This window comes from Haliotis rufescens, unplaced genomic scaffold, assembly GCF_023055435.1.
Source record: "Haliotis rufescens isolate VD_foot unplaced genomic scaffold, xgHalRufe1.0.p SCAF_3, whole genome shotgun sequence".
NCBI classification, from domain to species: domain Eukaryota; kingdom Metazoa; phylum Mollusca; class Gastropoda; order Lepetellida; family Haliotidae; genus Haliotis; species Haliotis rufescens.
Genome location: NW_025964001.1, coordinates 9537716 through 9598663, shown reverse-complemented (window position 1 = coordinate 9598663; position 60948 = coordinate 9537716). Strand labels below are relative to the sequence as shown.

General features: G+C 39.6%; 3 protein-coding genes across 4 annotated transcripts; 1 reads left to right on the top strand and 2 right to left on the bottom strand.

The window, feature by feature from the left end:
* Window positions 1-334: 334 nt before the first annotated feature.
* LOC124140995 lies at window positions 335-6246 on the bottom strand. Of its 2 annotated transcripts, none has more exons than XM_048403631.1 (5): window positions 6076-6246; window positions 2770-3002; window positions 1712-1844; window positions 793-968; window positions 335-620 (listed from the first exon to the last, which is right to left on the bottom strand). In XM_048403631.1, exons 2-5 carry the CDS (start codon window positions 2987-2989, stop codon window positions 442-444), a joined length of 708 nt encoding a protein of 235 aa, XP_048259588.1. In that variant the 5' UTR covers window positions 2990-3002; window positions 6076-6246; the 3' UTR covers window positions 335-441. The 2 variants fall into 2 exon arrangements, with proteins under 2 accessions (XP_048259588.1, XP_048259587.1); XM_048403630.1 differs by lacking the exon at window positions 6076-6246 and adding an exon at window positions 5790-5869.
* A 769-nt stretch (window positions 6247-7015) lies between these two features.
* Window positions 7016-10747, bottom strand: LOC124140978. The gene is made up of 5 exons (XM_046508828.2): window positions 10661-10747; window positions 9853-10085; window positions 8906-9038; window positions 7707-7876; window positions 7016-7291 (listed from the first exon to the last, which is right to left on the bottom strand). Exons 1-5 carry the CDS (start codon window positions 10717-10719, stop codon window positions 7089-7091), a joined length of 798 nt encoding a protein of 265 aa, XP_046364784.2. The 5' UTR covers window positions 10720-10747; the 3' UTR covers window positions 7016-7088.
* Window positions 10748-18705: 7958 nt separating this feature from the next.
* LOC124140996 lies at window positions 18706-33726 on the top strand. The gene is made up of 5 exons (XM_046508845.2): window positions 18706-18959; window positions 24132-24276; window positions 24562-24863; window positions 26213-26444; window positions 30967-33726. Exons 3-5 carry the CDS (start codon window positions 24652-24654, stop codon window positions 31129-31131), a joined length of 609 nt encoding a protein of 202 aa, XP_046364801.2. The 5' UTR covers window positions 18706-18959; window positions 24132-24276; window positions 24562-24651; the 3' UTR covers window positions 31132-33726.
* The last annotated feature ends 27222 nt before the right edge of the window (window positions 33727-60948 follow it).

Here is a 60948-nt window from a genome sequence, read left to right as displayed (position 1 = left end):
AGGAAGCTGTTAATGTGGCAGTTTGGTATCGATTCCACAGATCCACCAACCGAATATGGTTGTCTTGTTGACGTGACCTTACACGTGGACGACCGCCCCGTGGCAAGTCATGAGTGTTGCCCTGTTGTAGATAGCATCTCCAAAGAGATAAACGTTATTTACGGTTAAACAAAGGTGTTTTTATGAGCACCTGATAGCTAAACAATCATTATGTACCGTTAAAATAAAAAAACACGTGTGTGAGTATCATACCCCAAACAAACACGCAAATTGTGCACCGTGCATGACCTTACAGTCGAAAAGATGCCTTCAGAATAAATTTATTCTTGTTGGACATTATATGAAGCACAGTTATTTTTTTCCGTTGGTACATAACATTTCTAGTGAGGATGCATGTGTATGTCCACATGTATCTTTGGCGACCAAACAAATTAAAACCGTTTAATGAGCGTATATTTTGAATGTCTTTCCAAGTGTACAAATCCAGTGGTGGGATATTCCACTAATTATTCCCACGACCGTCCCTGTTTCCTGTATCAGGATTTTGACTAATAAAGCCGACCCTTCTGGAAGTGTCATTTGACTGAAGGTATAACCACCACGACCGTCTTCTTCAATCTCTGGAATAGTAAGTAGTTTATATAATGTTAAGAAACATACCATCCTCCCTCTCTCTCTCTCTCTCTCTCTCTCTCTCTCTCTGTCTGTTATGGGCAAACAATAAATTGAAACTACATATACAATAAAATAACTTTACAAGGACTATTTATGAAGAGATCGTGCTATTTGTACCTTTGATGACACCCCCGATGATCAAAACAGCAACAGGTTCACTGAGTCTCGATAACATGCAGTCGCTGAAGTTGGCTGAGTAGGACAGCTCAACCCCGGTGTGTAAAGCTGTCTTAATTGATGCTACCGTTGCCAGTGAGGTTTTATTCCGCTGCCCTGCTAATAATTCAATACCTCTGAAAAGATAATACATGACTTTCATACTTGAGCAATAATAGCGGAATGTTAGTCAAAAATGGAGTAAACTGAGTTATTATCATCAATGATTTGAAAGAGTATTGGAGAATGTAAACACAAAGGTCTGGATATGGATTCATGACGCATGCTTCCTTTGTCTTAAGAGACAACCCTTCAACCATATGTATCCATACGAGGGTTGCCTAATGGGGAGAATTTAAGTATTGCAAAAGTATTACGCTAGGTCTAAACACTATTGCGAAACTACTGCTGATTTGCCAAGTAAAGTCTTACTAGTCATGCATGTATCACGCCTTCTTCGTAGGTTCAGGGATTTTGTTAGGGAGCTATACTTGGTAACTCTAGTTACAGTCTGGGGTGAATAAAAATGTTACCTTTTCTTATTGAAAGACGAATTGTAAAATATTTACGAGAGGTTGTGATGGTTGTATTACCATCTACCAGCGGCCAATTCAATGCAGGGATAGTTCGATTGATCATTAAAACTTTACGATCAGGGATAATTGCTGCGTGAGCACGAATTGTGTAAAAAGCCGAGGCTGAATTGACTGGAAATCTCACAAACAATGATAATGTATAGATATGTGTTAATGTTGTCAGGCATGGGAAGACGATGACAAAAGTGAAAAGTATGATTATATTTATTAAAGCTGAGTTTGCCTATTAAAAGCGAAGGAACATCCTTTTATTGAATTAGTGTAATGAAAGGGATTATATTCACGGCTTTTCTTCGTTGCCTGGACACTCCATAAAACCGCTGGAGAGTTGAGATCCATCAGGGCCAAGGTCAATAACATTGACAGTTACATTTCCAGATGGAGTAATATAGGTTCCCAGCAATCGAATGACGGGTGCTTCAATATAAAAGGACTATCGATAATTCCTGTGCAGAAGTTGGATATCAATGTCAGTCCAGATGAACATAATTTGTCATTGGCAATGCTCTGTTCTGCTATTAACAACATCATGTTTGCTACTCTAGGAGGTTCGAATGGTTTCATTGAAGGTGAGGTTAGGTGAAATGGGGTTAACGCCGCGTTCCATATTATAGCACTAATGAAGCGACGTGTAAGCACGTGTGTGTGGCTGCTTGTACTTGTCCGGACTTAAGGCGGTTATATTGTGCTAGCTCTCTGAGATATCAAGCCACATTTTCACATGGATACCCCCTTCAGACACAATATACCGACTCCGAGCCGACCAGTCCTTGTTTTAGGCCCCTTCATAACAACAAGCACACCCTAACGTCTTTGGGTGTGACGCGGCCTGGGGATCGACCCACCGACCTTCCGCTCTCCCGGCAGACGCTCTACGCACTAGGCCACGGACGCTGTTGTTTCGAGAGAAAGGAGGTGAGGTACGAGGAACATATATTGTTAGTGACAGAGTTAAAGCATATGCATTTTATATACTTCAGCCAGCTCCCACTGTGTATAAACAAAGAGGTCATTCCAGCCATCATAGTCCCCTCGCCCTTATCAGTAGATTCCAAATCTCATGTCCGCCTGTCACTTACATTTTGATAAACTATTAGCAACAACTTGAAGCAAATTCCACCGTTCTCGGTCTTTAAAATGAAGATATAATGCAAGCTGAGTTAATAACTTTAAGAAACTAAACATGTCAGTTATTATTCTTGAAGGAAATATACCTTTGTGTATGTAATATGTGCCTATTTCTCGTCCTTGACAATAAAGCATGCAAATGGAGTTACAGTTCCTGCTTATCCTCTTATGGTTAAAGCGAAATTAAGTAGCAATTGGCGAAAAAATATCTTACTTGAGAGATTAAATTGCTTCCCGTCAATGTAATTCTCAGTTGATAGATAGAAATGCCAGCTTGTTTGGTTGAAATAGATTATATAGGCGTCCGTTTCTCTCCCATAGAATGACGTCACGTTTACGCTGGGATCCAAGTATTGATGACATTTACTAACGTCAACAAAGTAACTGAGAATGGTTCCACCCATAAAGCTCGTTAATGATTCCTTTACTGACATTGTGCAGTAGCCTCTGAAACAAACACAACGACATATGAAGAATGAAAACAGTTGTACAGGTGTGATGAGGACCCTTTCGCCCACGGAATATGAATAATTTAAGAAATGCGGAAAACCTTTAGTTTACAAGTATTTATGTTATCAAATGTTTTCATAGGAATGAGAAAAAGAAATTCAACCACTGCATGAAATATATAACAACGCTTACATGTAATGTATAGTTAAGGTTAAACGTGCTAAAAAGGCTGATTTTAAAGGTTTTCGCGAAGCGTGTTCTAATATTTGAACATGCATATTTCTTTGATATAAACTGTTTTTCTTGGGAGATATTGATAACGGTATCAACATGCGGCAAAAGATTCATATTGGGTTTCGGTACTAGCACATGCATAGATTTTCTCTTGAAGTTCGACAAATATCACTCAATCAAATATACAAAAAGAAAACGTCAATACAAAAGCTTTATGAAATGTCTATAATCAGGCAATATGTATATTGACTAATATTATATACATTGACTGTAACATATATAAGCCATATTTATGTATTTCTTCATGTCAGAAGTTCAAATATATGAGAGTTTGTTGAACATGTCTGATATCTTTCGCACAAATATTTCAAAGTTTTGACTTTTCTAAATAGAGCCCTTATCATACCTCGCCCATCACGCACTGTGATGAGTGGTGAGTGGGTGAGTATGGTTTTACGCAGTTTCTACTATAACAATATATTGTGTCATTGCAATGCCGTAAGAGTGAGTGAGTGAGTATGGTTTTACGCCGCTTTTAGCAATATTCCAGCAATATCACGGCGGGGGACACCAGAAATGGGATTCACACATTGTACCCATGTCGGGATTCGAACCCGGGTCTTCGGCGTGACGAGCGAACGCTTTAACCACTAGGCTACCCGACCGCCCCTCAATGCCGTAAGAAAGTGGGCGAACCTGGGAATCGAGAAGCCGATTTGCAGATCCCGGCACAGCAAAGGGGAGGAACTTTGTAGAAGCGTACAATATACGGCTACTCCGCCTATGCCCCATGTATTATGGTACTTCTATTTCTATCAAATACCCGTGGGATTGTTTTGATTAGCGTTTAACGAACTTTAATCTTAATTCCAAAATCCACATTCAAATCACCCAACAGTGAATGCTTATGTGAGATTATGTCGATTCTACTGTCGCTAGCCTTGCATTATCATGTATATGAACACGTTGCATCGATATATTCTCTATGAGTTCATCTGAATAAATGTTCGAAATCTTTCTGTACATAAGTAAGTTTTGAGTGGTAGGTCGGTATGCAGTTAATATCATATTTGGTAACTGATGTTATTAATATTGCAATACATCTAAAACAGCGAGCGATTGTTCTCTTATGTGACTTTGCTTTTCTTATTAAGAATTAAGCTTAAAAATACAATGTTCAACAAAATGATACGAGTAAGACGAACAAGTGATGTTGATGTTCTATTTGCTATTATAAAAAATATATGTTCCAAAAGAAAAGGGTGCACGGGTGGCCCAGCCGTCTAAGGCCCTTGGGTACGCCAGAACCCTATGCTCATGAATTCGAATCCCGGTTCGCCCCGATTATGTTTCTAGGTTTGTCAGCACCATACCCGGGCCCGTGGGTTTCACCGAAGTGGTAAACGTCTGAGACCTGCATCACTTCGGGCTTTCCTCCCATATTAAGCTGACACGCCGTGACATAACTGGAATACTGTTAAATGCGCGCTAAACCCAACTCACTCAATCACTCACTCCAAAAGAAAAGCCCTTTTCGTGTTTTAACTTCCGATCTCATTGATATCCAATTCAAGTGATCTATTTGCACAAAAAGAGACATAGTGAAAGAATAACATGTCCATGCATCGTTTCCAGATTCCAACACTGGACAGAGAATATTCATATCAACAAAATGACAAAATGACCAGAATGTTTCTTTCTGAGGACGCGCTAAGAGCAAGATGCACACTTTTTATGGATTTTAAATGGGTTGTGAGGTGTTGAAGGTGTACCCATAAAAGTGAAACGAGGCAATTGAAAAACCTATCCGACAGTTCTTTGAGTGACACGGATTAGGCACAAGCTATCGTCATCGAGTATTGATCATGACTGAAGCTTTAAAACACGGCAACATGAATGGCAAGAGATCTACACGTTCACCACACTACAGTGTATCGTTATAATGCACGTAATGCACATACAAACAGTGCGCAGGGGGGCTCAAGAAGCATACGTCCACGTGTAACATTTTAACGGAAAGACATGGTTATGATCCGTTTTCACTTGCGCCAACGCCACCAACTAGCGTTAGCTACTGCCATGCAGGTAATTAGAACCCTACCAAAAACCTGTGTCGGCAAACACAGTGCGTCGGTTGTCAACGGATAATCTCAGGTAGAGACATCCATACTTTAGGATGTGCGTTTCTTTTGGAGTTGAGTATATATACTTGTTCACATTTAACTTTTGATAATATCAGGACATCATTAACCCTACACTTAATAAAATATTAAGAAAGTACTTTATTAAATGGAGGGAGCGTTTCCAGAAGTATGCCATAAACAAAGATAGGAAGATAGATATAGCTGAAGTTGAGCCATAATTCAAGAATCTGACGCTGCATTTTTAAACTTATCTACCAATATGTAACACGGATACTAATATAAGCGACCCGACACTGGAGACCTAGTTACACAGATGTCATTTACCTGATACTTGACTGTCTAAGAAATAAAACAATACATATTTTGCGAATCCATTACTTCATAAAACGTTAATAATTCATCTTACCGCGGTAGAAACACGCTCACAACAAGACATGCACTCCAGAATGATTTAGAAACACCCATCGCTATCTAAGAAGTTGTCTGTAACGCTGAAGTCGATTGCGAAATAGTTGCGTTACTTATCTACTTATCTGTACATTGAACAACATCCTCTCTGCACAAACCTTGGGATGATCCTATGTTTAAAATACGGGTGTAAGAAACGTTAAACAATCTGAATACCATTGTAACAGTGAAGCCAGAATAAATGAGTATATGCAAGGATAATAATTTACGCAGGTAATACAAACCTTTCAAGTAGAACACCAGGATAATAAAGTCGGACCCGACAGTAATGTGAAAAGACCCGAGGGCATCATTGTTAGGAGGCATGGAATTCGTATTTTCCAGTTTTGATAAACTATTCTTGAGACATTGGCATTGATACAAAATGCGCGCATTCAAACTTTGGGTCAAAGTCTATAAAGTAAATGTCTATCATGGCGCCATAAGGAGATAAGAGGAATATGTACATTATCTATAAGATTGCTGGCTCAACTACAGTTAGTTGAATTGTCACGTGGTCATCTCATGATGGAGTCGTGGTTCTCTGTAAACATGCCAGTTACATATTCCCCCTAACCCATACAGTGTACGTAATGTGGAACTTCATACCTACAATTCGAGTTAGTGGGTGAGTATGGTTTTACGCCGCTTTTAGCAATATTCCAGCAATATCACGGCGGGGAACACCAGGAATTATTGCACTTATATTGCACCGATTTATAGTTCTAGCTCACTAAGATACCATATCGCAGTTTAACATGAATACCCCATCCAGACACAGTATACTGACTCCGAGCCGACAGTCCTTGTTTTTGCACCTTACTGCCGAGCGCCAGACAGGGACACAACAAGTACCATCTTTAAAGGTCTTTTGGTATGACTCGGCCTGGGATAGAACCCCGGACCTTCCGCTCTACCAACGACCACGGAGGCGGTTTTGATATTTAGAATGACATGTGAACCTAAATGTGTGAGGATATGACCGCCCATGACCATATCGTGTCATCATTGTGATTACATATCACGAAGTTAAACATAACTCACTGGCGATACACTGATACGCCATGTGGCTGGTAAGTGCCTTCAGAATAATCTGTAAAGAATTTTTAATTTCCTTTTACACCTGCAATCAACATGAATTATAGAGCTTGTATTGTTTGTTTGTTTGTTTGTTTGATATAAATGTTCGCTTATGAAACACAATGATCATCTTCATAAGAAATGACAAACGTTCGCCACTTTCTTTCAAAACAACGGTTCATTGAGCGTATAATTTGAAGGTCTTTCCAAGAATACAGTGCCTGGGGTAGGGCTTGCCGCCAGCCCCACCGTCCGTATCATCCACTGGACCAACTATCACCTCCCCTGTGCTTAGTATTCTGACAGCAATCAATAAACTCGATCCTGGGGCAAGTGTCATTTGAGTGAATGTATAACCACCAAGACCATCTTCTTGGATATCTAAAACAGAAAAAAATGTAACTCAAGTCACTATAGGCACCAATGTTACCGTAGCTGGAAGTGATTTTGCTCGCATTCGAGTTTTGTAGAAATTGGTTCAGTAGCTAACGAAACGTCTATTTAACCAATGTGACATCACAAAGTTGACGCCATTGTGTGCCTAATGTCAGACTTTCTCTAATTGTGGTTTATCTGAACGAGAATCGTGAAAATATATACCTGTTCTTTTATGTTGAGTAATAATGATAACTTCTCATAAAAACTTACATATGCGAATTATTTGTTCCCTCTTGGGCGTTCAACTTTCCCAAAAAGGTGGATAATCATCAATTACACTTATGGATGGAATATATGACTGTAAAGATGTTCAGGAATCGGGTACAGGTAAATCAACAACAAAAACATAATTGTATACCTTTGATGACTCCCCCAAGAATCATATATGCCTCCATGTGTTCTGGTGGTGTGCAGTCGCTGAAGTTGACAGCAAATGACAGTTCAAGTGCTGAGTTTAAGACTGTCTTAACTGATGACACCGTGTCCAACGATGTTTTATTCCTGTGATCCGCAAGTATTTCGATTCCACTGAAGACAATGATACGTGCTTAGCATTGAATCTCAGACTTAAAGTATATGTGTTCATTAAAAGGGAACACATTTTAATCAAAGTAGACACAATTTATGGATAACAACTTCTTTAATTACTGTAAAGGCGACGTTTCGGTATAGATCCTTATTCCGTTTGGCATACGTCATCAGTCATAAAATCAGTGATGAATCACATTGTTTGCACATTGTAAGAAACTATACTGGCCTAACAGAGAAAGTTCTCTTTTGGATCGAATATTAACGAAATATCAAAATAATTGACGCCTTTGCACATGTAGAGATTTTGTACACATCCAAATGAGTCTGTATCTGTCATATGTATTGGAAGAGACGCGATCATTTCTGAAGTATTTCTGACAAGCCCACATTAATCTGTCATGACGAATGGTTTTCTTTGTTTTAATTTCCGTAGTTACACAAAGACACACGCCTACATTAAAGATGGCTGAGTGATAGCCAGTGTTTTAATAGTTATCTACAAAGAGGTTTGTTATTCTCTACGCTTTAACTCCTATGGGACCTCGAGAGGAAATAGGTCACCCGTTTCTGGTCGTAGAAGGCGACTGGATTGGGTTGGTTAAGGTCTGTGATATTTGATGAATGACACTGGAGTGCAACATCAACTCGCCAACTCATGGGAAAAACTATGCGAGGCGCGGCGTTACTGATGTGTTGCTTTATCACGTATTTCCGAACGCGAGGTACCGTCTATTGTGATGAATGATAGTAACTGTGTCTACAAATAATGCTGCCTTTCCCGTGTTGTGTGTGCAAAGTGATCAAGTATTGCAGGTACTTCGCATATTTGTTATCCTTCTTTTGAAATCCTGATCGAATTCCTGCTCAACGTAAGCATACTTTTCCAAAGTGTTTCGTAACAAACCATTCAAGCAGAAATATAAATAATAATTAGTATATGACTTATCAATAAAATGATATTTTAAAGTTATCAATACGTTCGGTGCATTTAACAAAAGGGACAATTATCTGAAGAAAAATACATACGGTTTTTCGTCATTTCCAGGACATTCTAGATAACCAGTTGTTAGTATAGAGCCATCAGAGTTGATGTCATTCACATTGACCGTGATCTTGCCAGATGGAGTTATGAAAGTTCCCATTAATCGAATGACAGGTGCTTTAAGAAAAAAAGGCTTGTTCAAAACGTTCGGTTGCGTCGAGAAACAGGTTTTTTTCAATCCATAACTAATTTCCATTAAAATTATTGTTCTAATAATGAGTTCGAGAAAGTGGAAAATAATCGTTATCATACCTTTTCTATATATATAATGTATTGAGGGGACATGTTCCTATTGGATAAGGTTTGTATACCATCTTTCTTCATCAGTAATACTTAACGGGCTTGCATACACCTCGTGTCTGGATGTCAAATCAGCCGCTCCGTACATGGGTATTTCGCGAACCTGACTGATTGCCGAACATTGATCGCAAGGCAAGGGCTGTTATGATGATGTTCACGTGAACGCTTGGTACCAAACTGATTTCCCTCCCCGGTTTTTATCCCTTAATAGCCATATCTCTTTCTGACAGCCAGTGACGATTATGCTTCATATAATAACATTGTCATACTTGTAAATTCAAAACGTCAACGTCAAAGAATAACCAGTCTCTGTCGAAACAGATTCCATGTGGGTTAGCAGGTAAAGTAGTAATGAAAATATATGAATGGATAAGGTAAACTAGTATAAATACATACTTTCCAGATATTCGGCCTGGTATATAACTACTTATTTTTCATAAACATGAACACAGCCTCTCGAAATTATAATGTCATAAGCAATCCAAAATACTAACAGAAACAATTTTTTTTATTCAAGAAATTATATATACTCCTAGGAGATATCACTTGATCTCAACCAAGGGAGATCACCTGTGTAACCCAGTTTTGAATGGTTAACTGTTTTAAGAATGTTTTAAAAAGTAAACCTTACCTGACAGATTAAATTGCTTCCCATCAACGTAATTCTCAGTCGGCAGATAAAAATACCATCTTTTATGGTTGAAATACACAATATATGCTCCTGTTTCTCTCCCATAGAAAGACGTCACGTTTACGCTGGGATCCAAGTATTGATGACATTTATTAACGTCAACAAAGTAACTGAGAATGGTTCCACCCATAAAGCTCGTTAATGATTCCTTTACTGACATTGTGCAGTAGCCTCTGAAACAAACAGTCACAGTTTGTATGCTTTTCAATATAGCTACTTTAGCAATGTGTTGACATTACTTGGTCTTTGAAAGTTATGATCATTTAGTGCACATTAAATAATGTGATATGACAGAAATTCTGTTCAAAACGACGATAACCCCAACCGAATCAGTCACTCATTTAATCATTTGCATCTGACTTCTATAATAAGAATTCTCTGACTATAAGTGTACGTTAATAATAGTGAGTGAGTGAGTATGGTTTTACGCCGCTTTTAGCAATATTCCAGCAATATCAAGGCGGGGGACACCGGAAATGGGCTTCACACATTGTACCAATGTTGGGAATCGAACCCGGGTCTTCGGCGTGTCGAGCGAACGCTTTAACCATTAGGCTACCCGACCGCCCCGGTTAATAATAAGATATGTATCAGTATATGAACTTGCTTAAGGCCATGTCATACTATTCATGAGAGAGCTAGTACTGTAAAGTATGTACCAATACCTTCAACGTCAATCTTCAGTGTACGCCTTGATATAACTGCAGTAATGTTAAACCCAACTCACTCACTCAGTATGCATTATTACCTGTAAAGGAGGACATACATGCCAACAAGTACGATCAATGAAGACAACCTAGCTTCCATTGCTGCTTAAGCTGTTTGTGCAATAGTGTTTAATAGAGGCTCTTTACTTTACTAATCTGCTTATCTTGAAACAGGTCTTTGGTCTGACTATGTGACCTCATATGGGACGTAAACTGCAAGGATATAAAGAGATTTAAGATAATTTAGAAAACTGTCACACACTATCTCATTGAATGGAATAGACAATGTTGTCAGTCATGTGTATGGCGACTTTGACCTTAACTCAAGAATAGGGTTTATATTCTAGTTTATATACGAATATAAGGATGTATACGAATATGAACACACCTCCATGTAATGCATTGACGTTTCCAAAAATCGAATTCTAGCAATGACACCACTGATATCAATTGGTGGGGTGAGGTGAAATTGGGTTTTATGCTGCGTTCAAGAGTATTGCACTTGTATAGCGACGTGCATGCACGTGTATGTGTGTGTGTGGCTGCTTGTGCTAGTCCGGACTGAGACCGATTTATAGTGCTAGCTCACTGAGATACCATGCCGCAGTTTAACATGAATACCCAACTCAGACACAGTATACTGACTCCGAGCCGACCAGTCCTTCTTTTAGCCCCTTAATGCCGAGCGCCAGACAGGGTAACAACAAGTACAATCTTTTAACGTCTTTATGTATGACGCGGCCGGGGATCGAACCCCGGAACTTCCGCTCTCCAGCCGGACGCTCTACCACAAGACCACGGAAGCGGTCCTGATATCAATTGATGAAGTGGTGAACGAGTTTGACTTGCGTCATGCCGTGGTTATTATCTTTAAAATTCACATGCAGACATTAATGATCCTAATAACTATAGGGGAATACTATTTATTACTAAACACATTGAAAAATGCATTTACTATCAGTATGGGCAATCGTATGAAATCATCGAAAAGTTGAATGCCATATACGCCAAGCAGGATTCAGAGCAAATTATTCTACTGTTGATCAAACATTTGCATCCCATACCCTCATATATGTAAATACCCTAGGGAAAAGAGACACATTTTGTACCGCCTATTCGTTGATATAAAAAGGGCGTTTGATTCTGTTAACAGAATTAGCATTTTTTGTGTGCTCTTAGAGAAAGGAAATCATGGTAAGATGCACCATCTTTCCCAACATATGTTCTCTAAACTGAACACTTCTGTAAGCTATAACCGTTTCCATATAACGGATATTTTATCCTGTCAACAGTTTGGTTTCTATTGTATATAGGACAACTTGTTATGGAAATGCTCGCTAGTAATAGCAGAGGAAAATAATAAAGAAGTTTTGCCCGTTGTATTTTCTGCTTTCGTGGTAGAGCGTCCGCCCAGGTGAGTAGGGTATTTATATTATACAGAGGCATGTTATCTCACTGAGCTAGCCCTATTAAATCGACAGTAGTCCGTACTAGTACAAGCAGCCACACACACACACGTGCATGTACGTCGTTATATAAGTGCAATAATCTTGGACGCGACGTTAAACCCAATTTCACCTCACTTAACCTTTCTTCGAGATATTTCGAACATAGTCATGAATTATTGAAACAATCGACGAATCAGGTGATAAGGCTTGGGTTTTTGCTATGCACCTTTGTTATTTAAGTGTCGTTTTAATCAAGTCTGGTTTGTACAAGTCGACCAAGTGATATATTCTTGAAGGTATTCAAACTTTTATAAGGGCACACACCAACAACAATATCGTGAAATAAATCAACCCAACTGTATGTATTAGTTTTCCGAATTTTACTAGAACGTTCTCTCACGGCAATGAAATCTATGAAATTTCGTAGCTATCTGAGACAATTTAGATGCAATAAATTCAGTACCAAAGCAGTAAGATTTTCAAAAACAGCAGAAGCAGAAATACAATATAAGTTGTAGCAGGATCACGAAGGGTACAGGGGTGTTTATGCGTCCCGCGTTAGGATGTATTCCTCGGGCCGGAAAACAGCTCGTTCGAATGATCTGAGGTTAACTTGTGCTATGTCACCTGACTTCAATTGACTCGTAAAAAGCTTGCGGCTTTTTGCTTTGAAGCGGGGTATAAAGGATTTATTCTGCCTCTGAGAAATTCACATTCAGCCTGTATCGCTCGTGGCTTGGTATAAGAGAATTACCCCCCCCCCCCCCCCCCCCGCTGAGAAATTTATTACCCTCCAAGGTGGGTTACACAGTATTTTATCAAGATCACGTGGACCAATCAGATCTCATCATTCTGACATGGAGGTATGATAATCATGTTTATGGGATTGCCTAAAAGTAGTTTATACTGCAACATAAAAAACGATAGCTTGTGCTACTCGAATGTCCATAATATCTAGAAGAACGGAATAAGTATTTGCCAAAGTATTATGTGATACGACCAAGTTGAAGCACATTTCTGTACGCTCCTACAAACCGATGTTAACATTGTTATTTAAATCATCAGTTATTTTGACCCACATTTTAACGTTCAGGAGCAACAATGCTTTAAGTAAGGCTTTGTAAAAGTCACTATTACAACATTGATAATTGTAATTATTGTCCATGTAAATGAAGTTGTCCAAATATTCATTGTACAGGTTTTGCTGTTGTTGTAAATACGTGTTGCGTACACGATTCACTATAGGCCATATTGGCACATAGCCGGAATAAATATACAATATTACAACGAATTCGTGCAGTGACAGCAATGATAAGAACTGATGAAGCCTCAAACGAGTTTGACTTGCGTCATGTCGTTGTTATCGTTAACGAGCACATGTACACCACACCACAGGATCAAAACGACTACATCGGCGCCTGTAAAACAACGTCTAACTGTCCATAGCCAGACAGCGAAACGCTCCACATAATACATTAAATTTTTAAAATGAAGGAAAGGCTCTCTTTCAATAAAATCAAAATGTGTTTTAGTTTAGTGCATGTGTACACTTGGCATTGATGTGATACCTACTAGTCAATCATACAAAACCAATCTTCTTTTCTGAAAGGAAATATGTGACAATGATTAATTATTTCTTATACGCATGGTATTTCTATAATAATATATGAGAATGAATAAAGTCCAAGCTTGATGAGAATCTACATACACATAAACAACAAAATCCTTTCCATAATCATGAGAAATCAAGAGTCCAATTTTCGATTTCGACCAGTGATCATCAGCATATGTTTATCAACTTGGTACTTTTCTTAGGCAGCAAAAATGAAAACAATGGAGTTTTGTAATCCAGCAAAAAAAGAAGAGAAAAAGTTATCAAACTTTAGTGTCAAGCTAAAAGTTGGCAGATTCCATCCCCGTTAGAATACTGTGCCGTTATTTGATATTCACTGTATGCTTAAGTCTAAATCATCAGTTCCTTTGTTTCAACTTACAGATTCAGGAACGTGTGGTCTTTTTTCTAATTTAGTGGCGTCTGTTTCTGGTTGGGCCAAAGGTTTTAGAAATATTCAAGAATCGATTTAGCGCAGTTCTGCTTCTACTCGTCCATTTTGAAACAAGGGATATCACCTATACATGCTAACTGTGAAGTACTGGGCTTTGTGTTATTGTAATGAGGGTTCGTGCCACAAGGTGGCTAATTGTGTGCTGTGACACCTATATCCCTAGAATAGAATGACAGTCATTCCCTTTGATATGAACCTAGCAATAACAGGATTAGAATTATCACAGAACATCCATGTCCGTGGAACTACTTATTTTTACTGGGGTGAATTATCTCTATGAAATCATGAAATAAGTATCACCTACATGGTCTTAAATTATTATACGGAGTGAGTGATTAACGCCGATTTAAACAGTGTTCTTGACATATCAAGACGTGGCAGTTTAAGATGGGAGGGAAGCTCGAAGTGATGCAGGTGTCAGGCATTTAACACTTTGGAGACACCCACGAGCACGGGCATGGTGCTTACAAATCTGGAAACCTAATCGGGGCGTTCCGGGAATCGAACCTACAACTATAGCTTGCCCAAGGGACGCAACGCTTCACAGCGACTTTCGGCGCCTGAGGCGACATAGTCACCCATATGCCCCCTTCAAACGATTCTCAAACGCAGTTAACAAACCTTGATAATTCCAATTTCTTTTTGTTCTCTTGGTGGCTAACACTAACTAACTGAAGTATAAATCTTATGTCAAGTATTTGCATATGCAGGAAAATATCAGGAAAACGCTTCCCGAAAACCTCTACAAAAGAGGATAGATACATTTTAGCCTCACTCTACTCTTTAATTATTATCCACAATGTAAGCCTAAAACATGCAAGAATTAATGAAAATCAAATGATAATTATGTAATCCTGAAAACCAAACATAGCCCTATCAAACATGTATCATACACTTTAAAGGGTGATATACACGTAACGAATAGGAACATCGCAAATTCAAAATGATTTAAAGCTCCTGTCACCTACCAGTAAACTTCATTAGAAAATACAATTGCATCTAATTAGATAGGCGAGTTTACTTATTCAGGTACTTCTAAAACACCAGTTTCTTTGTTACCGGTGCCACCGATGGGGCAGTATATTCTCACCTTTTCACGAACACCTGGTATCGTCACTATTTATTAGTTATACATAAACACATGCTTACGATATAGTCGGAATCTGCTTTTTGTAGAGAATTCTAACGATTATGGAAATGTTTCTAATTATAACATTGTCCACCATCACATTCCAATGCATCGACAATGTATTATATGGTTTAAATGTTTTGTATTTTTGTTTCCATTATCATTTCATGGTTCATGTGAAATTGCCTTTGTAATTTCTATACACTATTATATTATATGTATGTAAGAAAGGGTATTGTATTGTCTCCAATACTACTGATCACAATCAAAACGAAAGTAGCATTTGTATTTGAAAGGTTTGCATTTTAAAACTACCCCTATCAAGATCATCTGTGGACTTTATTTTTCGAAATCCTGTATAACAACCTTAACGATACAAGTTTACTGGACAAAAGACACCTGCATAAGAAACTTGATATACTTCACGTGTATGAAGTAAACTAAAATATATTATGTAAACCGATACGATAAAAATACTTGAAGTGTTCACAGTCAGAGTGTTACTTTCAAGTCCAATGAGTTGAATAAAACATGCCAACATGTGAGTATTTTAGGGGAGCAAATGAGAATTCGTGAATAATTGAACCTGCTAAATTTGCATTAACTCCATATATTATTCGTTCAATCACGACGCTTATGGTAGTGCACAAGGAAGTCAATGAGGTGTTTGAGGATTAAATGAGATGTATATAATTTCGTCAAAATTAGATCTGGTACTCAGGTAATATACCACGGGTGAACGTTCTAATCAAACAATCAGCCGAGGGACCGATTCAGACCAGCATATCTGATGAGGTGTCTCGAAAAGGAATATCGGGAAGTCCTGAATGCAAAATAATAAAACCGTTTTATCACAGTGTTGTGGATATGGCGTTGTGTCGTTTCTGAGCGTCATGACATTTGCATATAGAACAGTGTGTAGTTGTGTTCTTTTGTATTTACTTTACGCCGTTTGGTTCAGGAGAAACCTGCATACGTGTGAACACGGTCAAAAGTGTGGTTGGGGGATAAAAGTTATGAAATTAACAAGATTGGCTCTGCCATCAGTCAATCCGTGCAAACATTAACATCTTTTCGCAACTCAAGTAATAATAGCACTTCAAGTTCCTTCTAAAATATTTACGGTCATTAGTTTGAGAGAATTTCTGGATATACAAGTCTGCATGTATGTATAAGGCATGACACGATGCTTTTGTTTGATATACATGTAAATAAATAAACATGTTACGCGTGGAGAAACGTTCAACAAAACACTGTTATTTCCGAATTGTATTTTGATTTTCCGCTCTAGTTCCTACTTGGCCACTTGTTCACTTAACGAGAAATCCTACTTGACTCTGAGTAAGTAGCTACTTTGTCCATGAGATTTCGGCACAATAATGGCAAATCTATGTTCATATCTGCCAATATATGTTGACTAAATATTTCCTTTACAAGCTCCACATGCGATATTTTCTAAATAACATAAGGACATACATTTGTCTCTTAATAAGTATCAGGATCCTCTAATCAACATGGTATAGGAAAATGACACATGTTCACCTTTGTTAACCTTTGAATCTGATATTCCTCCATGTGCACCCAAACTGTATTCATAATTATACATATGCGTGAGTGAGTGTTTGTTTGTTTGTTGTTTAACGCCGCAGCAATATTCCAGCTCTAGACGAGGGTCTGTAAATAATCAAGTCTGGACCAGACAAGCCAGTGATTGACATCATGAGCATCGATCCACATAATTTGGATACGATGACATGATTCGCGGTGAAGAGTTAGACGTGCCATAAACCTATAATCGTGGGTTCGAATCCTTAGTCAAACTGTTTCTAAGTTTGTAAGTATGCTTATGGATTTTATGAAAGCGGTAAACGTCTAAGACCTGCATCACTACAGGATTTCCTCTCATAACAAGCAGACAGGCCGAAATATTGTTCAAAGTGGCTTTAATTTACTTACTCTCTGTACATATATCCGCGGTGCCCTTTACTCAGCATCATCAATCTTGCAACCATTCGCAGCTGACAACGAAGCAAAAAGGTTTTTCATCAGCCATTCCCAATGTTGTTGTACAGTTACTCATCTAAACAACGTATTATATGTGCACGAATATAAACACCCACAGGGGGCTGCAACAATGCACTTTGAATTGCACTAACTAATTGAATCGAACCTTTCCCGTTCGCTCAGGAGCTGACGGTTGTTCTATGCATTAAGGTAATGGGATAATACCTCACTTTCGTAAACATGTGTTTAATAATTTAAATCCCATGGGGAGCATGTTACATTGTTCAGGATTTATATCAAATATTATAGGCTTGGGGTCACATGAAGGCCATGCTGAAGCTGTGTCTGTCAACTAGTATACTAGCGCATGACTAGTGGATGATGATAATGATGATGATGATGATGATGATGATGATGATGACGATTATTATAATTATTATTATTATGATGACGATGATGATGATGATGATGTACAGATTGAAATTTAAAAAATGCGACAAAGAGGGTTAGGGTGATCTCGGCACACTCAGGCTGGTTAGGCTCATCATCAGCTCAGGGCCCTTGCCCCCTCTACACGCAGCCCAGACAGCGAATGGGACTTCTCCAAGGAAACGCTGCCTAGTCAATCCCACCCAGAACTTTTCGTAGAATGTGACGACTCCCCAACACTGCAGCCTTCTGCATTACCCAGATTGTCAGTAGGGCTGTATTCCTGGTAGCTAAACCGGTACTCTCCCAATGTCACTCAACAGATCTGGAGGTTTCAAACCTAAGGCACCGAGAACAATTGACATTAAGATTAACAATTCTATCATGCAGAGCCCCCACGTTAATCAAACCACTCTCCCATTATGATTGGTAAATATACGCGATAGAGGGAAGAGCAAGGGTGGTGGGATCTGTTGTCTGACAAGCTTTTTCGTTTGAGGGTGTCAATACCCTAAATTTCTTGTTTCGTCCAATCAACAACACCTAAAGAATTATTAATGTTTTTATTTACAGATTAAAATTTAAAAAAACTGCAGCAAAGAGGATCCTGGCACAGTCAGGCTGGTTAGGCAAATCATCAATCACATTCTACGAAACGTTCTAGGTGGATTTGACCAGGCAGCGATTCCTGGGAAAAGTCCTATTCGCTGTTTTGTTACACAATAACTGTTTTGGAGAAAATATGCATATTTTCATTCAGTAAACATTTCAATGAAACAGCTCTACCACAAGGACCAGAATGAAAGAATGAGTTCTACACAAATCCATTCCCGAGTTAAACGCAAAGCAAGTCCAAAGGCTAGTTATATGACGTTTGTTCACTAGACTTTTAAGTCCTCTGGCTATAGCCGATGTCTGATCAATACCCGTGAAGGCGCGGAATGCGTGACGTATGAATCGTTGACATGATGCTAGTTAATGAATGTGCCTATTTTCGCATTGGTCATGATACTGGGAAGTCGCCAGTCCCTGTTTCGTGAACACTAATTTGGATTAAACGTGTAGAGGAGTTCTATATTTCGCTGTGATCGCTGATGATCATGTCTTGGCTGACATCGATCTATGGGTAATGTTCAGTGGATACACGGTTAAGAGACACTGTTTGGAAGAGAGTAGAAACAATGTGTTGACATTCTTCCTTGCATTCGGACCTGTAACTCACATGAAATGCACAATCAATTTTCCATTTCAAGACATCGCAAAGGTAAGATACTTTTGTCGGAACAATAAGGGTTGATAGAGAATGAAGTAATGTATGAGGTTGTGACTATAAAATATGTAGTTAGTACGGAAGCGCAGCTCTCCGGGTGATAATTGCCGTTTGGAACGTACATGCGAAAAGGATATTGATGCTGAATTGCAGCGGAGTTTACAGCAGTATCTATAATAAACTATAAAAACACGATTTTTCCCAGTTTTGCTTTTATAACTAGAACTATAAATCTTCTGCATAGGAAAATTATATTATCATCATAATAAACAATAATGAAACTGTAATTTCATCATCACTAATGATATGGTGAAACATTATTAATATATTATTTCCAAGCAACAATGCAACAATCTCGTTTGTACTATGAATGAAGCTTCAACCAATGTGTTGGAATGTAGTTATTCCTAAATTTGTTAGGGCATTCGCTGTGCAGGGTTGCGTCCCTTAAATGTGTCAGGGTCTTATAACAGTGAGTTTGAATATCAGATTCAGGGAATCTTTCATGGTTATTGAACGATATCAGATCATCGATATACCTGAAGCTCAAGTAAGACAGGGGGTCACGGGTGGCCCAGTCGTCTAAAGCGCCGCGATTCTCTGTGCAGAGCTGCGTCCCTTGGGCACGCCAGAAACCTATGATTGTGGGTTCGAATCCCGGTTCGCCCCGATTATGTTTCTAGGTTTGTCAGCACCATACCCTAGCTCGTGGGTTTCACCGAAGAGGTAAACGTCTGAGACCTGCATCACTTGGGGCTTTCCTCCCACATTAAGCTGACACGCCGTGATGTAACTGGAATACTGTTAAAAGCGGCGTTAAACCCAACTCACTCACTCACACTCAAGTTAGACAGAAATTCCGAGTTGTGTGCATAAATAACCAGATCAGCAAAAAGCAAAGCACAATTAATGCCCATGGGGGATGACTACTTACCCTCAAATTTTATATAGATGTCATCAATGAGTAAGTCCAGCATTCACATATTGTTTTCCCAGTAAACTTCAGATGGCATTTGCTTTCACTTTGGACAAATTGACCTGAACTTCAGAAGATAGATATGTAACTCTACCTATGGTCACCACGTTTTGTAACAAAGGCCCCATGGATCAACGAATTTACATTTTCCCTTAAGTTCGTCATGTGAAAAAGTGGTGTACAAAGTTGAAAAGTCAATTTTTTGTGTGTAGAATTGAACCTGGTTCGTTTCGGAGATTGTAAAAAGTCAAGCAAATCCTTTGAGTTTTTGAGAATCAACATGATATTAATTCAACTTTTCTCAAATATGTTCTGTGAATATAAAGTCATTCCTTGATTGTATTAAGACTTATGGTTAAACGTTAAGACTGGGATTGGGTGGTACATTTAAATTTGCTGGACCCAGCAATATATCTCTCTTTGCACGGATTCTTTTAGATTTGGAATCCAGTACAAAAGAGAAATGGACATGTCTTCAGGTTTTAGAGTCAAGATAAAAGTTGATAGTTCTTCCTCAGTTAACTGGCCTTATATTTGGCATTATTTGATATGGCACTTATACCAAGATCAAACAATCAATGTAGTGATGCTTACATATAATGGTTATGTTATTTGACGCCTTGTCAGTGGGGGCAGCTACAAACGTTTCATGTAGGGCACCCTGACTTTGGATGACAGCTGAATGTTTTTCAGTTTGTGCATTCTACCAATGACAACATCACGCACTGACTTAGATCACTCTGAAACATCATTCAACAGGTTCCTCTGTTCTTTTGGCCAATTCATTGGCATATACTTCGACAATATCCATTAAGATCTTAAAGTTGTGATCCCAATTGGTAGGAGGCTGCTGACGATATTTTGGTCCAAATTTGCATAACTGACTAAGGTTGTTATTGTCAACAACAGAGGAGTCACATGTGATTATATGACCTACAGATTGGTAGCAGCAACACTTTCCTATAATTGAACAACCAGTGCTCGTAGGTTTTACCAAAGTGACAAAGATGTGCTATACTTGAGACTTTTCCCCCACACTAATCTTACAACTCGAATTATAACTGAAATATTGGTCTAAGCAGCGTAAACCTCAACTCACTCACTTACTCACTCCTAGGCGTTGTTCGTTTTCCCCTCCCATTTTGCTTTCACGTTGGCGATAATGGATGAAGAGGAAATACCATACACTATAAAAATATATAATTATATTGTACTGGTGTTTGGCGAAAACCAAGCGTTGATCTCGACGTCGTTTAGGGCACCATACATACACACTAAGGATGTTCGTAAAACAGGCAAGGCAAGGCAAGCACAACTGATTTTACTTATTGTTTGTTGGATTAAAGTTTCCTTCAAACATAACACTGCATATCCTGTGAATCCTCTCAAATTTAATTATCAAAATTTAATCATTGAATCAAACTGTTAGCGTTATGTATGATATAAAGTATAAAATATTTGAACTTAACCCTTCTCTAATATATCTATACATGTTCATTGTATCTGGATTTTCTTGGCAATGGAAGCAGCATCTTGAATGCTCTTGAATGTTGAGGTTGAGGTTGTTAGGACTTAAATACCTCAACTATTTAAAAGCACCACTTGTTAGCACACATAAAAGTTAAATAGCTGTTTTCTTTTACAATGTGTTCGAAAGAAATTATGTGTGTAGTTCTGTACACACTTCAAATACATATTTACCTCTTATGCAACACTAATACCTCAGAGAGGATAACATGAAATAACAATACCAAATAAAAATGTTTTCACCTACATATTTTATTTTTCAATATCCAATGTGTTTGCTTTATAACAGCAAGCATATAATAAAAGAATAAATAAATTGTTGCAGTAAATTCCAGTTCACCACATACAATGAACTTAATGAAATTTAGCTAATGGTGTATCATGTTCGATTACCATTCCGCTTATTCTTCAAGTTCTTCCACCTACAGGGGCGGTCGGGTAGCCTAGTGGTTAAGGCGTTTGCTCGTCACGCCGAAGACCCGGGTTCGATTCCCGACATGGGTACAATGTGTGAAGCCCATTTCTGGTGTCCCTGCCGTGATATTGCTGGAATATTGCTAAAAGCGGCGTAAAACCATACTCACTCACTCACTCTCCACCTACATGTATATTCTTTTTGACTTAGCAATTTTATCCCCTTTAATGTTACAAGGATAATGTATTCTATCTAATGAGGATGGTCAAGTTTATAATAGAAAAAGAGGCTCGACGAAAAGAAACTAAATGAGTGTCAGGTTTGCAATAAAGTTCTAATATCTACAATAACACACGCCTAAAACTACAAATGAGGAAATACGTGTCAGTTCATTTAAGCGTATACACTATTCCACGAAATATGACATCTTCTGTCATAGTAAATTCCTCACAGAGGATAATAAAATAGATTACCAATTGAATGCCTTGGCAGTAAAGTTTGACGTTCAGCTGGACGTCGTGGTCGGATGTTTTGCTCTCGACGCCTCACAGGCCTTGCACTAATCGTACGGCAGGGATGCGGGCTGTCAAAGTCGCAATCTGAAACCGATGTCGCAGGTGGACCAGACGGATATGATTTTCTTACCGACGTGACGTTATTCATGGTCGTGATAACGACCGGTCCCCGGTTTTGCCGGATGTTAATGAATGGTGTTACTATGAACACAAAAACACCTCGGAAAACCGTTTTGCAATACCGATTTCAAGCATTCCATTTGCACTCAACCGTCTATTTTCAAATTGGCGTGGCCTAACGTTTACGGTGTGCTTTTCACAGTAAAAGACCTGCACGATTTACTCAGTGTTTGAATTGTCTTCTTCCCACGTCATCTTCCGGAGGCAAGGGAGTTAACTGACTACAAAAGTCCAGTTTCCACCCTTGCCGAACTAGACTGGAATTTCTGGGCTCGGTCGTAGTGCCACCAGTGGTTATTACGAGTTGTTTCCCTTCTATGCCTCTCCTATTGGCCAATCAGGTTCCACCTCTTATATGACTTGCATTTGCTTCAAACAAAATGGCGGCGCCCAGTCAAGACAATCTGTTGGAAAATGAAGATCTATTTTGTGACGAAATGGGTCTTACATCGCAAAGTGCATCAAATCACGTGATCACCTTGAAAACGCCGGTATCTACATTCGTTAAAGATGAACCCTATGATCGTGGGTTCAAATCCCGGTTCGCCCACATTATGTTTCCAGGTTTATAGGCACCACATGCACTTGTGTTCGCGGTTGTCACGAAAGTTATAAACCTAGGAGGCCTGCATCGCCCTGAGCTTTCCTCTCACGAAAAGTTGACATTATAACTTCAATACATGTTTAAATAAAGCGACAAAACCCTTTCCATATCCAAAAGAAATCTTTGCATAGAGCAAAGTCGACTGTACGATTCCGACTATATCATGAGCATGTGTTTATGAATCACTATGAAATAGTAATGATACCAGGTGTTCGCGAAAAGGTGAGCGTATCCTGCCCCACTGGTGGCACCCGTCACAAACATATGCCCACCTCACTGACTCACATACGTATGAAATAATATCATGGGAAGAAACCTATTTCTTTCCAATTTTAATTGACAAGACCACATGTCATATGTCAGCATCTGCCGTCTCCCTGCACATCGTAATATTGACGTACTTAACACCTGAAGCCTTGGCGATAACGCTTAATTAACCCCACAGCATTTCTTGATTAAGTCTAACGATTTGGTAGACTATCCCTGTTTTCCTAGATGATTACACAGGGAACTATGCCAACGCATAAATCCATGCGAAGACATATCCTGTTCCTTAGACAATTCCAAGTCATTTTGGGTGTTATATAGGCGAATAGGACAACGAGGAGCGACATTTACTGGTTAACGCCCATAGTGGACACCGAGGAAAGGATGTTGTGAAGGACATTTGAATGACTAATTCCCTCACAGCTAATCGTCAACATTACAATATCGATTTTCTTGTGACGGAAACGGGCATTATGAATTGTGATGTGTTTTCACTGGATGTTATAAATGCTCCACTCAGCGCATTAAAATCTCTAACTCTTTGAACAAATTGGAAACAGTACCGTTACTACAGATTTCAACGTCGATCAATTTTAATAGACCTATTTGGCATGTCAGGATCCCTGTATTTTATAATCAGGCTGTTGTGAGACATTATAACCTTTGTGATTCATCCACACAGGAGTCGCTGGGACTGTAGATGTTTCCGTTGTACTCTGTATGTACGCCAGTGAAACGTCAACATAGGCGACGTGCGTACGTGTACAACCAACCCTTGACCTCGGGAGACCCTGTTAACACATGTTTCTACAGATGAATCTTTAACCGTGAGTATTTCAATATCGACGTCACCATTCGTAAACAGGTGACCATTTCAGCATAATATTTTACCTTAAATTGTTAACGTTTGACTTACAGAACGAAACATTTTTATCATTATGTCTAGCGATAGGACAATAATGTGATTTAATCACAGTAAATACATACAGACTGAGAAATGCAATTATTGGAACTTTAAAATGCTATTTTTATTATTTTAACTCACGTACCCAATACTTCAGTTGATATTGACACTTACACAATTGTCTTTATTTGAACACATTTCCCTACAGATCCCTACGCGCACCTCGAGAAAGATTTTACTTGCCTTATCGATCAGCATTGCCAAATCTGAACAACATTTATAACAGTCTACATTCACAATGGGCTGCTCGGCTTCCGGGACAGTTTCTACAAGAAATGGTCATAACCAGGACATGAATGGCAAATCCGGACCCTCGAAATCCCAGAGTCGGGTCATAATAAAAGATGACCCACGGATACCCATTGCAGGTCGTCAAGTGTACCTTCTGAAGAGGTCGTGGAAGGCAATAGCAAGAAACATGGATGAGACCGGCATCACGATGTTTATGGGGTTTGCTATTTTGTACAATACATTTCCAACTGTGCAGTGATGGATTATCAAACCAACACTGAGACGTATGTTACGACGTAAATTGTAATAAAGCGGGAAATTGTAATAAATTGTGGTAAAATGTAATAACACTGCGGTAAAATGTAATACTGCGGTAAATTGTAGTTTTTATTACAATTTACCGTAGTATGAATTACAATTTACCGCAGTGTTATTACATTTTACCGCAGTGTTATTACAATTTACCGCGTTATTACAAATTACGTCGTAACAACGTAACGCACATCCTATTCAAAGCACTGGGTCACTGCGCGATATATATTGAAACGATCTTCTTTCTAATCCGGACACATACATAGTTGGACATAATATACAGATATGAATTATGAATCTATTTGAGTTAAGACATATATGAATTGATAAAAGACCGTTATTATTGTTCGTTAGTATTTTATTTGTTGTTTAACGCCGCACTCCGCAATATTCAAGCTATATAACGGTGGTCTTTAAATAATCGAGTGTGTACCAGAAAATCTATTGACTGACATTGGGAGACGATGGGGGGGGGGGGGGGGGGGGGGCAAGTAATGTGTTGGTCTCTCAAAACGGACAATTGTTTTTAAACACTCTTCCTGTCCCAATTCCACATCCCCTTGCTCATGAGCAATTGGGATACGATGACAAGCATCATCCAAGTCAGCGAGCTGACCACCAGAACCCGCTTGTCGCCTCTTACGACAAGCATAGTCGCCTCTTACGACAAGCATGGTTTGCTGAAGACCAATTTAAGCCCGGACTGTTCGTCAGATGAAAGATGAAAGGATCGAGTAAGAATACAAAGACTACCAGGAAATGTAACATCTATTATAAGATTAATAGCGATAACGTAAATCCCCCAAATAAAACTGCAGCAATCCTCCAGGGTAAATTATGCCGGATGTAAAGAAAATGATCTGGTAATATTCGTATATATACACCCGTCCTCATCTGTTGTGAGAAGTCGCCTTGTTTCTATATCGTGAGACATTACTTTCTCACTGCAATATGTGGCCCTTGAAGATCCGGGGTGGAATAGGTCTTCAGCAACCCATGCTTGCCGTAAAAAGTGACTATGCTTGTCGTAAGAGGCGACTAACGTGATCGGGTGGTCAGGCTCGCTTACTTGGTTGATGCATGTCATCGATCCCAATTGCGTGGATAGATGTTCATGATGTCAATCACTGGATTGTCTGGTCCAGACTCGATTATTTACAGACCGCCGCCATATAGCTGGAATATTGCTGAGTGCGGCGTTGAACAACAAACAAACAAACAAATACTGTAATATGTCCTATTCTCATGTGTTCCAGTCTCTTCGAGCAGAACGAGAGTGTGAAGAACTTCTTTAGCACCATCAACAAAGACGTTACCTTGAGCGAACTACGCGAGAGTGGTCTTCTCGAGAGTCACGTGCGCGGTGTGATGCTGACGATAGATGAGGCGATGATGTCGCTTGATGAGCCGGACTTTGTCATCGATATGCTCACGCACGTGGGGAAAACACACTTGCGCTTCAGCAAGTTTGATCCCGATATATTTTGGGTAAGATATATATCCTTTTTTTCATTTATAGGTTGACATTTACAGAAACAATATGATTTCATCCACCTTTCTGACAAAGATGAGTGAGTGAATGTTGTCTCACGCTGCAAACAGCGACTTGTAAGTAATCGAATCTGGACCAGATCAACCAGCGACGGAAAGCATGAGCAACGATACACACCATCGGGGAACAATGACACATAATCGGTCACCATGCAATCTGCCAAGTCATCAAGGCTGACCACCGCACTCAGCTGTATTCCATCTACAGCTGCAGTCCATCCATGCCGGCGGTCTGTATATAATCGAGTCTAGACCAGACAATCTATTGATTGACATCATGAACATCGATTCACGCAATTGGGATATGGTGACATTCATTAACCAAGTCAGTGAACCTGACACCCGATCCCGTTAGTCGCCTCTTACGACAAACATTGTAGCATTTTACGGCAAGAATAGATTGCTGAAGACCTATTCTATGCCAGATCTTCACAGGTCGGCTGTCCCGTACGACACGCATAGGCTACTGGTGGCCTACACTTGCCAGAGTGTAATAGCCACAAGCCAGTCGTGCAGCTGTGTCCTTATTGGAATTCATCTTACATACATATGAACACGACCTAGGTCGGATTCATCATCATGTAAGATAACCTACATTGTGCTAATGAAATATCTGACATTGTGATAATATTTAAAACTATTGTATGCTACGCGCAGCTTGTTGATGCGGTGCCGACGGCATATGCAGAAATACTGAGTGTCGTCAAACTATATTCTTCTGCTTTGACTTTTGTCCAGGGCCAATTTCGTTTAGACATCGACCTTCATACCAGTTGGTGCTTATGGCAGGGCATATCATGCTCTCCCGTTTCCTAAGGACATCTTGCCATCTTTATAAATGTTCACTGTTTCGCGAGTAAAGCTTGATGACAACATTTGTAGACTGTTTCTTCTTCCATGTGGCAGCGATACCCCTGTAGTTAAGTTGGTAAGGGTTTCATTTACAGACCACATTTTATCAGTTGTCTGTCGGATCACACCGTTCAGTGACCACATTACACTTCCCAGTTTTGTTAATTTGTATTATTGTACAATGTCTTATCTGGGTTGTCATGACAACTATTTCCTGTTCTCTCTATTTATCAGGACATTCCTCATTACATCAGCGTATTTGAATGATTACACTGGTTGCCAAGTAAATATTGTGGTAACCAACCACATGTATTGCCCGTGTTGCACAAAAATAAAACAATATACTTTATACAAGACCGTTAAGAGCAGCCTTTCGCGGATTACATGGATTTTTCTCAAGATTTGAACTTGAACTTGGACGGTTGCTATACGTGATTAATAAACTATATTCCACACAATCTTCTTACTATAAGCTGAAAACACTGCCACTTACAGGATGGAACACGTGATCATGTCATAAAAATGATTAACACGGTACGCATGTAAACATTGCAGAAAATATTTCAATCTGATTAGTTAAAAGTCGATTGATCGATTGGTAGTAAGGAGATGTGAAATTGGGATAAAAAGGGTGCCTGAGATAAGTTTAAAAAACTCTTGCCCGTTTTGAGAGACTAACAAAACATATTTATCACCCAAAAACAAAATATCGGTCCTCTTATTGTTTCCTATACGCATGGCATCGTATCCATATTGCGTAGACCCATTCATATGATGTCAATCACTGGATTATCTGGTTCAGATTTGATTATTCACAGACCATGCCATATAGGGCATGAATATTGCTAAGTGCAGCGTTAAACAAAAACTTTCAAAGTTTCCTATACTATGACAACTGACTATATGTTCACATATTGACATATTTAGCCTGGTTGGTTTAGGGCGTAAGTGAAATGGGGTAGGCTTTCAACCTAATAACAGCTATATCAATGTGAGAGGAAAGCCTGACATGACGCAATTCGTAGACGTTTACCACTTTTGTGAAACTCATCTTTAAAACCGCAACAAGCGCAGCAAATAGTGGTTCTATAGACCATGAGGCCAATCGTGCCTACTTGATGGTTAACAGTTTGTCATCTTAACCCTATCATAGTCACAATTAAACGTGAGTGAGTGAGTGAGTACGCCGCTTTTAGCAATATTCCAGCAATATCACGGCGGGGGACACCAGAAATGGGCTTCACACATTGTACCCATGTCGGGAATCGAACCCGGGTCTACGGCGTGACGAGCGAACGTTTTACCTACTAGGCTACCCGACCGCCCCCACAATTAAACGAAACAAAACTGATATCTGCAGTAACTAGATTCTTATTCTACGACTGATTTCCCATGTTGATATCCGTTGTCTATAAATATTTACTTCTTTCAACGGATTTTCTTCTTGTCAAAGGGGGCGGGGGCGGGGGCGGGGGCGGGGGCGGGTTAGGTTGTCTAGGCATCTGTCCCCATTCGGTATACAGAGTTGCGTCCATCGAGCGTGCCAGATTCTTAAAATTGAAATTTCGATTTCCAGATTAATCCTGACGATAGTTTTTAATTTGTCGATACCATATTCCTGCTCGTGGACTGAAGCAACGAAATACTGTTCATAGTTGGGCAAAAGCTCACCCACCAATATTTTATTTCAAATGACAAAAGGCAACAGATCATTTTTTCCTCAAACCCATGTCTCTACTGCAAAGGCTTACCAATATATATATATATATATATATATATATATATATATATATATATATATATATATATATACCGTATTACTAATATATAGGACTAAAGGTGGCGGTTCACCTTCTGATCCCCTTGACATACTCAGAACATACTGACGAAACATATTCCTTGTGTAAGATATGAGGACTTACGTATAAGGACCTACATCCTCATGATTGCTATTGCACGTTTTCATTTAATCGAATGATCATTTTGATTGTAGAGACATGATACAGAACCAGCGTGATGTAGTAGGTCGTGACACCTATATGTGAAGATGTTCGTGCAATTGTCCATTTTTGTAAACGGTCGGAGTAATCCTGGTATTCGCCTGGGTTCTAAATGTCCAGCGTCTAGTAGGGATGTGATTCTGTCTGCTCGTGACATGTTCATTTCATAATTCGTTTAACTTTGACTAACATCAGGTACTAGCATGACATGACTCAACTCAATTTGAAGATGAATGTCTTTCCTTCTGTATACACTAAGCGTTTCATAGAAATGCTCGAATTTAAGTTCCTTGCATTTGTAAATGCATCGTGTTTCATTTGAACCAAGTTTCCATTATCTATTTTTGTGTAGTCATGGTAATGTGATTGATGGAATTATTTGACACTACAAGGTCTTCAGCAATCCTAAACGTTAGTGTCAATGTTACTAGATGGTTTCTCCTTATACAGATTGTCCTATCTCTTCCCTTTTGGGATGCGATCGTTCGGCCTCTGCCTTTATCTGCCTAGTCCAGCTACATCTATGGGGAGCAACTTACTAGACCCTTCCCTTTAAAAACATAACGTAATCCAGTATATGACGTCGTCAAGCTGCTAGCGTATATTCGAATCCTCAGAAATGACGTCATGAGAGAGCGATTTATCGTGAAATAAACCACGCTTCGTTTTTCATTGTTCTTTGCGATTTATCGTATAGCTATCTTATATAAAGGTAACGCTATTTTTCAGGGCATTATCATTTGCAGAAGCACGAGGGCTTCCATTAACTTCCCGACGAAGGAATGCAGTTGAAATGACCGAGGGTTTGTGCAAATGATAATGCCGTGAAAAATAGCGTTACCGTTATTATAGCTAAAATGGATGGAATTTGTTATCAGATAAAAAGAAACAATATCGGTTTTGAAACATTTACTGCAATCAACATATATGTGACTGACCCACTTTTACAAATATGGAAACGCCATAGAACAAACCAGATGACGTCACTTTTGAACGTGACGTCATCTATCCCTATCCTATGACGTCACCTAGCAACGGGCGTGATAATGGCCCGTCGTCAAGCAATATGAGGGCATTATCAAGTTACAGAGGCCCGCTCATTTTTGATAACATGCGGGCGGTTTAATGATAACTCTTTCCATTTTAGCTATAAACATAGATACATAACTGCGACATGACCAAGCACTCGCTATGAGGTTGCTGAAGAACAATTTTAACCCGGATCTCACAGGCATAAAGCGCATGTACAATGTATGTGATGTGTGAACACAGATAAAATCGGTCTTCAGCAACCCATGCTTGTAGTAAGGTACGACAATGGAGATCGGGTGGTCAGTCTTCGTTGGTTGATGCATGTCTTCGTATCCCAATTTCCGTAGATCTCTTGTCATGATGTCAATTGTCTGACCCAGACTCGATTATTTATCATTTATACGCCGTCATATAGCTGGAATATTGCTGAGTGCGGCCTAAAAAAATCGCAACAACAACAAAAACACGTTCTTTGGTCTTTCAGCAGAATATACATACGGAGTGATGAAGACCTCATGTTTGGATTTGTCACTCCATAGTTTTATGTTAAGGTCAAATGCTTCATTTTCCTTCAGCTTATCCGGGACCCGTTCCTTATGGCAGTGAAAGAGACACTAGGGGACAGATACTCTGCCCACATGGCGGATATCTACCACAAAGCCATCAGCTTCATACTGACCACACTAATCACAGGCTTCAAGCTTGGGCAAAAGGAGAAGAGTATGACCTCCATCCAGTGACTGGACAATGCAGCGGCTACTGAAAGCAATTTCCTCAAGAACGAACCACACCGTCTACATTTGATATGGTGGCAGGTGTATCTATGTTTCGCATTTGTAATAAATTACAGTAGACTTAAGTAGAATATTACATCTGTATACAATAATTTATATTCATAGGTACATTGAAGTCGAACTATACAAAAATATGTATTGTTTGGGAAATTCTATTTATTGTCTCTTCTCTAATACGTAAAAAGAATATTAATCGTATCATAATATTTATAATAATGATAACGTTAATAATAATGATAATATAACGCGAGGTGATACAAGCTTCATCTGTGACCTTTACCATTGAAACATCAGATGCAGATTAGTTGACTTCAACTAAACATTTTATAGGAAAGGACTGGGTAAAGGGATTGAGTAAAGGATTTCAGAGACCATAGCCTTCAATTGTAAGGGAATGAGAGATACTTTCCAAAGTTATTAAAAGTATGTATATTGAAATTTATAAATGAATATATATACATCATCGAAATACTTTTGTTATTTTTAAAGCAAGGAATATGTATAATACGCATAAGCTTAATTTTGCAGAAGCCAATTCCAATATTCCCCTCAATAAGAATGAATGTAATACACATGTAATGGTGACCTTGGTAAAATGTCTTTGACACATAACAAAGTGTGGCTAGTAGGATGTCTCATAGTCAGAAACTACTTACTTGTACATAATATTACCTCTGTATATCTATAACACGTCTTGTTCAACAGTCGACTCCAGATTCCGTTTCATGTTCTGTTTAAAACATCTTGACGAGCATAAATTTTAATGATTGATATTATTGTGTTATATACTCGTAACCAAAAGTTAAGCAGAGCGGGAATTTTTTCACCACAAGTATATAAATGTCGCAAATAGAGTAACTGGCACGGGGGTTAATAGTGGAATGGAATCCGGTTGCCGCGTTATTACCGGCAGAAATTGCAATTAATATTCCATACATATCAGAGAGTTTAGGAATGCTGACACTCTCACTACTGACAGCAGTGCATGGCATTTCCTTGAGTATTCTTACAGTTGATATTGCTTTTATAGTGTCTTCATGGTCCCTGTGTACACATCAATCAGCCACAATATGCAACGGATTCGTTTTCACAACTATACTCTACTGGAAGTGGAAACATGAAGCTCCTTCCAACTGACACATCGTTATTTTACATGGTGATCTGATATAATGGAACAGTATTTAACTGAACAATTATGTGTACATAGAATATCTATCTGTTTTTGATAAGTGTGCACATGCTTATATCTGTGCGGTGAATAAAATCCGTCTTTGTTTAACTTTTGATTTTGAGTATGTATTTTGAAACTTGTTACCGTGTGTTTTCTGCACGCTCACATGACTGAAAACGTGCATGTTCACAGTGTTTTCCGTCGAATGAAATAGCAATGTTTGATGGAATTTTTCATCATAGTGCATGCTCCGGTAAATACTACATACCTTTGTACGTTTGATTTCGAACGGTTTTTATTATTTTGTCTAAACCAAAAAAACCCTTTGAAAAGTAACTTGTTGTCTTATATATATATCATGTACATATATGTTATTCATTTTACCATTAGAAAATGAAATGCAAATACATAGTTCTTATATTACCTTTTTATTAATACCTATGCACTTTAATAATCTACTGCAATTCACGTACCATATCATTCTGTGGTGTTGTCAATGACGTTGAGAAAGTATTTCTGGATCTTTCATTGCAAGCTGGGAAGTCATGTTTGAAGACATTTTGGCTTACTTGGTTAAAAGAAATTCCCCTTTTTCTATTATGGTAGTGACATTTGGGGGCATACATACAAAGAATCTATTGAAAAAGTACACAGTTTATTCTTAAAAAGATATCTGAAACATGGATAACGAGGACAAATAAGTTCCCTTTTGGGCGAAGTAGGCCTTTATAATCTGTGTATGAAGTACTGTAGCAGGTGTTTAAAATATTTGTGTAGACTTATTCGTATAAAAAAACTCCCACGCTTGTTATAAAATTTTAAAATCCCATGATGCGATTGGGGCTTTAAATTGGGTTTCTCAGGTCACTATTGTTACAGTTTTAAACAGAGCTTTTCTTATGTCTGTATTGCACAAGATTGTGGAAATACTGAGGGATTCATACCTATGTTAAACAGAGATGTGTAGATATAGAGACACACAAATTGTTTCAAAACAGTTCCAGCTCCGATGTCATGTCACATATTTCATACACGTCATAACTTGCGCCAGAGATGACTATTTCATGAGGTGTATTAGATAGTGATTGGATCAGTATTTTAGCCAGGTTTCACACTCTTTCTCGTAGTTCTCTTTCAACATTTGAAAATCGGCGGTGGGTAAACATAATGTAAAAACTAAGGTTGATCAGCTGCTGCAAAGTATTCCACAACACATTCAATAATCAGAGGTATTGCTTTGTATCTGAATTAGACTAAAATCTAGTCTCTGAAATGAACATATCGTACATAAAAAAAAGCAGTTGTTCAGTTATCTTAATAAAAATATAATAAAAAGGAGCCCAGTGACTCTCTTCATTTTCAGAAAGTGATCTAGACTTGCCAAACATTATAGACTTGCATGGGCTGTATTTGATATATATTTGTATCAGGGTCTGTAAGACAGACTATATCTGAATAAACATTTATGTAAATTAAATTAAAAAAATGTATTATGTATTATGATTTATATCACATATCATGGAATATATTGTACATCAATAGTGTAAGATCCACAAATAAATTATGTATAAATGAATTGTACTCTGGACCACGAGGCTCTAATGCTGTAATAAAGAATCTTGAATATTTGGATAATTTCCTTCGACTTCAACGGTGTTCAACTATATATTTACTGGAAAGAGCAGTAATTGGCGCATTATACATGTTGTGTGGACGTGTTAACAGGAAAACAATAACCTCTTTTTATATATTTTCTTCAATACACTATAGAACTATTTGTGTGTCACAAAATAGTTCAAATGTAAGGTTGATACAGAGGCGGATCCCGGATTTTGTGAGGTTTCTGAAAAAGGTGTGCACACACGCACGCACGCACACACACACACACACACACACACACACACACACACACACACACACACACACACACAGCAGACACATTTGTTGGGGTACACTGTGAAATATTATTGCAAATAATACGAGGCTGTATAATTACAATGGTGATTCTTTCTGTGTTTTAACACTTTGTCATATCTTTAATCTCAATGTATTCCCTCACGAGGTCATCCCGACGGACATATTTAATAGCGTTTCCTTTTTGTCCAAACAATATCAGTGTATCCTTATATGGCTTTATGTTAGCTTAAGATGATGATTTTAAATAAACATTTATGATGCAGTTATCGAATAAAATTGACATTTCATACTTATTTCTTTGTTTGATAGGCATTACTTAGAAGTTGACGGATGACAAGGTAGACACATTTTTTATGGAAAACAACTTCTTTAATACATGTAAAACAGATTTTCTTAGGGAATAGGAAATGGTGGTTAGTGATAACGAACGCTGGATTCTTGATCGATTTTTTTTATCCTCGCATAGACGATTACTTTCAGATAATATTGCTCAGCAAGCTCGCGACTTGTAATTATCGGTTTTTAACCCGTCAATGCAGCAATCTGTTAGCTGAGGCATCTGTTTCACAGTAACCGAAGAACTGCAATGACACAGGTACTAACTATTAACTATTAACGGAGTGTAATATAATGGCAATGATGAACAGAATGTGATAGCCTTGCGAAATATCATGATGACCAACAAAGCAGACGCACTGGTTGGATGGGCAATGAATACACACGAGTGGCTTATGAAGTAGGTATTAGGAACCGTACACAAGTAACAGTAAATGGTTGAATAGTTGCCTTTGTTGCTAATTACGCCAGTATCAACCGACGCATCGACAAAAACAAGCGCCTGCTGTGAATAATCACAAAATATTTTTCGCTACGTTTTCAACGGTGCCATTATTCAGTCTTAAGGAGGAGCGAGACCTAACTGAAAAGAACACTTTTCATGCCAAAATGGATATTTTCTTCTGTTCCCCTGAAAATTGTAAACCAGGGAGTTTTAATCAACATTTTAGAATATAACCTGTCGTCAAAAGAAAGTACATTGTATATACCCATGTTTAATGGTGGCTAAACATGAAAGAAACAAGAAATGGTTACTCGATGGAAATATCTTTGTTAACGTTTGTAAATGTTTGGTTTATCCAACTTTCAAGTGTATGTTTATGAAGGTATAAACGTAATAAACGCTGGGCACACTTTGTAAATTCGCATTAAATTGCAAAGGAAAAATATTAAACTTTAAATCAATATATAGATATATATCTTAGTCAATAATAAAAACTCCACAAACTTATCAAAACATTAATAGGATCAACTGTAGCCAATGACACGAAGTCAGGGACATCATTTAGATGCAAAAAAAGCAACACAAGCTCCAAACACTGTCATCAACACGTCAGGAAACAGTAGCGGGGGAGGTGGAGGTGGAGGTGGCGGAGTTTGCCTAAGGTTTTTAGGTTTATGACAAATATTGAAATACAAGTAATAAACTCTGAAAACTAGACGCCTGACACGAACAAAGGCCGTGAGGACTGACCGGAAAAACGCACGGCGCTTATTGAAGGATGTACGTGACTATCGATTCCCTGTCTTTATGATCGGTTGCGACTAAGTTCAGTCATGATTTAGTCAGCATGTATATCAGCCGGGTCCTTGATCTCCTTCACAAAGCCATCTTTACCTCATGTTTGTTTGTTTGTTGTTTAACGCCGCACTTAGCAATATTTAAGTATATGACGGCGGTCTGTACCTAATCGAGTCTGGACCAGACAATTCAGTGATTGACATCATGAGTATCGATCTACGCAAGCAGGGGTTGCTGAAGACCAATTCTACCCCGGATCTTCACGGGTCCTTAATGTTATGACCATCGTCACTGTATATTACCTATAGCTAAACATACACTTGCAGACCGCCTCCGTGGTCTAATGGTAGAGCGTCCGCCCGGAGAGCGGAAGGTCCGGGGTTCGATCCCCAGCCGCGTCATACCAAAAGACGTTAAAAGATGGTACTTGTTGTTACCCTGTCTGGCGCTCGGCATTAAGGGGCTAAAACAAGGACTGGTCGGCTCGGAGTCAGTATACTGTGTCTGAGTGGGGTATTCATGTTAAACTGCGGCATGGTATCTCAGTGAGCTAGCACCATAAATCGGCATCAGTCCGGACTAGTACAAGCAGCCACACACACACACATACACGTGCATGCACGTCGCTATATAAGTGCAATAATCTTGGACGAGACGTTAAACCCCATTTTACCTCACCTCACATACACTTGCAAATATAAATCCAAGAGAACAAATAACCAGTATAGATTATCCACCGAAACAGATTCCATTTGGTATAAAGGTCAAAATAGCTCAAACGAATCGTCACTTTATAACCTGAACATATAATTTGCAGAGTGTAAGAGATCGAGTGATCTCTAGATCGGGTGGTCCGAGACTTGTTACTTGGTTGATTACAGGTCGTCCTAACTCGACGGCGCGGACGTTTCTCTTGATATCAGTCACTTGTCTGTAGGTTGGTTGGTTGGTTTGTTGTTAAACGCCGCACTCAGCAATATTCCAGCTATATGACGGCGGTCTGTAAATAATCGAGTCTGGACCAGACAATCCAGTGATTGATATCATAAGCATCGATCCACGCAATTGGGATCGATGACCGTGCATCAACCAAGTCAGCGAGCCCCGACCACCCGATCCCGTCAGTCGCCTTTTACGACAAGCATAGTCGCCTTTTACGGCAAGTATTGGTTGCTGAAGACCTATTCTACCCCGGGTCTTCACGGGTCCTAGTCTGTAGGGGCCATACTCAAATATTCACAACCCGATGTCATATAGATGGAAAAATCTGAGTTAGGCTCTAAACGTTTTGTGTAGGACAATAACAAGCAGAATAGCTTGCAAAAAACTGTGAACGTGTGACAACGCTAGTGGCGATTTAATTAAATTTACAAATTTGTCAGCCGCATCACGACAGGGACATCAAGAGGGCTTCAGCAACTGGGCTTCTCCGCCTCCAGTCAGTGAGGATGTGCAACGGGCACCTTTATGCATGGATTCTTCGATGTCCGATACAATTCCAGGTACCCGATAATTACATCATATTGCAGATCAGTGTAGAATCCAATAAATAAATAAATAGCTTTAACAATTGATTCATGTGAAGAGTACATTTGTGACTTCGGTAAGGGTGTTTAAACTGCACATTTTACAGACGCTTCAGTTATATGAAGCCATTACGTTGATAAACAGGTGAGATGGGGGGAAATGGGGTTCGAGATTGTTTCACTTATAAAGTGACGTGTATGCATGTGTGTGGCTGTTTGTACTAGTCCAGACTTATGCCCGTTGTATAGTACTAGTCTACTCAGATACCATGTCGCAGTTTAACATGGAAACCAGAGGCAGACCCATTATATGGACTCTTGGGTTGACCACTTCTTGCATATTTTTTTCCTGACTAAATACTGAGCGCAATCTTTGTTTTGGTATGGCGCGACCTGTTGATAGTACCATCGACCTTCTGCTCTCTGGGCAGAGCTGATAAACAAATTATTCAAGAAAGGTGTTTTTAGCTCGGAAGTATTTTCATTGTAATTAGGGGTGAGTGATTGTTGAATACGACATACGCACATAATGTCTGAGATGGTGAAATGACATTTATGACCACCGAACATAGAATATTAAACTTAAATTTTTATGCCAACATAGAACCTTAGATCCCCTTGAAGTCCATAATAAAAACAAACTGGGAACAGCTTGTAAATCTTATTTGTCTCGACCCTAACTCCAACATGGCTTGTATTCAAAAGGTAAATGAAAGCGACAATAACCATTTCCATTATCCTAATATTTATATAAAAGCAACAAAACCCTTTCCATAAGAAATCTCTGCTAAGAGCAGAGTCCATTGTATGATCCCGACCACAGCATAAGCTTGTGTTTATTAATCACTATCAAATAGTGATGACACCAGGTGTTCACGAAAAGGTGAGCGTATCCTGTCTCACCGGTGCCACCCGTCACAAACACATGCAAGCAAGTAAAGATCAATATATAGGTAGAATAGACATAATCTCATTGCTATCTAATCTTCAGTTCGATTATCACCTGGTCACTACATGCATGTGTATAGTGTAGCGTAAAGTTCAACCCATACCTGTTCTATGGACAAAATGTCACTTAATTTTCAATAAATAAATATGAAATGCATTGCCGGCTGCGAAGATGTCAGTTGACTGATGTCAGGTAAGATACTAAAGTATCAGTACTAAGGTATTGAGTGAGACAGAATGCCAGACAATTAAGATATCGGTTTAGACAGCTCAACAAAAGCGTGGTAAGATTTCGGTTAGATAAAATGTCAGACTAATACAGACGATTGTGTGCACAGTCCAATATAATTTAGCAATGATATAGGTTTAGACAGACGAATAAAGTGAACCTGAGATGCATCCTTAGACAACATGTTGGAGAACTATTTGATGTCAGTTTAGACTTAATCTCAGATTATTAAGATATCGGTTTGTACAGTCGAATATAGTTGAGCTAACAAATAATTTTAGACAGCCCAATAAAGTGAGCTAATATGTCAGTTTAGACGAAATGTCGGACTACTAAGGTGTCAGTTTAACCAAAATGTCTTATTACTAAGGTGTCAGTTTAACCAAAATGTCGTATTACTGAGGTGTCAGTTTAGACGAAATGTCGGATTACTGAAGTGTCAGTTTAGACAAAATGTCGGACTACATGGATGTTGGTTAATACAATGCATACAGTCGATGAGCTAGATTTGTGCTTAAAGCGTTAAGTACAGTTTATAAGGGCAACAACCATATTACCATGTCATGCAGCAACGTATATTGTTTTTGCATGTGTACCTCAACAATCCCGACAGTTTAATAATAAGTTCCTAACATAGTATTCGGCAGCCGTCGGCAAGTGCCATATTTTCCCAGCATATCTTAAGATAGCACAGGTTAGAGTGAATCTCACGAGACAGCATAATATTTTTTCCAAGCCCGTGTACGGATGTTGTTTAATTATTAACATGCGCAGTCAATTCGGAAGCAAGAGCATGCGCACGTATACAATTCCGGAAGCAAGTGCAAGTGATATAATCCTGTCTCTAAAGATATCTCTGCGACGATGTATAACCAGAGTTGCAACAGCTCGACAGTGTCTTTGACTGCCAGAAAACATACCGTCATCTCTTATGCATCTTTACGCTGTACCTATATAAGCACACTCGTGTATAGATTAGTCTATCTGTACTTCCTAAACTGTACTTATCTTTATTTCTTCTATAAAACTACAATCTTTCAAAATTTCGATTATAATACAGTTATTACTGCAGCCACAACCACAAACAGTCGAAAATATTCCTCTAGGAGATTTATTATTGTACAGGAAGTCATTCTACTTTTCGTATTTATTTAATTTGGGGTCACTCCAAACAGGGAAAATGTGTAATGTAAACCGTACACGTTATCTACAAGACTTAACATATGTGTTAAGTGAGTGAGTGAGTATGGTTTTACGCCGCGTTTAGCAATATTCCAGCAATATCACGGCGGGGGAGACCAGAAATGGGCTTAACACATTGTAACCATGTCGGGAATCGAACCCGGGTCTACGGCGTGACCACTAGTCTACCCGACCGTCCCATATGTGTTAAGAGTATCCCAGATGGTATGCGCTCATATTCAAGTTCGAATTCAGCTTCTGGACTTTACAATAGGAAGCCTATATTTGCTTACTCCGTCGTAATTTGTTTTGCTAAAAGTGTTCTAGATCCCTATCCACTCACTTCATTCCAAAAATGGACAACCATCCACAGTTTATGCCTCTTCGCTCCCAAACGTACTTACCTCGCAGACTTCCTATTATCTAGCCACCAGTGAGAACGACCAGGGCACTGGGCCAATGGAAGGGAAGTGTTAGAATATTTATAGTTTCTCCTTTACTAATTACTTCCTTCTTAAGAGTCTCATGCAATAAAGGGAAGTGGACACCGATTGATCATATCGTGTTTAGTTATTAGTGCTTGTGGAGAAATAGACTGAACATATGAACTCCTTGGTAAACAGTCCATGTGTGACTCAATTCTTTATGAACCTACATGTGAGGTTGAGAGTCAATCGTGGATGCTTGAGTGACGTTTTTAGAATGCTGTGATTGAAATGTTTGGAGTTGCTCACAGTGGGTTCTAAGGGCGGTAAATGGTAACCAAGTACAGGTGATTCAGTGCAGTTTAGAACATTTATATAGAGGCAACAAAGCCTTTCCATATTGATAAGAAATGTCTGCTTAAAGCAGAGTCCTTTGTACGATTCCGACTATATAATAAGCATGTGTTTATGAATCACTATAAAATGGTGATGACACCAGGTGTTCGCGAAAAGGCTAAGTCCACTGGTGGAAAGTTGTTTTAATTATAGTTGTCTATCAACCGAAACAGAACATGTTTTTTTATGATATACTGTTCCATGCTCACCATGTAGCTCTTTTTCACCACTCATTAGAGTGAGTGAGGCCGTTTTGAATAGAACTCCAGTGATATCACGCCTTGTCAGCTAGGTGTGGGAGGAAAGCCCAAAATGATGCAGGTCTTAAAGTGTACCTCCTTTGTGAAACCTACGAGTGCGGGTACGGTGCTGAAACATATGGGAAAACAATCCGGGATTCGAACACACTAGGTTTCACGCACGCCTTAGGAACGCAAATATGCACAACGAATTGCGATGCATTAGAAGACTGTGCCACCATTTTCCCACGAGGAATTACACGTGGCTATAGACCGTTAAGTCTATACTTGGCACTTTTGCACCGTTGCCATATATAAATAATTGTTGAGAAATTCACAATGATAATTATGATAATACTAACTGGCAAGACGCCACAACATGAAGGTATATACTCATATTGCCTGAAAATATGACCCGTGTCTACAGATCAGTGTGCAGTTATTTGGCATATACAGCTCCATGGGGAGTATGCAACTCTTAAATGATTGTATTCTTCCTTCTTGGTACCCATTCGCAGGCGTGCGAATAAAGGAATGCAAACAATGTCGCGAAGACATCGCCATTTATGAACTCCTTCAAGCTGTATATTGAGAGAACTGGGTATTCGAGGTCCGTGGTGATGACTTGCATAATAGGTTATCAAATAGAATATTCTTGTCAAATGGATTGAAACACATTTGACTGAATGTCTTAACTGTCGCGTGTACATCCAAGCCGCCATATTTTCAACCCTGGCGATAAAAATAAGGTCTTTGATAAATAGGGCTGTTCAGAGACCCCAAAGAAAGCAACACTTGTTAAAATACGTCTGGAGCCTTTACCAAATAAACTGCTGGGCCAAAGACAGTATACATCCATGCATGATGGTGGCTAGAAATGAAACAAACAGGAAGTGTTTTTTCGGTCATGTATTTGATACCGTATTATAGTTGTGTTTTGGACCACAATTTTGCAGTGTTTCGCCGATTGTTTTCAGTCTAGTAAAGTTTTGAAAACATTTGTAATTTTTAAGTCATATCCCATTTTCAAGTGTGTTCTTTCTTTTGCCCGGCCGTTTAATCTCGATATTCAGCTTTTAATTGATTAAATTAAATTATGAATTTGTATAGCGCATTTTCAAATTCATAACTGCTCAAATTCGCTTAGACCATGCTATATCTATATTATTATTCCGGTTAATAGAACAGTCAGCACTCGATTGTCATTCTAAGCTCCCTAGGCCCCCAGGGGCGTGGGGACAGGGGGTTGCCCAATCGTCTAAAGGCGCCACAATTCGCTGTGCAGAGTTAAGTGTCGTCCATTCGAATCCCGGTTCTCCCCGATTATGTTTCCAGGTTTGTCAGCACCTTACCAGTGGTCGTGGGTTTCACCAAAGTGATTTGGCCAACTGAAGAATTTGATGTGAGCGTAACAGAGGCAACTTCAGATATATAACAGGGAAATGAACAGTTGAACATGTGAAGTGTTGCAAGATAAGATTTTTCTTCTTGGACAAAATATAAAGAAAATGTTGTTGCGGATGAATACATTCAGCCATAGAGTACTGCGATAATTGGATTGAATTAAGATGCTTTAAATGCGCATTGCCAGATTGCATTATAAACTGCCGGGCAAATGAAAGTATACAATCATGTTTGATGGTGGCTAAAAATTAAACAAACAGTGGGTGAATATGGTTTTACGCCGCTTTTATTCCAGCAAGGGGGCGTTGGGGTAGCCTTGTGGTTAAAGCGTTCGCTCGTCCCGCCGAAGACCCGGGTTCGATTCCCGACATGGGCACAAAGTGTGAATCCCATTTCTGGTGTTCCCCGCCGTGATATTGCTGGAATATTGCTAACAGCGGCGTAAAACAACACTCACTCATTCATTATTCAAGTAAAATTTCGGCGTGATACAGCAGAAATGGGCTTCACTCATTGTAGCCATGTGTAGGGGATAGTACGATCTGAATGAACTTAAACACTACGAGACTGATCGAATATATCTTAGCTTGTAACACATGTAACAAATTTCACAGGCTCATAAGTTACAAAGTGAGAACAATTGTCAATTGTGACAAGAAAGTGACATCACATTATGACGTTAAGATATCCGTATTTTGTTGTATTTTTTTGTAAGATGGCGCCTGGACATTGAGATAGCTAGATGTTTTAACGAGTAGTGATAAAATATTTTGGAATCCCTGCCACAAAATCTATTAAATACGAGACACGCAATTCTCTCGGTATAGCCGTATTTGGTCCATTATTAATTAGTTATTTTAAGAACTAGGAAGGGCAAATGAGATAAACTTTAACCGTCTCCAACGTCGTCTTAAAAACCCAAGCTCCATAAAGATGTCAGTTACCCACTGGTGGCAAATAACCTACACACAGCAATTCAGCTAAGTTACACAACTTTGTTGCTATAGCTGTCTTTTACTTTAATGAATGTGGGGCGATTTGTAAAGAAAACCTCTGAAACTCAGACAGACCAAAAAACCCCACGAAAATGCAGGAATATATAACGATTCTAGAAACCAAAATAGCTTTCGATATTAACGTGTAATTGATTATAGTAGCAAAACCAAGAATGTCTCTGCTGCTTTTCTCAATGCGTTGACATTTCCTATCTTTAAATTAACGAGGACGATATTTCTAACAAATAACATTCTGAATCACTTTGGGTTTTTTGTCCAGTATCAAATATGTAAGACAACTCTCAAGAATGTGATGAAAATGCTCTTCTAATTTCATCTAACTATTACATTTATGTGAAATCACAATGTCAGCGTTGTATTTATGTGTTTTATAATTCAAAACCCCATGCTGACTTTTGAACAAAATAGTGTCTTGACCAAGTGTTTTATTTATTGTGTACCGTCAGATTGCGACGTTCCCTTAATACACTAATTGAAAAATGACGTTACACAGTAACGCTTGTACGCAATGACGTCACAAATAGGGGACGTTTTACCCCAAAACTGTATCGCTTTCGAATTTTTAAAATAGTTCGTTATGTTGTCGGTAATTTTCACCGGATTGTTGGAATAAAATTGATAAAAATGATGCTTTAAATTAAGATTATAGCCAAAGTAGAATAACTCTTGTTAGATTTAAAAATTTGAAACTCAGTTTGAGGTTTACATCAATCGACTAATGAGTGGTCAGTGGTCAGTCTAATATAATATTTATGGTAACCGATATTGGCCAATACACCTACAACTTGTAATAATATACAAATAAAAAAACCTATAAAAATTCAAGTTGTTGATTTATTTTATAAATAACTAAAATAGGTATCGTGCAGTATTTTATGTACATTGTATATACAACTGTCACAGGGATTCATTTGTGTAACATAATGCCTTAGTACAAATAAAAGACTTCTCTCTCTAATGCGACGAACCCTTTTCCATACTAATAAGAAATCTCTAAGAACGCTGTATGATTCTCCAGATGGCCGCAATGAGTCTATATCATATGATGCATAAAGGCAGAGAAAGCATTTAAAAGGATCGTACAACATTGCCTTGGAACAGTTACAATAAAAGAGAATAAAAAGTGTTAATAAATCACTATCAAATACCCTGGAATGCTGCAATCCTGATCAAACAACTTTTGAGCAAGACTGTGACGCTCTTTCATATTTTCGCAGAAGGAGCATGCTCGAATGTACCTAAAAAATATGAAACGTAGACACCAAGGTGTGAACTGCTGGAATAATGCGCGACATAAAAGAGAAAGTTTGAAGACATCCCTCTTGTCATACAGTTTTGGAGAGAGATTTTGTCACTCTGAATCTTTTTGCATAGATTTAAATATGGAAGAGATGAAGCAGTTTCACTACTCTCTTTTATTGCTAGTTCAGGTGGGTAAATCAGTGGAAGGGACTTGCCTATTTGCGTGTTATTGAAATGATATCAGATCATCGATATGTAGTGAAGCTTCATGGCCTAATTGCCTTGTTTTGATTTTGACAATCCGAACAGAAATTCATATGCATGATGAAGGGAGAAGTAATCCATTGTCTTAGTCTTGTAGATACAGCTTTTTAAGTGCATTGCTTCCATCTTGCTTGTACCATTCACATGACAAAGGTACTAGCATGGGTGCCCCTGCGGATTCGACAAAAGTCAATAGGACAAAAAGTCCCACCATAGCGACAAATTAAAATAGCGGTATTTTAATAAGTATGTCAGCGTAATGTGGAAGGAAATCTGACATTGATGCAGATCGTAGACGCTTACCACGTTGGTAAAACCCACGAGCATCTGTATGGTGCTAACAAATCAATGATCACAACAAGGGAAAATCTGGGATTAGAACCAACGATCAGCAAAGCTAAGGGACACAATTCTGCATGTGGTAATCAAGTGGGACACCCGTGTTCTCTGCATTGAACCAACATCAATTGCCAACAAATGGATGTTGTTTGTTTGTTGTTTAATGACGCAGCAATATTGCAGCTATATGGCTGTGGTCTGTAAATAATCGAGTCTGGACCAGACAATCCAGTGATTGACATCATGAGCATCGATCCAAGCAATTGGGATCGATAACATGCATCAACCAAGTCAGCAAGCCTGACCATCCGATCCTGTTAGTCGCCTCCTACGACAAGCATGGTCGCCTTTTACGGCAAGCATGGGTTGCTGAAGACCTATTCTACCCTGGGTCTTCATGTGTCACAAAGGGGTGTATAAATACTACAAGAGATTGAATAGATAAATGATAAAAGGTTGGCTGTAGATAGAACAATGGGTAGGTAACAATCAAAGGAAGACGTCCTTGGTCACATCTGCTATTTCACAATAACAAGCACAATACATATAGCTGATTTTGTTGCGCAATCATTTCACAATGGTTCAAGCTGTCTTTAGTGCGATTCAAAACAGTGCATTTCATTACTTCTTACAAATATCGGCGAATAAGACGTCTCTCTTAAAGAAACATGCCTTTGTGCTGGCCATTCAGTTACCATGGTAAAATCGTTCTCGCTCAAACAACAGATGCGTCTCAGATGTTCAGAAGCGTTTCAGCAGATTACAAAAGATGTAGAAGCCATTAATTAATGTCCTTGTTATCATCAATCGAATAACAGATATCTAAGCGAGGCTAATATCAAAGATAGTCTTACACATTTCCTGAATATTTATTCTGGTTGAAATTCTTTATTGAAAACCATGTTTCAACCTTGTACGACTCAGAAGAAGCATAGGCCCATTCTCGCCTCGACTTAATGAGCTGTGTTAATCAATTGTACTGAACTATTAACTGCAATTCAAAATGCACAATAGACATATCCTGCGCCACAAGTAACATTATTTATATATTCAAGTAAACAATTCATACAGTACTCCTTATTGAAATATGTATTGATATTATGGAAGAAGGCATGATGCTGATACATGGCTGATAAATAAATAACCTTCTTTTATATATACTGAGTCAAATTAAAAACTTCACATTTTAAAACAAAATCCCATATATGATATACAACGGACAAATGTATCAGAGAAGGTAACTTTTAATCATTAATGTGCAAAGAAGGATTTTAATTAACGGTGGTAACCATAATTTGTTCCAAGCACCTAGGGTATTCGGTAATAACATCAACAGTTTAAATCATAAGTCCCAAGCACGAGAATCTGATTGCACACAAGTTAAGTAGCGTGTATGGCCACCATGTGCGTTGACAACTGCCACACAACGCCTCCGCATGGACCTTGTGATGCTTGTGAACACATGATTGGGAAGACGACGCCATTGTTGCTGCAAAATGGTGCCAAGATCTTGCAAATTCTGTGGTTGGTTCTGGAGAGTGCGCAGACTTCTGCCAAGAGCATCCCAGGCGTGTTCGATGGGATTGAGGTCGGGAGACCTTGACGGCCAGTCCATGACGTTGACTCCCGCATTCTGAAGGAATTTCCCTGTCAAAACTGCTGTGTGGGGTCTGGCATTGTCGTGTTGGAAGATCAACCGGGTCCATGTGCTGCCATAAAAGGCAGAAGTTCTGGTGCCAGTACCTGGTCGCGGTAAGCAGCAGCGTTGAGGTTGCCACGGATGACAAGAAGCCTGGAACGTGCATTGCCACAGAAAGAGCCCCACACCATGACTCTTCCGCCTCGAAATCTGTCAACTTCCTGTACACAACACTGGGCGTAACGTTCGTGACGGCGCCTCCACACCCTCGCCCTACCATCAGCAAATCGAAGATTAAATCGGGATTCATCACTGAAGACGACTTGATTCCAATTCCTCTGAGTCCATCGTAAGTGTCGCTGTGCCCACAATTGACGTTGACGTCTGTGTAATTGAGTCAGAATCGGCCCGCAGTATGGCCGTCGTGCATGAAGGTGAGCAGTTCTCAGACGGTTTCGAACAGTTTGCGCACTCAGTCTACCCCTAAACAGTTCATTTCTGGTTGGTGTAGACGTCAAAAATCGGTTACGGAGGTGACGTAAGACAATCCTCTGCATGTGACGTCACACGTGGTCGACCTGGCCGAGGGCGATCAGCGGTGGTACCCATTTGCTGTAGACGCGTCTGTAAATCATAAACAGTCTGTCGACTACAACCCATCGTCCTTGCGACTTCAGCTACGGACGTTCCCGTCTGCGACATGCCGATGGCTCGTTCACGTTGCACATTTGAAAGGCGTGGCATGACAAATGGCCGTAAAGACTTTTGTTTTCTTGTGTGCTTTCTTAATGACTGCTAACAAGTATGGCTGAAAACACGTGCGGTATTATGACCACGTGACCAGTTGCACGTGAAAAACCACTTTTGCCACTCTAGTGCTGTGCACATGATTTTGATCGATTCACCTGCACAAAAACGGGTGTTATCTGAAGACAATACGTGGCCATTAATGTTTAAATACACAATAAGGGCCCACAATGATAACTGGTCAAACTGTTAAATTTTTAGGATTGTGAAGTGTTTAATTTGCTTCAGTATATTACAATGTCTAAGACAAATATGTGTTTTCATATTTGTGGATGTGGTTGAACAGTCAATTCAACTGTAAACATTTTAAACCTCCGACTTAATTCGTCGGCTCAGAATGAAATCTCCGGGCATTGGAAATATAAAATGCAATAGAACAACCGGTGTTGGTTATCTAGATTCCATTTGCGTAAGGGGAAAATAGCGTTGAAAACTATATAAATGGACCTCGTTCGAATTAGTGATGACACCGGGTGTTCGCGAAAAGCATGTCCTGCCCTACTGGTGGCATCTGTCATTCACACGATGTGCATAAAAAATTAATTACTGCTATTTATTGCGGACGCCTTTAATCAATAGCTCCCGTAAATCGTTACCTTCCAAGTGGTCTCCGATCTCCCACGTGAAATTAACCGCACTGTTGCAACATCTTCCTTTGGATATTTCTGTTGAAGTAAATAAATGTATAATTTGTAATTCAATGACTCATGTTTATTTCATACGGTATTCTTCTGAAATCGGGCAAGTGGCCTTAGAATGGGATTCGCATTTTGATTCCTGGACATTTATGAAAATAGGAAAAACACTGAAAGCTATTCAATGTTATAATTATCCGAAGAACTAGTGTTGTAACTTGAAGAACGTATCATTTCCAAGACGTTAGTGAAGCTTGTATTCCAACATGTACCAACCGTGCTTTCGTAATATACTCAACAGCAAAAGTTCCTGTGACACCAATATTTTAGTGTATTTTTCAAACAAGTAAAGTTTGGTTTTCAATATTGTAGTACATGTATGGAATCAAGTCACAAAAACGCAACTACTTCAGAAAAGCATGCATTCCATGCAAAAGTTGGCTTTTATGCCAGCCCCATGCATTTTACTAACGAAGAATGGGTATAAAAACATGTGCGTTAACGGGATTCCATATGCATTGTTTGGCATCGTGCTGACAACAACCACTCAGAAAAACAACTAAATTACGCAATTATTCAACATTACGAAATGCCACGCCTGTCCGAAAATGAGCGTCTGTGCAAACCGAAATTGTTGGTTTTGCTTGAAGCAGGAGCGAGTCAACGAGATGTTGCGAGACAATTTAACCACAAAAACACCAATTGGTGTTTATGGCAACGTTGGCAACAGACGAATGCAGTCAGAGACCATCCTCGGAGTGGCAGGCAACGCGCAACCAATAATCGACAAGGCAACTGGATTCGAACAACACACCTACGAATTCGATTCCAGCCAGCAACAGTGACTGCAAGAAGCATCCCTGGCCTTCGACGAATATCTTCACAAACCGTATATCGTCGCCTCAGATGTGCAGGGGTTGTCGCCAGAAGACCCTCTAGACGTCCCATTGTGACAGGAAACCACCGTCAAACACGTCTACAGTGGTGCAAACAGCGTCTACGCTGGACGGCCATGCAGTCCTATTCACTGACGAGTCTCGTTTTCACCTCAGCCACAGCAATGGACGGATTCGAGTGTACCGACGTCGAGGTGAACGTTACGTCAATCATTGTGTCATGGAAGAAGATCGGTTCGGGGGCGGCAGCGTTATGGTATGGGGTGGGATTGCAGCAAGACAGAGAACCCGTTTGATAGTGGTAGAGGGAAATCTCAGTGGTCAGCGCTACCGCGACGAGATCATCGGCCCTGTTGTTCTACCGTTTTTGCGTCGTCATGGCCCAGGCATTACCTTTCAACATGACAACACCCGGCCTCATATTGCTCGTTTGGTCAGGATTCTCTTCAACAAAACAACGTGAATGTCATCCCCTGGCCGGCTAGCTCTCCTGATCTCTCACCAATCGAATACACGTGGGATGTACACGCCTTCGACGTCAATCACGTGTTCCACATACACTCCTGGAACTTCGAAACATGCTCCAGCATATATGGACAGATATCCCACAGGACTTTGTGCGACGTCTGGTCTATTCCATGAGACGAAGATGTGTTGCTTGCATCGCAACCAGAGGTGGCCACACACGCTATTGATTTGTAAATTGACATTTTGGCATGTTCATGTTTTTTTATGAAATCACGCATTTTCTTAAGTCAGTATGGCAAATTAAACCATTTGAACACTTACAGGAGTCTTTTATCTGTTGCAACCGAAACTTTTCATTAAATCTTATTCAATGTCACAGGAACTTTTGAGACGTGCAAGTAGGATGTGTGAAAGCTTAACCCGGATTAAAGAGCGTTAACTACATGATGAATTGCTCCTTTGTCCAATAATTATAATCCGGAATCCGGAGTGAAGGAAATCCGGACAAGACAATTACAGATAATTTGATGATAATGGACGTAGTAAATTCTGGACCGTAATTTAAGTCTGGTATAGACAGAGATCTGGATTAGTCAGAGTCCGGTTTAGATAGATTCCATTGTAATAGTATTCTTGAAAATGTTCTTCCGCAATAATGCTGGTATATTTTCAACAATGCAGGCAAAGGCGTCAAGTGCATGGGTTGGAGAGATTGTCGTTGGACATTACGAAACTTTTAATTACGAAATGTTATATGCTAAAACGAGTGTAGATTTTGTCCGTTTTCCTTCCAAGTGCCATGCCTATACACTTGCGCTTTGTAAGTAAAAGCGACAAAACCACTTCAAATAGAGATTATACCAAGTGTTCGCGAAAGCGTAAGCGTATCCCGCTCCACCGGTGTCATCTGTCACAAACACATGCAAAGGCAAGCCAATTGTGCACCTAAAAAACGACAACACGGGAAAATAGGGTTCAAATCAAAATGACACGTTAGTCACGATGTTTATCTCAATATATCTACGTGTGAACACGGCTGGCAATGGACTGGGCAGTGATGTGGTACCCGGTAAATAAGGAGATATGGTTATGTGAATGCAAGCTTTCAAACAGGTGGTCTGTCGCATATAATTCGAAGCGAGCTGTGGAGCCATGAATACGAATTGATCCCTTGATCGGTAGGATAATATTACATACGGTTTTCTATTTGAATACGTTCGTGTGAAGTCGTGCGGTCGTTTAGACAAATAAAATACAAAGAAGGTTATGATTATGATTAGTTTTTTAAAAACCTGGCACATACTGGCTGATTAGACTCCTTTTCAGTTCAGAGCCCTTTCTGGAGAATGTGAAGAATCCCTAACACTGCATTACACAAATTGTGAGAAACCATGATACTCTCCCAATGTCAGTCTACAGATATGGAGGTACCAAACCTAAGGCACCGTGAACAACCCTTCAACAGTTCCCATGTTTTTCCCAAATCTTGTCAATCACATTAGTGTCAAAAGGGACAGAAAATTCAATAGTATTAATGATTTCATTAGATTAATCAAAAAGGACAAGATCAGTTTTGTTGGCCTGTATTGGTCTGGGACTGTGTACGGGCCTATTTCTAAGAATTTTGTATTTATCGTTTTGACGCTTTCTAGATATTCTGGGTCGTACCATGGATGGACGTCAGTGTCAAAAATGGCGAAGACGGTAATAAAAGGATCGAGCCACTCCATCATGTCACTTATCGATACTGTGTTTGTACCAAAGCTGGGCATCCACTGACAATGTTCTCAATCTTACTATCAGTACACGTACTCACTGACCAGACAGAGAATACGATTTCTTTTCTTAATGTCAGAGATTTCTTTTGCCGTTAAGTTAAAACAATTAATAAGTTAAGGGTCTGCAACTATATAAGTCTTCATGTGACATAAAAGCTTGTAATATGAACACACATCTATGTAGTCAGACATTTTGTCTGTACCGACAGTTAGTCAAATTGCCAAAATTGCGTCCCTTATGAGGTCTAGAATTTGAAGATTAACATGGATTATGATTCTTTAGTTTTCAACACCTCGCTCAAAAGCTTTATTAAAAGTGTCACACGTCTACGCCCCGCATCACTTCGGGTTTTCCTCCCACATATAGTTTAAACGCAATCATGAAATAACTGAAAACCTGTTCAAAGAGGTGTCAATCACAACTCCTTACCTCACCACTCCACACCCACAGCAAACTTCCATAAGCAAAAGCATTCCCCTACTCATTCACATACACAACTCCGAGTAAAGCAAGTTCTGTCGAAACCTACATGGTTTTTGTCTATTTGTACTCCACTGTATATCAAAGTGCTGTGATGCTTTATTTACGCCAATTATCATTGCCATGTACATATCGGACTTGCCGTCAGTTTATTTGAAACTGCCAATAACCTTCTTATATCATTCTTTAACAATTAAGCTTGTAACGCGAACATCTGCTACCCTTCAACAGTTCCCAGATTATTTGATTTGCTGCTGAAACCATCCCTGCTGCACGTGTTCATCACTATCAAAGAGAAAACATTGCGATTTAGCGTGCTGCTCGGTACATCTGGTAACTTCCAAGACCTGTTGAATGATGTGATCATGAGTGCAATTAACGTTTGAAGAATGTACCATATATTATACATAGGTGAGCGCGTGTCTAAATACAGATTCCTTTAGAAGTAGTAAAAGTCCAATTTAAATGTAATTTGAGATACAGTCAAACCTCGCTTATCCGGACACTTGCGCTTTCTCAAATATTGTCCGGAAAAAAACGAATTTTCCGGATATGTGAATCTATTTCAGTTACCTCCCCTACTCTGCGGAAGCAGAATAAAACTTGTTTATGTACTGCATACGATTATTCGAGTATAATGCGCAGTACAAAAACTACATATTTTCCCTTCTGCAAATTCTGGTGAACGAACAGATGATAACAAACGTGGTCAATAAAAATGTGAAATTTGCGATAAAACATCACTTGGCATTGTTCTGCTTGGCATTATTTCAGATGCAGGGATTAAAGTTACTGTGTGTATTTTCTCGTACACTAAGCCGGAAACGACAATCAGCCATACACACAAGTTTTCTCTCAATCTGCCGCTGATTCAGTTAAAAAATACCCAATAATATAACTTCAGGGAATGTTTATGCAATGGTCGGGATAAATTGTATCTGAAACCATTATTACATCAGGAATAATATACTGAACCAAATTAAAAACTTCACAATCCTAAAAATTTAACATTTTGACCAGTTATCATTGTGGGCCCTTATTGTGTATTTAAACAGTAATGGCCACGTGTTTGTCTTCAGATAAAACCCGTTTTTGTGCAGGTGAATTGATCAAAATCATGTGCACAGCACTAGAGTGGCAAAAGTGTTTTATTCACGTGCAACTTGTCACGTGGCCATAATACCGCACGTGTTTACAGCCATACTTATTAGCATTCATTAACAAAAAAAGAAAAAAAAAGTCTTTACGGCCATTTGTCATGCCACGCCTTTCAAATGTGCAACGTGAACGTGCCATCGGCATGTTGCTGACAGAAACGTCAGTAGCTGAAGTCGCAAGGACGATGGGTTGTAGTCGACGGACTGTTTATGATTTACAGACGCGTCTACAGCAAACGGGTACCACCGCTGATCGCCCTCGGCCAGGTCGACCACGTGTGACGTCACATGTAGAGGATCGTGTGATTGTCTTACGTTACCACCGTAACCGATGGACTCAGAGGAATTGGAATCAAGTCGTCTTCAGTGATGAATCCCGATTTAATCTTCGATTTGCTGATGGTAGGGCGAGGGTGTGGAGGCGCCGTCACGAACGTTACGCCCAGTGTTGTGTACAGGAAGTTGACAGATTTCGAGGCGGAAGTGTCATGGTGTGGGGTGCTTTCTGTGGCAATGCACGTTCCAGGCTTCTTGTCATCCGTGGCAACCTCAACGCTGCTGCTTACCGCGACCAGGTACTGGCACCAGAACGTCTGCCTTTTATGGCAGCACATGGACCCGGTTTGATCTTCCAACACGACAATGCCAGACCCCACACAGCAATTTTGACAGGGAAATTCCTTCAGAATGCGGGAGTCAACGTCATGGACTGGCCGTCAAGGTCTCCCGACCTCAATCCCATCGAACACGTCTGGGATGCTCTTAGCAGAAGTCTGCGCACTCTCCAGAACCAACCACAGAATTTGCAAGATCTTGGCACCATTTTGCAGCAACAATGGCGTCGTCTTCCCAATCATGTGTTCACAAGCATCACAAGGTCCATGCGGAGGCGTTGTGTGGCAGTTGTCAACGCACATGGTGGCCATACACGCTACTGAACTTGTGTGCCATCAGATTCTCGTGCTTGGGACTTATGATTTAAACTGTTGATGTTATTACCGAATACCCTAGGTGCTTGGAACAAATTATGGTTACCACCGTTAATTAAAATCCTTTTTTGCACATTAATGATTAAAAGTTACCTTCTCTGATACATTTGTCCGTTGTATATCATATATGGGATTACTTTTAAAAATGTGAAGTTTTTAATTTGACTCAGTATATATTCCAATATCGTGTTGTATTAGTTGCAGGCTTTACTATGCATATTAAAAATAATAATGAGCATAAGCGAAGCACTTTCGTACAACTGATGGCTATTGCCGGATATTTTGTACGTAAGGAACAGTTTAATCAGTCACCGTTCAGATTTCCCGCGGCCTTGTTTTTCAATCTATATGTTGGCATATAATAGTCACTCGACAACAAAAATGACTTTTAGCGAGTCAAAGATTGGCATTATATCCATTCTCTGTCAATTAACGTTCGTTTAAAGGCTTCAATAGCAGCACCACATACATGTAGCAATTATTTGTATCTTGTTTCCTGTATAAGAGCGTAAATATGTGAAATGTTTAGATGTTAACCCGGATCACGAAGTGTCTAAGTCGACCTTAAGTATTCCCTTCTTCGTGCAATGGGATAGTTATTTTCCAATTTCCATGAAATCTTTGTTGGTGTATGTGGCTTCATAGCAGATATCGACTTTTGCCGTATGCCGCTCTTAGCAATATTCCAGAATACTCCAGAACGTGGTGTTTATCGGACATGTTCGTTTCGCGAACACCCCGTATTTTGCCTTTTACGCCCAATGGAATCTTGGAAAAATTGGTTATTCTCTGGCAGTGTCATTATATATACACACAGTGATAGGGAATATTATTTTGATCAAAGTCATATAATTAAATTTTCGTTGTGTTCATTGAAATTCCTGTATTCTGATTAGCTGAATTGGTCACGTGTTATTGCATTCATTTCCCAATGAATGTAAACAATTAAGCCACGCCCACCGAGGCGCACTACTTTTTATGTCGGGGAATCCCAATATTACAGCCGAGGGAATTCCCTTTCTGCTCACGTGTATCGTCATGCACAGGACATTTAGCGACTTTCATGCATATTCATTGTCCAAACAAACCTTTGAAACCGAAGGCCGAGAATGAATGAAACAGCAAACGTGCAGGCTCGCTCGCCTGTTTTTTTCCCGCTCGCCTCGGTTCCACAACTTTCATGTCTTCGGGTTTCCTTTCTAACTAACATTTTTCCAACTGTGTTTTACCGTAATCTGGGAAGTTATGTTTGAATCTGGCGGTAACTGACCATGTAATTTGAAACAGCCGCCTTCTCCCGGACATATTTCTTCCAGTTCGTTACAGTCTGACTGTTGCAGTTCTTTTCGCCTCTTGTCTTAACTGACAGGTCCAATGAACATTGTTTTGATCTGCTCTCCGTTGATTGGCTACTCACAGTGAAGGCGTGTCAATTTATGTGCATGAATTAAACAATCACCTGATTCATGTCACGCCACAGTATGTGTTCCTACACCTGGAATGTTTATCAACGTCGTAATTTTTGTCTGTTTTTATATATACAACTGTTTTTGGTTAAGCTATTGTAGATAAAACATGTTTTATGACGTCGAATTTAATTATAAGCATTGACTGTGTATTTTTTTCGGTTCATTGAGGTATGAATCGAAAAACCAATGTGCAAACTTTTGTAAGAATCCGCTACGCGGATTCATACAGTTTGCACATTGGTTTTTCGATTCATACCTCAATGAACCGAAAAAAATACACAGTCAATCCTTAAAAGGAGCGAAACCTTTCACCGAAGCGGAACTCATCGCTCCCGTGGAAACATAAACTATGTTCAAACTGATGTTTGAATTATGATCGGGTTGTAAGAAACACTCTTTGTTATTGCCGTGAATCGTTTGTTTAAAAAATGAAAAAAAAAATGTTCAATGAGTATTCATAACCATCACAAGAAAAAGAAGATTCACATCAGACAGGAAAGGATAAAATCGTGAAACTACACCAACGAATAACTTTACACTAATGATTAATTAAAGCAAATAAAGCGACAAAACCCTTTCTATATCCAATAGAAATCTGAGTCGATTGCACAATTTCGACTATATCATGAACATGTGTTTATGAATCACTATCAAATAGTAATAATACCAGGTGTTCGCGTATCCTGGCCCACAGGTGGCAGTCGTTACAAACACACGCAAAGGCAAGTCAATTGTTCACCTGAAAAAAACCACAGGAACATATGGTACAAGTCAAAATAAGGATTTGCATCGGACATCATTTTTGTCACTGATGCGTCAAATTTGGAAAAGTCCTCCATATGTCTGCCATAAAACCTTTTGAAAGCTTTACTGAGGCCTTGAATGTTGTAACCTTGATCACCAGTTGATTCCGAATGGGTGGTGGTATGTCCTGCACTACCAAGCGCACCCATTATGACAGAAGGCCGAGGCCACGACAGTCCTGGCCTGGAAAACAGGAAAGAACTCTCTCGAAAGGACTTAAAGGATCATTATTATTGATAGTGACAATACTGTGTTTGTTAAACAACCGTCGTACATACGATAACTAAGGCAAAGCGGTAAGTTCTATAAAAGGAGTTTCAAAATAATATCTATCTATTTGTTGATGTATACCCATTTAGACGAGGGCAATTAACTCACCATTGCTTTGTTACAAAGACATTTATAGTACTTAGAAAAAAGGATCAATTAATATTATGTTCTTGGAGTACATAAACCACGTTAAAGCATAACAACGTCGAAAGCCCAATTAGATTTGTATCAGATGCAGCTGGTGGTAGATCACTCATTACCAGTGTGGTGCACTTCCATTCTGGTGTAAATATTTTATCTTAAACCCGAGAATCAATACCTTCAACCTGCTGTGAACAAATCACTACGTCATGTTCATTAAAGACAACCTGACTGTCTAATAATCCTTTTTCACTCTGAGAAGTTGATAAACAAGCTATAGCTGGAAGTGATGTCACCAAGAACGGGTCTTACACAATACACCAGGATAAATAAGTGCAAATACCAAAGTGTAACACGGCCAATCAGTGCAGCGATGGCCAACAAGTTGACTGACATGACGATTCACACACAGATACACAGAGGCACACAGAGACACAGATACACAGACACACAGGCCTACACACACACAGGCACGGGCACACACACACACACACACACACACACACACACACACACTCACACACACACACACACACACACACACACACACACACACACACACACACACACACACACACACACACACTGGACCACAGTCTGTAATGGGATGACATGAGGTCTACACAATATCCGATGTTGTCCGATCTTTATCTTTGCTTATATATGCCTAAACTGTCTGAGGAAAGAAGAAGAAATATGACCCTAAATGTTTTCGACTGAACGACTGACATTTTGATTCCATTCCACAAATAACGCCCTACTCCGTTAAGCGTGTAAATGACCCATTCTGTAGACTGTAATACGATGTTAATAACTGTAGATTAAGAAATTATACTTTGCTCGAGCTGGGTGTGCAGCTTTAAACGTCTCTTGAATGTGTTTGATAATGTCCACTGTTATAACTACGAGTTATGCAACGACAGCACCATAGCTGGTAATGTGCATGTCTCCTATAAAATTCAATTAATTCCAGCTTGGGTGTAATTAGTGTCAGTATATTTTAGACATAAACATTTTAGTTTCGTGTTTACTCAATTATGGCCTGACACGAATAATTGCAAGTGACATAATCAACAATTTTATGTCAGTTGATTTGAATAAAATCCACTGAGCTGCGGATTTCAAAAGCATCTATTTGCATCTTACTAGAGGTCAGCACTTCAATGGAACGTTGTTTTTTATTACTTGTTCTCGAGCTCATCTTGGTGTGAATAGCAGCTTAAGTTAATTCAAACGATCATCTAGGGTTTGGAAGAATGTACCACAGAACATGTTCAGAGATGAACAAGGTGTATAATACACGGGTCTGTGACTATGAGTGTACCTCTCGGTTCTGGGAGTCAAGTGCTGCTTGCACGACGCTGATACTTTAGTACACCTTTCAGTACCTTGAGTCTAATGTAGACTGCACAGCGCTTATACTATAATGTACCTTTCAGAAATGAGAGTCAGAGTGCATATTGCCCGGCACTGTGACTATATGAGTGTACCTCTCGGTTCTGGGAGTCAAGTGCAGCTTGCACGAAGCTGATACTTTAGTACACCTTTCAGTACTGTGAGTCTAATGTAGACTGCACAGCGCTTATACTATAATGTACCTTTCAGGACTGAGAGTCAGGGTGTATATTGCACACGCGCCTCTAATCAGTATTATTATTGTAAAACCATGGAAGACTGCACGCCCCAGAAAGAATACCAGAAATAATAAAATATATTCTTTGTGCATATTATAACATACACAGAGGGTGCATGGGTGACCCAGTCTAAGGCGACGCAATTCGCTGTGCATAGTTGCGTCCATAGTGAACGCCAGAAATCTATGATTATCAGTTCGCCCCGATTATGTTTCTAGGTTTGTCAGCACCATTCCCGTGTTCGTGGGTTTCACCAAAGTAGTAAACGTCTGAGACCTGCATCACTTCGAAATGTCCCCTCACATTAAGCTGACACGCCGTGATATAACTGGAATATTGTTCAAAACGGCGTTCAACCCAAGTCACTCACTCACCAACAGACCAAGAATACAACTGTATTTGAAAATTGGCTTGTAGTCTGTTATAACTAAACGAAAACATTTCAGACACCTTTACCAGTTTCATTCTCTCAGCAACATGCAAAGACAGATGTATTACAACGTAGCCGTTTCTTAACGTAGATTCTGGTAGAGTTTTACGCCCCTTTGCAAACGGCGCTCATGCCCACTATCGATTACCATTTTCTGGGGCATAGAATCACAGTTCTCTTATTTTTCAACATCTACATTTACACTTACAAGTTTCAATAAATGATAATGTTTTACGGTTTTATGGCAACTGACCCCCGACAGCTACCCCCGAAACACTGATCCCGGAAAACTGCCACAGACAAATGACCCCGAAAACTGGCCCCATGGCCCAAGAAAACTGCCACCAGATAATGGCTCCGGGAAACCGCTTCTAAACATCTGACTCCGGTGACTGACACCAGACAACTTCCCCCGGAAAACTGACCCTAACAACTTGCCTCGGAAAACTGCCATCAGACAGCTGGCTCCGGAAAACTGCCCTAGACAACCGGGCAAAGAAAACTGTACATATATGTACCATTCGTGCAGGGACAAACATAGACGTTATATACGTAAACACTACCGTCGAACCTGCATCATATATATTAATCAGTGCGTGAGTTTGTGAAAAACTGCACCATAATTACTGTAATAATGATTTCCCATCAGACGTAATTACTGGCGGAAGGATGTAGAGAAGTCACATCCTCACAGGTCTTTGACGACCTCCGCGTGACAGGTTAAGTGTGCCATCATTTAGGTCTCGCTCATGTAATACTCCCTGAACACATTACACAGCTCCAGGTATTGACACTCAGTGAGGTCATATGCAGCGGCTGTAGTGAAACAAACGCGGTGTGTGAATGCCAACAGCGTAGAGGGGATGGCGTTTCTGTGTTAAGCGCTGAACTACAATCAGCCTCGGGTGAAACGTAGGTCAAGGGGTTATTAAATTCACTTCGTTAAATACGAGGGCCGTAGCTATTTGATTAGGTTTTTACTCGTCACAAAGAACGGCAGGGGATTCATATAGGTACTATGCATCATGTCTTTTCTAAGCAATTGCAAATGGTTGTAAGAATAATGGTAACTATACAATACGTCAATACTATTTGATGCAACTGCTACCAATCAGTCCTTAATCATATGTACACTCTTCAAAAATAGAAACACACAGGTAGATTTTTAGTAAATTTATTGTACCTAATAATGTCGATATATTCATATAATTTTGGAGGTCGATAGTCACATGTTGTCGTTGTACAAAGGCATTGAAAACTGTTCATTGTCATGCCACATAAAGCCACAAGATTGCGCTGAACTCAGTATCTCGTGTGATCGACCCGGGCAGCAATCACGGCTCTGCATCTCCTCGGCACTGACTGGATAAGTGTATGAATTCTGTCCTGCAGAATTCTGCGCCATTCTGCTTGCAACGCGTTGGCCTGTTGTGAAGGGTGTCTGCGGCGTGTTCTGACGTTGACGTACACGTCGATCGAGTTCATATCAGACGTGTTCGATTGGGTTAAGATCTGGAGATCTCGACGGCCAGGGCAATACGTTGATGTTGGCATTATGACACGTGACACAAGCTGTGTGCGGTGGAGCGTTGTCCTGTTGAAACATCTCCCTCTGGCGGTCAATGATTGGAAGAAGGTGAGGTTGAAGAAATTGATTCATGTAGCGATTTGCTGTCAAATTTCCCTGAACCACAACCATGACACTACCGCCACCGAATTCATGTACACAATGTGGGGTAAAACGTTCATTTCGACGCACGATAAACACGTTGTCTTCCATCTCGCCGGTGACGAAGAAATCGTGATTCATCGCTAAACAACACTCGTCTCCAGTTTCCCAAATTCCAAGGCTGTAAGGTATGGCACCAACGCAAGCGTGGCTGTCGATGGATCTGTTGCAAAACAGGGACGTTGACTGGTCGTCTGGGTCTTCAGCGTAGTCCGATATCCTCCTCAAACCAGGGATCCGTCCTTCACGTAGGTGGAACAGTCGAATGTAGCGATCCTGTGCAGGGGTGGTAACTCTTGGACGGCCGGTTCTCGGACGGTCTGCAGTGAAAGATAACTGTGTGTATCGGTCACAAAGACGACAAATGGTGCTGTGATGGAAGTTGAAGTGGCGTGCAACAGAAAATTGCGAATCCCCTCTTTGGATAAGGCCTATGGCGATGTTCCAATCGGCAGCGCTGAGTCTCGGCTTTTTCGAACTTGAAAAATGTTGACAATTGAATGATTATTGGCTTATGCTTGCCTTTTTATAGCCACTACCACGGGTTACGAATGCCATA

Coding starts and splice junctions, on each gene's coding strand:
- LOC124140995 (XM_048403630.1), bottom strand. CDS start 5,848: ATGGGTGTTTCTAAATCATTCTGGAGTGCATGTCTTGTTGTGAGCGTG. Junction 969..1,711: donor CCAGGCAACGAAGAAAAGCC/GTGAATATAATC, acceptor TTATCTTTTCAG/AGGTATTGAATTATTAGCAG. Junction 621..792: donor CATCGGGGGTGTCATCAAAG/GTACAAATAGCA, acceptor TTACTATTCCAG/AGATTGAAGAAGACGGTCGT.
- LOC124140978 (XM_046508828.2), bottom strand. CDS start 10,719: ATGGAAGCTAGGTTGTCTTCATTGATCGTACTTGTTGGCATGTATGTC. Junction 9,039..9,852: donor GAAGCAATTTAATCTGTCAG/GTAAGGTTTACT, acceptor TTTTTCTTAAAG/CACCTGTCATTCGATTAATG. Junction 7,877..8,905: donor CCTGGAAATGACGAAAAACC/GTATGTATTTTT, acceptor CATTGTCTTCAG/TGGAATCGAAATACTTGCGG.
- LOC124140996 (XM_046508845.2), top strand. CDS start 24,652: ATGGGCTGCTCGGCTTCCGGGACAGTTTCTACAAGAAATGGTCATAAC. Junction 24,864..26,212: donor GGCATCACGATGTTTATGGG/GTTTGCTATTTT, acceptor CATGTGTTCCAG/TCTCTTCGAGCAGAACGAGA. Junction 26,445..30,966: donor TTGATCCCGATATATTTTGG/GTAAGATATATA, acceptor ATTTTCCTTCAG/CTTATCCGGGACCCGTTCCT.